The 72089-nt window shown below is 35.5% G+C and overlaps 4 protein-coding genes and 1 pseudogene across 4 annotated transcripts; all 5 read right to left on the minus strand.

Annotated features, from left to right (window-relative positions):
- Positions 1–7583: 7583 nt before the first annotated feature.
- On the minus strand, positions 7584–15140 carry LOC107418771 (LEAF RUST 10 DISEASE-RESISTANCE LOCUS RECEPTOR-LIKE PROTEIN KINASE-like 2.1; annotated as a pseudogene).
- Positions 15082–16210, minus strand: LOC125422256 (LEAF RUST 10 DISEASE-RESISTANCE LOCUS RECEPTOR-LIKE PROTEIN KINASE-like 2.8). Its single transcript, XM_048472966.2, has one exon. The coding sequence runs from the start codon at positions 15921–15923 to the stop codon at positions 15420–15422; it is 504 nt and encodes a 167-aa protein (XP_048328923.2). The 5' UTR covers positions 15924–16210; the 3' UTR covers positions 15082–15419.
- A 17340-nt stretch (positions 16211–33550) lies between these two features.
- LOC132800743 (PR5-like receptor kinase) lies at positions 33551–33901 on the minus strand. Its single transcript, XM_060815001.1, has one exon. The coding sequence runs from the start codon at positions 33899–33901 to the stop codon at positions 33551–33553; it is 351 nt and encodes a 116-aa protein (XP_060670984.1).
- Positions 33902–45689: 11788 nt separating this feature from the next.
- Positions 45690–46827, minus strand: LOC132799232 (LEAF RUST 10 DISEASE-RESISTANCE LOCUS RECEPTOR-LIKE PROTEIN KINASE-like 2.4). The gene has a single exon (XM_060814741.1). It carries the CDS (start codon positions 46740–46742, stop codon positions 45723–45725), a length of 1020 nt encoding a protein of 339 aa, XP_060670724.1. The 5' UTR covers positions 46743–46827; the 3' UTR covers positions 45690–45722.
- Positions 46828–49014: 2187 nt separating this feature from the next.
- Positions 49015–49955, minus strand: LOC125422632 (LEAF RUST 10 DISEASE-RESISTANCE LOCUS RECEPTOR-LIKE PROTEIN KINASE-like 2.7). The gene is made up of 2 exons (XM_060815002.1): positions 49121–49955; positions 49015–49028 (listed from the first exon to the last, which is right to left on the minus strand). The coding sequence occupies exons 1-2, from the start codon at positions 49953–49955 to the stop codon at positions 49015–49017; spliced, it is 849 nt and encodes a 282-aa protein (XP_060670985.1).
- Between the last annotated feature and the right edge of the window lie 22134 nt (positions 49956–72089).

Here is a 72089-nt window from a genome sequence, read left to right on the forward strand (position 1 = left end):
CCAAGTGAAATTGTCTTTTTTTTAGGAGCTCTGTACGGGGGGCTGCAACTGTCACATAATGTGCGACAAAGCGGCTGTAATATCCAGTGAGGCCAAGGAAGCCTCGTAATTGCTTGACGTTTTTAGGTTGTGGCCATATGGTCATGGCTTCAATTTTGGAAGGGTCAGCTCTGACCTCTACAGCTGAGACAAGGTGTCCCAAGTGTTCAATTGATCACTGGAAGAATTGATACTTGCTTCCCTTAGCGAAAAAATTGTTCTCGGTTAAACATTGCAACATTAACTGCAAATGTGAAACATGTTCGGTTAGGCTTTTACTGTAAACCAGATGTCATCAAAGAATACAATGACAAACTTCCAAAAAAATGGCTTAAAAATGTGGTTCATGGCTGCTTGGAAGGTAGTGGGGGCATTAGACAACCTAAAGGGCATTGCTAAGAATTCATAATGACCTTCATGTGTTCTAAATGCTATCTTATGGATATCTCGACAATCCTTCTGATCTGGTGATACCCGGCTCGGAGATCAAGTTTTAAGGACACTACTGCTCCACCTAATTGATCCAAAAGTTCATCAATGGTGGGAATTGGGAAGCGATCTTTGATTATGATCCCATTAAGAGTCCTATAGTCAACACAAAACTTCTAGGACCCATCTTTTTTTAACCAACAATACCGGCAAAGAATATGGACTGTTATTGTGCTGAATAAATCCATAATCAAGCATTTCCTTTACCAGTATTTCCATCATATCTTTTTGAAAGTAAGGGTAACGATACTGCCTCATGTCAACTGGGGAAGAGCCAGGCTGCACGTGAATCTGGTGATCAATATTGTGGGCAGGCGGTAATTGCCTTGGCTCTTCAAAAACCCTCAAATACTTACGTATTAAGCCCCTTCCCATTGGTGGTAAAGTCTCTTCTAGATGTGCTATCTCATTAACTCCCAAACCTCCTTTTGTAGCTGTTGAGTCCGAAACAGAAGTTAGCTTGTAAACCCCTCACACTTCATCCCCAAAAATCAATGCACTTAATTGAGTGAAAGTGATTTGGCGAGTGTTAATATGTTTATTGCTTGCTAATTTCACTTACTGTCCCTTCCATTGAAATTCCATAGTTAATTCATTATGGTCATGTATACAAGGCCCCAAGATTCTCAGCACTGCATTCCTAGAACAATATCTAAGCCCCAAATGGACAAGACGTACAGGCCCACCTCAAACCGGATTCCCTGCATCTCAAGTTCCACGCCAACACAATTTTCATAACACAACAAAGACTGTCCGTTGCCCATATACACTTTAAACCTCTTAGTTTCTTCCCATTGAAAGCTTAGCTTCTCTATCAAAGCTTCTTGGATAAAATTATTACTACTTCCAAAGTCAATGAGTACTTCTAATAGTTCTAAACCTCGCTTAGCCAATATTCGAAAGAGGTGGGGATTCACAGAATGTGAAAGAGTATTAAGGCTTACCTCACGCTCTTCCTCATCCATCGTATCTTCCTTGCACAACTCAGACCCTTCTAGCCTAAGCCCTCATCTTCCTCCCAACACATTAGCAACACCCGATTCTTGCACTTATGATTGACGTGGTATTTCTCATCGCAGCTGAAAGAGAGGCCTTTCTCTCTTTTTTCCTGTATTTCTATGGGTGTCAAGTTTTTTATCAGAATTTTGGAGTTCCTAATTTGTGGTAGCCCTGTTCGAGAGGCTGGTGCTCCCCCCACTAGCCCCTGAGGACCTGGTTTGTATACTAGTGAGGAACCTCCCATGTTTGCCCATATGGAATAGTCCAAAGTCTGAGAGCCTTCTCTACTGGAACGGCCAAATAAGTCTTCATTTGTATCCTCAAAAAGTTATGCCTTTGCCATGGTATCTGCCAAGTCGTAAGGCCGGGACAGTAAAAGCTCCCTGTGGATCTCATTTTTTAAACCCCAAATAAAAAAAATAAAAAAACATGGATTCAGAGACACTTGTAATTCTGGGCATCAGACTCTCAAATGCAGCTCGATACTAAGACACTATCCCTGTTTGAACCTGCTTTGCAATTCTCCCTAAAGGATCATTATATATCGATGCCCTAAACCGCTTTCGTATCTCATGGAGGAACACATCTCAACTAGTCAAGGCTCCACCCTTCTCCATCCATTGATGGCATAGTGAAGGCTCTCCGTCCAAGTAGAAAGCCACCATCGCTAATCACGGAGCCAGCTCTACTTGGTTGTTACGGAATTGGGAGAAAAACAAATGGCAACAGAAACAAAGAAATCGAAGAACAAACACACAATTAACGTGGAAACCCTTGACGGGAAAAACCACGGGCAGGGAGAAGCAAATCCAATATCGAAAGATTTGTACAAGGTGAGCCAAATTTCGAGATACCCTAAAAAACCCCAATCGGCCGAACAAAAATACAGATATATATATAGTACAGAAGAAACCCTAAAATTGAACAGGTCCATACCTCTCCAAAATTTAGTTTCACCAAATGGGTCGCACCGCGAGCTTTTCGGGTCGGGTCAACAAGAATTCGGGTCACAAACTCTAACAATCTCCACCTTGACACGAATTCCATATAAGGAATGAAAAACATACAAAACTCCAATCTTCGATAAAAGTTGCCATCCTCTTCCACAAAAAACCCCTAAAGGCAAAGCTCAACAACAAACACCAACCAAGTCCAAGCAATGCTCAAACTTGGCTACTGGAAGTGCCTTAGTCATCATGTCAGCAGGATTATCATGAGTACTCACCTTGCTGACAACAATATCTCCACGAGCAATAACATCACGTACAAAATGATACCGAACATCTATATGTTTTGTCCTCTCGTGAAACATCTGATCCTTAGGTAGATAGATAGCACTTTGACTATCACAATTGATAACCGTACTCTCCTACTCAGAGCTCAACTCACCTATCAACCCCCTTAACCAAATAGCTTCTTTCACCGCTTCAGCTATAGCCATATATTCAGCTTCTGTAGTTGATAGTGCAACTGTTGCTTGCAAAATAGACTTCCAACTGATAGAAGTATCTCCAAGAGTAAATACATAACCAGTAGTGGACCTCCTTCTATCAAGGTCCCCAGCAAAATCTGCATCAACATATCCACGTACACCCTCCTTACTTCCACCAAACTCTAAACAAGTGTTAGTAGTGCCTCTCAAGTACCTTAGAATCCACTTGACAGCTTGCCAGTGTTGTTTGCTAGGATTAGCCATATACCGGCTCACAACACTAACAGCATGTGCAATGTCAGGACGGGTACACACCATAGCATACATCAAACTACCAACAGCACTAGAATAAGGAACATGTGACATATACTCAATATCTCTATCCGACTGTGGTGACATATCAGCAGACAATCTAAAATGAGTAGCTAATGGAGTACTTACAGGTTTAGCGTTCTTCATTCCAAAACGCTCCAGAACTTTCTCAACAAAAGATCTTTGAGTCAAGAAAAGTTTACCTGCAGATCTATCTCTCTCAATCTCCATACCAAGAATCTTCTTTGCCGCTCCCAAATCTTTCATCTCAAATTCACCACTCAATTCTGCTTTCAATCTGTTGATATCGGATTTCTTCTTGGCCACTATCAGCATATCATCAACATAAAGCAACAAATAGATAAATGAGCCATCTTCTAACTTCCTAAAATACACACAGCTATCATATTGGCTTCTAGAATAGCCATGGCTAAACATAAACCCATCAAACCGCTTGTACCACTGACGAGGGGATTGCTTCAAACCATACAAGGACCTTTTCAACAAACACACATGATCCTCTTTTCCTTCAACCTCGAAACCTTCGGGTTGCTGCATATAAATTGTCTCCTCAAGCTCACCATGCAAGAAAGCGGTCTTCACATCTAGTTGCTCCAACTCTAAATCATGCATAGCAACTAGCGCTAACAAAGCACGAATAGAAGTATGTTTAACGACAGGGGAAAATATATCATTAAAATCAACTCCCTGTACCTGCGAATACCCCTTCGCTACTAAACGTGCTTTGTACCTCGAATCTTCAACACCAGGGATGCCTTCTTTCTTTTTGTAGACCCACTTGCATCCCACAATCTTCTTACCCTCTGGAGGTAATGCTAACTCCCAAGTGTGGTTCTTATGAAGCGACTCCACCTCTTCCTGCATAGCAATTAACCACTTTGCAGAATCCTCACATGAAATGGCTTCATAATAGTTGCGAGGATCACTGGGACTCTCGATCTCCTGTGCTGCAACACAAGCAAAAGTGACATAGTCAGCTAAACTAGAGGGCTTCTTGATCTCCCTGCGAGGTCTATCCTTGGCAATCGAATGCTCCTGCACCTCCTCAATTCTCTCTTCTTCCACATGAGTGGGTGTCTCAAATGGGCCTGAAACTGAACCATTCTGTGAAGTACTTACTTCCTCCACCCTAAACTCCACCTGCTTTGGCACACTGTCTGAAACAACGGGCTCCCTTTTTGGATGCAGCATTGCCATCTCATCAAACACAACATCCCTGCTAATCACAACCTTAGATGACTTTGGATCAGGAAGCCAAACTCTATATCCTTTTACACCCTGCGGGTAACCAAGAAATATGCCCTTCTTCGATCTAGGCTCAAGCTTACCATCATTAACATGAACATAGGCAGGGCATCCAAATACCTTCAAATCTAGATAATTAGCAGGTTTTCCAGACCATACCTCTTCAGGAGTCTTGCAATCGATTGCTGCTGATGGAGAACGATTCACCAAGTAGCAAGCTGTAGCAGCTGCTTCTGCCCAAAAGTCCTGTGCTAACCCAGAATTCGACAGCATGCATCGGACTTTCTCCATAAGAGTTCTGTTCATCCGCTCAGCCACACCATTTTGCTGCGGAGTTCCTCTAACTGTGAGATGTCTAACGATCCCTTCGTTTCTACAAAACTCATTGAAAACACCATCACAGAACTCCAATCCATTATCTGTACGAAGGCGCTTCACCCTTCTTTCTGTCTGCTTCTCTACCAAAGCTTTCCATTGCTTGAAGATAGCAAATACGTCATTCTTGTGCTTCAAAAAATATACCCAGACCTTCCTGGAGAAATCATCAATGAAGGTCAACATATATCTGCCACCACCCTTAGAAGCAGTACGTGCGGGTCCCCAAAGATCTGAATGAATGTAGTCTAGAGTACCTTTGGTTTTGTGAATTCCAGTACTGAAGCTAACTCTCTTCTGCTTCCCAAACACACAATGTTCACAAAACTCCAACTTCGAGATACTCCGATCACCAAGCAAACTCCGTTTGCTCAACATCGCCAAACCTTTCTCACTCATATGGCCCAATCTCATATGCCACAAACGAGTAACATCCGAATCTGACATGGACACTGAAACAGCAGCCAACCCCATTACCACAGAACCCTGTAGCCTGTATAATGTACCAACCAGGCTAGCTTTCATCACCACCAAAGCACCCTTCAGAACCCTCAAAACTCCACCTCCACCAGCAAAAGAACAACCAGACTTGTCCAAAGCAGATAAAGAAATTAAATTTTTAGACATATCTGGAACGTGACGTACCTCAGATAGTGTTTTGATAATTCCATCATGCATCTTCACCCTTACAGTTCCAATGCCGATAACACAGCAAGGATGATCATCTCCCATTAGCACAACACCTTTATCCACCGGAACATAAGAAGAGAACCAATCCCTATGGAGACAGATGTGAAACGAACAGGCTGAATCCAAAATCCATCCCTGCTTGCCCGAACTATCCTCAGTCACTGAATAAACATCTCCATCTTCAATTTCCTCATGTGCGACACTGGCTTCGGCATGTTCCTTACTCTTTTCATTATTTTTATTCTGAAGCTTACGACATTCAGTTTTGATGTGCCCCTTTTTCTTACAGTAGTGACAAATAAGGTTTCTGAACCTTGACTTCGATCTTGGCCGACTACCACCATTGTTAGTTTGATCTCTAGATGATGTTCTACCTCTAACAATCAAACCCTCTCCTCCGGAACTCCCAAAATTATTGTTATCCGAACTGCTGGTCAACTCCTTATCAAACAACTCCTTAGAATATAAGGAAGCTTTCACGTCCTCCAATTTTAGGGTTTTATTACTGTAAATCAAAGTCTCCCTAAAATTTTTATACGATGGAGGTAAGGAACGCAGTAGCATTAGGGCCTGATCTTCATCATCATATTTAATGTCCATGTTCGCCAGATCCAACAAAATAGTAGAAAAATCATCTATGTGTGTTTTAATAGATGTACCTTCAACCATAGAAAGGGTGTATAGACGGTGCTTCGCAATCAGTTTCGTTGTGAGATTCTTTGTGATGTACAAAGATTCCAACTTGTCCCATAAGTCCTTTGTTGTCTTCTGATCAAGGACCTCCCTCAAAACTTCATTGGACAAGCATAGCTGAATGGTGGATAGGGCACGCTCATCAACCTCGGCTTTCTTTTCGACATCCCATGAAGACGGCATCTGCTCCTTGCCAACCAACGCCTTGTGTAAACCGTTCTGTGTCAAAATCGCCTTCATCTTGACTTGCCACATGGAGAAACTCATGTTGCGCTCAAATTTCTCAATGTCGAACTTTGTTGCCATGATCGAAAGACAAAGAAAAAAAAAATCCCAAATAGATCGACGCGGCTCTGATACCACTTGTTACGGAATTGGGAGAAAAACAAATGGCAACAGAAACAAAGAAATCGAAGAACAAACACACAATTAACGTGGAAACCCTTGACGGGAAAAACCACGGGCAGGGAGAAGCAAATCCAATATCGAAAGATTTGTACAAGGTGAGCCAAATTTCGAGATACCCTAAAAAACCCCAATCGGCCGAACAAAAATACAGATATATATATAGTACAGAAGAAACCCTAAAATTGAACAGGTCCATACCTCTCCAAAATTTAGTTTCACCAAATGGGTCGCACCGCGAGCTTTTCGGGTCGGGTCAACAAGAATTCGGGTCACAAACTCTAACATGGTAGAGTGAGAAGAACTTGTTAATTTTATAGATCCAACTCTCCACATTTATGCCATTGAATCAAGTTACATCGACCCTCAAGGTCTTAAAAAGTGAATTCATGTCCAACCGAGGAGCTTTAGAGTTGTGTTGTTGGGTCCCAATTTGGCTATTCTCCCCCCCCCCCCCAATGTTGTGATGAACTGGAGTGACCTCCAAAGCGCCAGAATTCTATCGCAATTGAGAAAACTGAGAGAGACACTGTTCTGCGGCCTCCATGTGTTGTTCCGAAAGCGAAGAAAACTTGGAGAGCTATTCGTCGCGTGCTCGTTGAAACTTGCCTCCATGGTCTTCATGAGCTCGGCAATCTCGTCATTCCTCATCTCTCAATGAAAACACTAGTAATACAAGAAAATTGAAAAGCACTCTTTAAGTCAGTGTCATACTCCCATTAACCACAATTTCTTTTTTCAACATATCCCTTCATTTACAGCCCTTCCCTTTTATAGCTCTCACACCAAAAAACACACAGATGAAAAATAAATCAATTCCATAAATTAGATAATAGAAATCAGTTATAGGGTATGGAAAAGGCATTCCGTAAAAATCTCAATGCTACCCTGACATCACAAAATCATTGAGCCAGCGTGGCTTCACACGTTTCTTGCTCTCATGATGGTTGCTTGGCTCTCCTGCACTCTTCTTCCAGTTTCCTTCTGTCTCCCCACCGATATTTGCTTCAAAATGACCGTCTTCCCCAACCGTTTCATTTTGGATACCAATTTCTAACATTTTCCCATGGGCCTCAGTTCCAGCCCATTTGCTCATTTGTTTCTGGACAGGGTTGTTGTCCAAAATGACTTCAACATAGTTATCAAACTGTGAAATAATCCGAGGCTGTTACGAGGCTTTTGCATTATATTGCTTTGAGAGATATTTGATAGACTGCTTAGGTTAATTGCATATTTTTGTTATGGATAATACATAATGGATCATGAATAGCTTTGGATAAGGTCGAAATTTAGTTATAGAGAGAAAGTGTCCAATTTTTAGAAATGGCAAATCTAGATGAGTGATAGTAATAAGAAGCATTCAGATGTTTCTTCCTATGTTTCTTGCTTGTGTGAAAGACAAAATTATCTAAAAAGTTGTTTCCATTGTTGTCCAAGTTACTTCATTAATATTCTTAAACCACCTTTTCACAGAGAGTGAAACCACCTCTATTTGGCTTGTGGTAATTAAAGCTTAAAACAATTCCCTAAGCTCTCTCTTGCATTATGTGAATTGAAGTCTTGTATCAATAGTCTAGTTGTAGATCATATTCCTCATTCCTCATCTAGTCCATTTTATAAATGTGCTGGTTTTGGAGATAAAGAATGAATATGTTATTTGCTTAGTGAAAAATAGTGCAACTCTTTTAGGTTTTATAGTTATCATGCATGTTTCCCAACTCCATGTCAATTTATCCACTCTAAGTGACTATGATCAATAGGTATTATGGATTTTGTTCATCATAAACTTCTTGCTATACACCTAAACTTGAGCCCTTTCAAAAAGTCTTAATGCTTACTGAAAGTCCAAGGTTTCAACATTTGACTTCTTCCTTTTTATTTCTTTTTTCTTTTCCCCTTCTTCCTACAAGCTTATCAAGAAGAGTTGTCAAGACTTTCTAAGGCAAAGGCTTTTGGATGTCTTCAGTTTAGGGAAGAGAACTTGCAAGTGTCAATTCTGGTAATTGAGAATTGTTTGACATTATTAGCTGCAGGCCAAAACTTCTTCATATGAGCGTTGACAAGCAATAACATCCTAAATGTCAAATTCATTCATTGAAAACTCAAGGATGATAACTTTTACTACTATAAGCGAAAAATTCAGAATCTCTGAAATCATATAGAAGTGAAAATGACTTCTCCTTTTTGTTGTTATGGGGCCGGAACATCAATCTTACTGTTCATTTTTTACCAAATATATATATATATATATATTCAAAATATCAATAGAGATTTTAGTATTGGTTTCTTTATTTCAATCAATCTTTTGCTGATTAAATATTTATTTTATATGTGTTGAAGTGTTAAGTACATAAACTAGTGTTGACCACTTGCTACCAGCCCCATGTAACAAGTAATCTCCCATTACATTGGGTTTATTAAGCTAGGCCCTCTTAGTGGTGGGTGAGATGGGACAATTGGTCATTTAACGTTCTGTACTTGAAGAATGGCCATTGATTTATTAAATGCATATTGGTTATAGAGTTTTCAGTAGTAGTCATTTGTAATGCTACTTTTGTTTCTTTGTGTTTCCATTGTTCTTTTTTTGATTGCTAGAAAATACAATCGAGTGAATATGCTTTTCCATTTTTATTTTTTTATATCATGTATAATTGATAATACTACTATTTGTTTGGTGCCATTTTTAAATAATATACGTTTTCCTTTTGTTTTGCATTTTCAAATATGAAAAACTCAAAAGCCAGGTTGATGACATTGGTTGTACCAGAAAGCTGCAAAGGTGACTCAAGATTTCGCTGTTGGTGCCAACTAAGTATAGGATAAAATGCTGTTCCAAATTGGTGTCTAGCTTTTGTCATTTGAAAAATTATGCTATTCTTTATCACTAGGAAGTGCTTAATGCAAGAGAATCATAATTTGCTCTTTTAAACTCCATATTATTTTCACACCGTTGGATATTTTCATTATATTTTAAATACTTCTATGTAAAAATTGTTTTTTTTTTAATTTTATGAATAAGAGCATTCCCTTTGTATTATTTTACATTAAGTGATAAAAATTTCCATAAAATATATAAATCGTTTATATTGAAAAAAGAAAAACACAAAAACAAATTTTATTATGACAAATATGTGCGTGATTGATTTCATATTGTAAATCCATTTTGCTTCTATTAGCATAATTTAATTTTTCCTTAGTGTTAGTATAATATTTACTAGCTATAAGACTTTCTTGGATACAATTTAAATTTGCACCTGAATCTAAATTCAATATGAAATCAGGATTTGGGCAAATAGAAATTAGTGAAGACAATAGGTATAAAACTGTATTTGTAACCCCATTTGGCCATAATGAATGGAATGTAATGCCTTTTGGATTAAAAAATGCTCCTAGTGAATTTCAAAGAATGATGAATGATATCTTCAATAATTATAGTCATTTTATGATTGTTTATATAGATGATGCCCTGGTTTACTCCCAATCAATTGGTCAACATTGGAAACACCTAAGAATGTTTTTAGATATTGTCAAAAAACATGGTTTAGTTGTTCCAGCTCCTAAATTTAAATTATTTCAGTCCAAAATTAGATTTCTAGGTTTCCATATTTACCAATCTCAGATTACCCTAATCACCAGAGCCATAGAATTTACTGATAAATTTCCTAATAAAATATTAGATAAAAATCAGTTACAAAGATTTTTAGGATCTTTAAACTATATTGCTGAATTTTATAGTAATTTATGAATTAAATGTGAACCCTTATTTGAGAGGTTAAAATCAAAACCCCCACCTTGGTCTTCAGCTCACACCAAAGTTGTCCAAGAAATCAAAACTCATGTTAAGACTCTTCCATGTCTTGGCATTTCTTCCCCAAACTCATTTAAAATTGTTCAAACTGATGCCTCTGAAATTGGATTTGGAGGAATCCTACTTCAACAACTCACTCCTGAATCACCTGAACAGATAGTTCGTTTCCATTGGGGAACATGGACTTCTTCTCAAATCAATTATAGTACTATTAAAAAAGAAATTTTATCTTTAGTACTATGTATATCTAAATTTCAAGATGATTTACTCAATCAAAAATTTTTAGTCTGAATCGACTGCAAAAGTGCAAAATATGTTTTAGAAAAAGATGTTCAAACATTGCATCAAAACAGATTTTTGCCCAATGGCAAGCTATATTAAGTATTTTTAATTTTGAAATCGCATACATTCAAGGTAATCAAAATTGCATTCCTAATTTCTTAACCCCTGAATTTCTGCACGGAAAAATTTCTCACCCGAGGCCCAACCATGCCTCGCAAAAAAGGGTCATCTACCCCTCAACCAAATCAACATCCTCCAAATCATATCAGCCCCCTAAAACTCAAGTCTCCCAATCTACTCCTAATCAAATGATCCCCACTGAATCAACCCACTTATCTCACCCAATTTTAGCAAGCCAGATCAGTTACCAAAATGCCTTAATCCAATCTTACAACCCTTATAGTCTAGTTCCTAGCCAACCATTCACTCCAATCAATCAATCTCAAACCAAATCATCCCCATACTTTGATAACACTCGTAAGTTATTATTCTATGTTGAACCTTCTCTCCAAAAATTTTCTATTGTCCCTCAAATGCAGTTTTATCATTCATCATTTTTTGAAATTCACTGGGAGTATTTTTTAATCCAAAAGGCATTACATTCCATTCATAATGGCCAAATGGGTTTACAAATGTAGTTTTATATCTATCGTCTTCACTAATTTCTATTTGCCAAAATCCTGATTTCATATCGAATTTAGAGAAAATAATGGCTTAATTAAGTCAATTGATTAAGTATTTCTTATTTGGAATAGGGTATCTAATCCTTTGTAAACATTTATTTAAAGGTTTATAATTGATTACTAATCTAGGTGATCCTCTTTCTAATTCAGCATTTTTCTGCACATAAAAAGCAGAACAAGACCAAGGAGATTCACTTGGATGGATTAGTTTTTTAGCAAGTAATTCTTGAATTTCAATTTTACAATATTCCATTAATTCTTGATTCATTTGGATGGCTCTGGCCCTAGTTGGAATATTGCGTTCATCAAAATCTTTTTCGTAAGGAAGGGTAACTATATATTTTTATCTATGCCAGAAGGCATTTGGAGTGTCAACATAAATTTCTTTGATTAATTGATTTTGAAAATCTATGATTTGTTGTTGGAGATAAGAATTAGATAATTGATTTTCTATGTGGTGATATTTAATTTCTTCTTTTAGGAAATGTAAATGTTTAGTTTCATTTTGAATCCGATTAATTGATTTGGAGATTGAATCTTCCTGTAATGTTTGAATATTATGTGATTTTTGGATAAATTCAAATTTAACTGGTTCTCCTAAAGGATAGGTTATTATTCCATCATGTTCTGTGGTGAATGGATATAATAAAAAAAGGAAGGGAATTCCTAAAATTACTTGATCTGTCATGTTTCTAACAAAGACAAATGATGTTTTGAAACAAATTTTATTATGACATGGGAAATATATTTCACTTGGATTGCTGACTCCACCCTTGATGTTTTTCCTTCCTCCAACCATCTCTATAATCATCATTCCACAGCTATAAACATCCGACTTGTGAGAACTCCTCCAAAGTTTCAATTGAAACTTCAGGAGCTATATACCCTATTGTTCCTCTAACATCTGCCATCGATATGATACTCTCCTTCCTCTCACAAAGTTTAGCTAGTCCAAAATCAGAAATTTTTGGGCAAAAATCTTCATCCAATAGAATGTTATGTGGTTTGATGTCAAAGTGCAAGATTCTGGTGTTGCAACCACGGTGCAAATATTGGAGTCCTTCAGCAATCCCTTTGGCAATTTGGAGTAGCTTTTCCCATTCTAATTGTGGAGTGGTTTGCAAAGGATTTTCATTGTATATGAACTTTTCAAGTGATCCATTTGGCATGAACTCATAAACAAGAGCTCTCTTGCTACCTTCTAAGCAAAATCCTACAAGAGTGACAACATTTATGTGAGATGTTCTGCTAATGCTTGCAACTTCATTAATAAATTCTTGACCATTCCCTTTGGATTCATTGAGGAGTTTCACAGCCACAAGACGCCCATCTAGTAGCTTTCCTTTGTATACATCACCATAACCTCCTCGACCTAATTTTTCTTTGAATGATATGGTCATTCGCTTGATATCAGAGAATCTGAATCTTTTGACATGTAGATGTCCATAACTTCTAATGAAACCTTCAATGTCTTTATCAGATTTATTCATATCTGAGAAAAACTTCATTGACAATTTCTCACTTCCACCAACGCACATTATAACAGAGGTCAGCAATATAGCAATTGCTACAACAGTAACACCTGTAAGAAAAAAGAAAGAGATGATTCAGGTGAAAGTAAACAAATAGTTAGCCAATTATGAGAATAACAATATGATGTTAGAAAATTTTATGGATCTAAATATACATAATAAATTCCATAGATCATAAATTATTAACCTCCAAACGCAGCCATTGATAAATTAAATCTTTAATCCTGCAAAATAGAAACAACGTAAAGTAGTGCCTATGGACGCACTACTCTCAAACCACTCTCAGATTTCTGAAAACCCTAATTTCAAAAAATACTGTATGGTATATCTGTTTGCTTGCCTTAAACCCTTTAAATAGTCTCTGCAAGTCAGACTTATTCATTAATTTTTGACACACATAAAATAATAATAATTTGATAATATAATTATACTAGGAAAATATGGATAAGTCATTGGGTTTATAAAGAGAGTTGGTCCTCCAGTCCAATGGGCCAACTGGAGTCTTATAGAGAGTGTGTGACCAAGGGTCCTACTACAAAATAATAAAATAAGCCAGTCCCATTAATGGCATAAATAGGCCCTGTAAGTGAGTAATTGATTATGCCAAGTCCACAAATATTAATTTAATTCAACATATGATTGTCTTTAAGGGACATCTCGGGCCTCCATACATAATACGTTGATGCAATTCAGCTGCAAATCTTGTTGAAAGACTTACCCTGCCCCAAAAAAAAATAATAAAATAATAAAAAAATTCTAAAATCCCCGTCCAATAAAGAAAAACAAAATCTAAAATCCTGCTATTGCATTAACTCCTTTTTGGTAATGGTCATTATGTTAACAAATTGGTTAGTTTTCAGAACGTTGGCTGCCATTGCAATGAAGTTGAAGCTGTAGGGACCTTTTCTTCATAGAGTGGAAGAAAGGATTTTTAAATCTTCCCACGAAACTTGCAGCGATGACAGCAATTGGTAATCTTTTCACAAGCTGTGGTAACATGATATAAATGCGTTGAAGTTGAAGATGATGGTGACAAGGGGGTTTCAAATGATGACAGCAGGAGAGAAAATAAAGTCCATATGTGAAGTCTGTCATTGACAATAGGATTTGGAAGAGAGATTCGATCTAATCAACGATGATGCTAACAATAAAATGCAAAGTACATGTCAAAAGAAATGAAAGAAGAGTAATACCAATTATAACAATGCCATTATGGATTGTAGCAAGGAAGAGAGAAACTGCTAATGACAAACGTCCAAAACACAGAAACTAAAGTTGTTCTTTAAGGAAACAGTAGAATAACATACATTCTAAAAAGAAATGGACAGAGGATAATTAGTATAGTACCTATTGCTATTACAACCTTCCTTTTCCAATTAGTAGAATCTTCTGTAATAAATTAACAGAAAATGAAAAAGCATTAGAACATAAAAAATATCCTTATGAAAGTTTATAGGCAGAACATCTATCATCAGCCAAAAAACATGGAAGGGGAAGAGACCGTAAATTGGGACTAAAAGAAGTCACCGATTTAATCTCAAGCATTGATAAGACAAAAAAATAAATATTTTTCGAGTAAGGAAAAGCCTAGCAATCTGTAGGGTTGCAGCTTTGTAAGTTTAATATCTTTAAAATAAAATAAAATAAAAGAATGAAATTGAGGCCATATGGAATAAAACGACTGCGTTTTGAGCATTGATAATGAGGCTTTAGTATTTTTATTTTTTCATTTATTTATTTATTTATTTATTATTATTATTATTATTATTATTATTATTATTATTATTATTGTTCTGGGATTTACAAGGTTTCAGTAGAACCATGCGTTTTGTTTAGTCAACTTCAAATTATTTGGAAAAGATTTACTCTCCTTCCATCAGTGGTAGATGACCCAGATCAGATTTTGCTGCTAAAACTCTCGTTTAGGGAGATTCAATTAATTGAAAGAAACCTGCTACTAATTAAGTTTTTGAGATCAATGCTTAGCATTAATTGAAAGAAACCTACTAATTAAGATGCCTACCAGGGCGACACACTACGTTATGAGGATTATTGTTACGGCAATAGCAGAGGAATCCATCATTGGTGGCATTAGATCCGCAACTCCCACCTGACCTCTCACATTCGTCACACATAAAAGTTAATTGGTGGCTGTATTCTACATCAAAACCCTGTCTCACAGCTTGCTCTACTTCTTCCTTGCCAATCCCATCAGGGTTCTCATCATTGGAACTCCATAAAACCGGAACCTGGAAAGGTTTACAATATTTCTGGATGCTTGCACTGTCAGGTGTGCTGAGAAACCGTTCATCTGTGGTATAGTAAACGGTCTGCTCGTTCGCATCGCACGTAAAGTTATTTAGTAATCCCCCAAAAGTTTGATATTGTTGGCAGCTATAGATTAATGTCAGGTTTCAAACGCTTGGTGCATAATCGAACAGCGTGTAATTCAAAGTGATGGCAACAGCAGCATTTTGGTTGCAGAGACTATCAGATTCGAGGAGATCAGTTCTTGCAATTTTCATTCTGTAACCAGTTTGGTAGATGCCCAGAATTCGAAACTGTTGATCATTGATTTGTATAAGCGATTGGTTGTTGTTTCGGCACTCATTCTCGAAGCCTTCTCGACCGCAGGTTGGGGGCCTGAAATCAGTTCCCCAGAAAGGGTAGGAAATGTTTTTGAGGTCACCACAACTGTAGGTACGACCACAATCTGTATAGCGTTCTTCTTCTTCGCGGCTGCTGCTGCAGTGAGATATTGTTGACAGAGTTCCAGAGAAGATGAAGAGGATGGTGATGAGTTGTTTTAGGATGGATGGTAACAACATAGATGATAATGATGATGAATCCATAAATGAAATGCTCTCATGGAAAATTCGAGATTTTTTGGAAGAAAAATGATCAAATAAGAGTGTCATAGAAATGAAAGAGATGCCAAAACTGCCTTCTGCAAAGGTTATAACTAGTTAATAAACAGAGAAAGCTGTATATGTTTTGGGGTTTGACGAAGAATGACAAATTGGGCTTTTTTGTGTTCGTTAGAATTTTCCAATAGAGAGACATATAGAAAAGATGGCTATTGACTGCAAAGTTGCAGTGAAGAGGAAGAGGATGGTGATGAAGTGCTTGGGGAAGAAAGATGATGAATCCATAAGTAAAAGGCTCTCTAATACCTGGAAAATTTTTTAGATATTCTTTTGGAAAGAAAAATTAATGAAGCATGATATTGTCAAAACAATAATAAAAAAAAAAATAATAATAATAATAGATAACACTGTCAAAAAAAAATAAAAGGCAAGGCAAAAACTCTGTTGTACAAGTTTATAACTATTAGTGAACTCTGTTCTACAAATTTGTTTGGTTTTTTATGAAGAAAAGTCGGGACTACTTGTTTGAATTTTCCACAAGAGAGAGAGAGAGAGAGAGAGAGAGAGAGAGATGGCCATTGATTGACTGTTGAGGAGGATTTTCCAAGAATGTTCGTTAGAGTTTGTTTTCGCCCACATGCATTACCACGATGCATGTATCGTAGAAATCGCCTCTGAGTTTCCTCCACAGAATTGTCCCGGAAAGACACACGAGTCAACCACTTCAAAACTATTATTGTTTTAATTTCCTTTTTAACATTAGATTTTATTATTATTATTATTATTACTATATATATATTTTTATTCCAAAAGTGAAAAAGACTACTTTTGATTGTTAGTAAAACTTAATTTGTTCCTTTGCAAAACTAAGTCACCCAAACACATATTTTTTACTCTGATCCAAGGACATGGAAATTGGTATGACAACCAATTTATTTTCATAAACTAGCCTGATGAATTATCAGTAAAAGCTGCACAGCATCGTACACAAGAATTTGAGGAATGATGTGGCTTGAGAAACAGGTATGCATGGACCTGGACAGGGGAGCAAGAAACAGAGACAGGGAGCAGGGCAGCTCAAAAATAAAGCGTCTACTATGTACGTGACAACTAAATTCATGTATGAATTGTCCAAAAACAGTTTGTTGACGTTTTCTTTTTATTTTTACCCAAAGTCAGTTGTTTGGTGAGACCTATATTATATTATTACCTGTCATATTATATTACCCACCTAGCATGTATACATGTGCATGTATTCCTCGAAAAAGTAATAATAATAATCGAATCGTCGGAGCGTGTAGTCGAACCTAGAAAAATGTAATTCTCTGCTCGAAAGACCAAAATACACAACCTCTTTTTTATGCTGATGAAGTCTAACTAATTTATTTCTATAATTACCAAGGGCTTTAACATGACAATACCCAGAATGGACAGCACTCATTTTAATGCATTGACTAAATATAGCAATGTTAGATTAGAAGTTAACCTCATATAGGAATCACAAGAAAAATGCAAGCGCTTTGACCAAAACGAAAGCAAAAGTTGAATCACGTTATCCTCTATAACAGAGAGATTATTTGCATAAGAAGAAAAAACTTAAGCTAGATACACTATCTATCACAAATCATAAAAGTGATGTGGTACTGGAGGACTCTTCTAGTGATTTTGGACAAGACAAGAAAGGCTTTGGTGGAATTTGCTGTAAAGTCCAGCCACACCACACTGCACCGACAGTGTGAAACCAGTAGCTCACCATTTTTGACAATGGCCATTGCTGCATTTAACACCGAACTCCAACTTGCTCAATAATTGTGGGCAATGTCAAAAGGCCGGTGTTGAACGTCAGAAGAGGTTGAAAATGGAGGACATGCACCGAATTTGTGAGCCTATAAATAGGCTCTATCCCGTTGCATGCAAGCCAAGCCAAGTGGTGCAACCTCAATATTACCCAAGTGAGGAGTGTTGAGAGTAGTGTTTAAGTTCCAGAGAGAGCTTGAGAGAAGAGTGAACAATTCCAGAGAGAATTTAATAGTGTAGAGAGAGATTGCACGTGAGAATCCTCTACGAGGGAAGTTTTTATTTTTGTATTCTATTTCCAAGAGAGTAATAGAATTCTTTTTTATTTTTCTTCTCATATTTCTTCTGTAAAGTGGTCAAAGAACCACAACAAGTGGTATAAGAAATCCAGGTCGAGAGCTTGAGTTCAAAATTTGAAGAAACAGAGCCTCTGTTCTTCAAGTTGGTGTTTCTAAAAGTTGCTCAAATCAATAATTTGACAATACCAGGTGAAATTAATCGACGAGACGAGAACAACCAAGTTCGTTGGAGAGAAACGACGATCATAACGCGCCCTCACGCGCCACCTGAAATTTTCTGCAGCAGATCACGTGCCTCACGCGCTGCAGGCGCCGTCTGGAGGTTGAAGACCACCACATTGGCAGATACATCATTGCACGCAGCCACATCATCTGCCACGCAATCGACACATCATCTACCACATGTTGACACGTCAACACGATCTACCACGTCATCAAAAGTTTATGAAATTACGGAATAGCCCCTAAGTTGTTGGAAATTACAAATTAACCCATGTAGTTTCTATATTTACAGGTTGACCCAGAAGTTTTGGAAAATTACATTTTTACCCCCAAAATTATGGTAATTATATTTTGACCTCGGAAGAGTCAAGTCCACCATTTTTGCCGTTCCTGTCAAGCCATAATGTCAATGGTAGAATCATCTTCGGGAGCTATGGTTAAGCTCACTGCCACAAATTATACACTTTGGAGACCTCGGATAGAAGATCTCCTCAATTGTAAGGATCTGTTTGATCATATAGAAGCTAAAGGAAAAAAACCCCGATTGTAACATCCCGTCCCAAAGTACACCGAAAATTTTTCAAATTTGACCAAGATTGACCAGGTTTGACCGTCGTTGACCGAGAAGGGATCAAATATTAACTTTTTGTTCCTGATGGAGTTTCACACTGATCGAGGTACCATTAAAAAGTACACGTTGTCACAAGTTCATAGACTAGTAGTACGTTGAAAATGGAGCTACGGTTTGAAATTATAAGCAAAACAAGTTGAGGTCCAAACTGTCCAAAGGGTGTCGGAGTTGACTTTTTGTTCATGCAAAGTTGAGTTTTGACTCATGCATAGTTGTGAAGTACTCGTCGATACGAGTTGATAGACTAGCGGCACGTCCGATTTGGACATGCGGTTTGAAAGTTATGGACCTATAGAAGTTTTCAAATACAATATTATTTTAATATTATTTTCAAATATGTGAACAGTGTGCCACGTGTGACTTAATAAAAGGTGCCATGTGTCACAACGGTGAGATGCCACATATCAACTACGATTAAATACCATATTATTTTATTATTATTTTATACAATAATATTATTTTAATATTATTTAATTATTTTATTTTATTTTCTTTTTATTTCTTTTTCTTTTTTCTGTTTTCTGTTTTCTTTTTTTTCTTCCCCCACATGGGAAAAAACAGCCCACCCCCCCCCCCCCCCTGAATTCTTTCTTCTTCTTCTTCCTTTCTTTTCCTTTTCTTCCTATCAGGTCCTTGCAGTTTCTTAAATTCCGGCCACCGGACGGTCACATGCGCCAGCCACCGGTGATGCCCAACCTTCGGCAAGCTCAGGCGCAAAGTTTGGCGGCCGGCCAATCAGCGATGTGCCCAGATTGGCAGTTGAAGCCGGCAGCGGCTCATTTCATTTTTCCAGCCATTCTCGCCGTTTTCGGCTAGCCCAATCCGATTTTCCACCCCTTTTCCCCTATTTTGGGTCGTCTAAGTTCAAATATAGTCTTCAATTGTTTAAATTCGAAGTGGTTCGCGAGTTTTGAGGAGGTGAAGTTCGGCCGGTACTTCCCGGGCAAATTCCGACCACCACCGGCGGAATTGGGGTCAATGGAGGCCGGTAATGCGATCCTCGTTCCATAAGCTTCGATTCGGTATATTACTCGCAAATTTTGGTTGACGTTTATGTTAAACCCTCGGGTACGGGGTATTATTTATCCGAATAAAATATTAATTTATTTGAGTTATGTAATATTGTTGTTCTAGGAGCACGTATGCGTTGTGAAATTGATCCCATGGAGGATCTTGGGTTAATTGCGTGCTCGAGGTGAGTAACGCACCTTCAAATTAATTTCGGGTGTTAAATTATATTTATTTTGTGATAATTAAATATTTGGATTTAATATTTATGTGTTAAATATTTAGCAAAATTATATTTGAAATTTTTATGGCACAATTTGAATAAATTGAAATGTATATGTGCATTAAAGCATATTTTGATTTTGATAAATTGAAGGAATATTTATTTTAAATTATTGATAATTTCATTTATGGATTTATTATGTGTTTGAAATGTATATTTATGAGAATTTTGATTATTGTGGATTTTATGAGGTTTAAATGACATATTTGATTCAAATTGGTTTTTAAATATTTGAGAAAGAAATATTGATTTAATTTATTATGTTTCAAAAATATTTATGCCATTGGAAAATTTGGATATATAAATTGATGGAATTGAGAGTTGATGAATTTGAAATTGATGGAATTTATGCGATGAATTTATGACAATGATTTATAAAGGAAATCGTGGAAAATTTACGGGTTTAATTGGATGGAATAAACCCGATAGTATTTATAAAATTTTGAGATTTGAAAATAAATATATTGATTTTATGGTTTTTAGATGCACCATACACGTACTGGTGTTCTTTATATATGGATATGATTAGCGCGCAGGTGGATGTGATGAGTGCGCAGGTAGGTGTAAGTAGCGCACAGGTGATTATGGGTTTGTCCTATGGTTGCCATCGGAGGAGGGTAGGCCGCCCCTCCATGGTCGGGACACCTGTTTGCAGCGGCGCGGTGGGACGCCACGCGACCGTATGCCGGTTTCTCTCTTTAACCTCCTGTCTGGCGGTACCTTGGGACGCTGTGTCAGGACCCGTCCAAAATTCCTCACCGAAACTCTAAACAAGCCCTGATCCCAGGGAAACCCTACTGAACCCTCAAATGGAAAATCCGGCAGAACCTCCCCTAAGGGTTGGACTTACCACAAACTTCCTGCATTGAAAACATACTTCTATGTTCATCCCCTTATTCCTCCCACATTACTACAAGTTGATTCCACAAATTTATAGCACTCCAAATGAATAACAGTAATCCAGTGCATAATTAATACATAAATGTCTGAGACAGTATACAGAGCTTCATGAAGTACTATTAAGCATAGAATACAACAAGGATGAAAGAAATATTACAATTGAAATAAATGAAGACAAAGGTAACTTCTCGAACTGAGACAGCGTCGGAGATTAGGTTCGCTCCGGAAGAACGTCTGCCACCCCTTGCACCTAAGGGAACGGAATTTAAAAATATAATATGCTAATCATCTCAGTGAGTGACCCTATCTACTAAACACTTTTAATATTAATAGTATAACAAATAAATGAACTTAGTTAATACCAACAATTAAATAAAGAAATAATAATAAACAATTGAAGTAATAATTTCACTCAAAACCCTCACTATTCACTCCGTTGGAAATGTTCCCCTTTTAAAACATTTCACAAAACCCGTTATTCGTATTTCCCGAAAACCAAGGGATCAATTAATTTAATAACTAATAATTAAATAAACCAAATATAAATAAAACGTAATAAAATATAATAAATAATATTTGAACACTTTGGGGTTTGAAATTTCTATCTGAAAATTTATACTTGATGCACCATACCATATACTAGTGATGCCCTCTGATACCCAACGTCCCGAGCACCGACTGGCGGGGAGGTTAAAGAGAGAAACTTGCAGACGGCGCTTCAGCGTCCCTACAGCGCCGCTGCTGAAACCGTCATCTCGGCCACGGAGGGGGGCGGCTGATGCGCAATATATAAGACTTGCCTGCCCTCAGTCCAATGGCAACTCACGAGAGACATAATAACTTGAGTGCTAATCCACATATACAGCCAGAACACCAATACTATATGAGTGCATCTAAAACCAATTATTAAATTAATTATTACCGTACTGATTTTCCAAAAATCACCGTGGGAATTATACCATTTTCCAAATTCACCATCCCACATTTTCCTTTAACATTTCCGGTACGAAACCATCGATAACAATATACTAATAAATTTTTCTCGTAGTACAAAGTCCAACAAATGATATTCCACGGGCATAATTATCAAATTTAAAACCACCAATTTAAACAAATATTTTCCTTAAAATATTTAAACCAATTATGCCCAAAAAAATATTATAAAAATCCAAACACAATTAATTAATGAAAATACTTTGCTCATGTGTAATAAATACAATTAAATCATAATAATAAAAATCAGGGATTTCTTAATAACCCAAAATTCTGTTTAGTACCAATAAACATATACCTACTTATAAAGTAATATTTTTCCACAATTATAATTAACTTTCCACCACATGAGCATAATTCCAGATATCAATTTAACACCAAATAAATATAATTAATTAACCCAAAATATTTTTAAAGGTGGGTCACTCACCTAGAACACGCAATTAAACCACGATTCACCATAGGATCGATTCCACCATGCACACGTGCTCCTAGAACACAATTCACACACAGTCAAATAAATTAATATTTTATTCGGGTAAATAATACCCTGTACCAGGGAGGTTAAACACAAACGTTAACCAAAATTGACGAGTAATATACCGAATCGAAGCTTGAGTGACAAGGATTACGAATCCGGTCTTACTTCCCGAAGATCGGACCCGAGGTGGCCGGAATCTCACCAAAAAGCTTTCGGCCTTTAGAGCCTCGATTCTCCCAAACTGTCGTGAATTGGAGGAAAAGGACACTGGATTTGGATTTAGGGGGTCGGAATTAGTGGGTAGGGACCAGCGGTGCAACTGGGTACTCGCCGAAACTGGATTTTCCAACTAGCCACCGAATCCCACCGGAAACCATCGCCGCCAGTGGCGCGTCCGGTGGCTGGTGGCCGAGATTTTTGGGGATTTTCTAGATCGAGAGGAGAGGGTCTCAACGGTACCGGCGGTGACAAGAATGGAGGCCGGAATGTGGAGATCTCGGTGGTTGAAGGAATCGACGCTGCCATTTAACACCGAACTCCAACTTGCTCAACAATTGTGGGCAATGTCAGAAGGCCGGTGCTGAACGTCAGAAGAGGTTGAAAATGGAGGACATGCACCGAATTTGTGAGCCTATAAATAGGCTCCATCCCATTGCATGCAAGCCAAGCCAAGCGGTGCAACCTCAATATCACCGAAGTGAGGAGTGTTTAGAGTAGTGTTTAAGTTCCAAAGAGAGCTTGAGAGAAGAGTGAACAATTCCAGAGAGAATTTGACAGTGTAGAGAGAGGTTCCACGTGAGAATCCTCCACGAGATAAGTTTTTATTTTTGTATTCTATTTCCAAGAGAGTAATAGAATTCTTTTTTATTTTTATTCTCATATTTCTTCTCTAAAGTGGTCAGAGAACCACAACATTTGCTAGGCCTTGAAACTTCCAACATTTCAATCACTTTCCTCGTGGATGGTCTGTCTGATGGATTTGTTTGAGTGCACCAAAAACCAACTAAAACCATCTTTCTAGCGATTTGATCTTCCTTTGCTTTTACCACACCATGTAATCCTAGATTGCCACCAAGCTCCATATGTTTATAAATCCAATGTGGAAAATATTTTTCACTTGTATGGCTAACTCAAACTTTGATATTTTCCATTCCTCCAACCATCTCTATAATCATTATTCCATAGTTATAAACATTACATTTGTGAGAGACTCCTTCAAAATTTCTATCAAAAACTTCCAGAGCTATTTGTTGTCCCTCTAGCATTTGTTATTGATATAATACTCTCTTTTTTCGCAAAGCACTTTAGAAAGCCTAAAATCTAAAATTTTTGGGCAAAAGTCTCATCTAAGAGGATGTTATGATGCTTAATGTCCAAGTGCAAAATATTTGCATTGCCACCACGATTCAAATATTCAAGCCCTCGACTATTACTGTGGCAATTTCCTGCAATTTTTTACGTTCCAAATGTGAAATGGTTTTCATAGAATTGTCATTGTATATGAACTTTTCAAGTGATCTGTTAGGCATGAACTCGTAAACAAGAGCTTTTTTAGTACCTTCTAAGTAAAATCCAAAAAGAGTGACAACATTTACATGAGTAGTTCTACTTATGCTTGCAACTTCATTAATAAATTCTTCACCATTTCCTTTTGATGCATTGAAAACTTTCACTGCCATAAGATGACCATCAAGCAGCTTTCCTTTATATATATCACCATAACCTCCTTGCCCTAATTTCTCTTTGAATGATTTGGTGATTTTCTTGATATCAAAGAATGTCTATCTTTTTACTTATAGATGTCCATAACTTTTGATCAAACCTTCAAGATGCTTATTGGATTTTCTAATGTGTGACCAAAATGTATTGATGATTCCATACTTCTAAAATAGCATAAAATAAAGCAGCTCAGCAATATTACAACTCCTGCAATAGTAGTAACACCTGTAATATAAATTAAAGAAATGATTCAGGCCTCAATAAATATATTGTCAAGAAATAGAAGAGTATAAAACAGAGATTACGAAGGCTGACAATAAGTGAAAGTTTACAAAATCTTACAGCCCCACAGTTTTTCTTATAAAACAGTGTAGGCTTTAAAAGAAACTATAAGTTTCTATCTAATCAAAATGTTATTTTTTTAGCAAGTTCTTCTAGTACAGATTGAAGATGTTAGTTCTACAGGAGGTAGCTTTTGGCAACCACAGATGAAAATGAGGTTTTTTGCCATTGCAAGGTATTGGAAAAGAGTGTAATTCAAAATGGTGGTTTCAATATCAACATTTTAGAAACATATATCATCCAAAAGATCCAACCTTGTCATGGTCATTGTATGTAGGGTTTGATTAATGTTCAGAACTCGAAACATTAGATTTTTTATTTGTATAACTAGGTATTGGTTGTCTATGCGACCAAGCTTCAAGGAAGGAAGACGGCTCTAACAAACTTCCTCCATTGGTGGATCTGTCACTCTCCGCTGATTTGTATAATACTCTCTTTCCTTTTGCAAAGTACTTTAGAAAGCCTAAAATCTAAAATTTTCAGGCAAAAGTCCTCATCCAAGAGGATGTTATGAGGCTTAAGAGGCTTAATGTCAAAGTGCAAAATTCTTGCATTGCAACCACGATGCAAATATTCAAGCCCTCCAGCTATCATTGTGGCAATTTCGAGCAGTTTTTTGAGTTCCAAATGTGAAATGGTTTTCATAGGATTGTCATTGTATATGAACTCTTTAGGTGATCCATTAGGCATGAACTTATAAAGAAGAGCTCTTTTAGTACTCTAAGCAAAATCCACAAAGAGTGACAACATTTATGTGAGAAGTTCTACTTATGCTTACAACTTCATTAATATATTTTTTGTCATTTCCTTTTGATGAATTGGGAACTTTCATTGCCACAAGATGCCCATCAGTTAGCTTTCATTTGTATACACTACAGGCAATAACCTCCTTGTCCTAATTTCTCTTTGAATGATTTGGTGATTTTCTTGATGATAGAGAATGTCTATCTTTTTACTTATAGATGTCCATAACTTTTGACCAAACATTCACGATGCTTATCAGATTTTCTCATCAGTGACCAAAATATTATTGATGATTTCATACTTCTAAAATAGCATATAATAACAAAGATTAGCAATATTACAACTCCTGCAATAGTAGTATTACTTGTAAGATAAATCAAAGAGATGATTCAGGCTTCAATAAATATATTGTCAAGAATCATAAAAGTACAAAACAAAGATTACGAAAGCTGATAATAAGTAAAATTTTACCAAATTTTATAGCCCCACAGTTTTTCTTAAGGAACAGTTTAGGCCGTAATAGAAACTATGAGTTTCTATCCAATTAGAATGTTATTTTTTAACAAATTCCATTAGTATAGAATCTCATAACATAAAACCCCAGTCCAGTTGATTGACTCCTCTAATAGGCTATTATTGGTTCAGTTTTGCAATGAATTTGAAGCCCTTAATGACTGCAGGATTGGAATATATGTTATATCTTCTTAAATAGGAGAATTTTTTTTTGAATTTTCCACACTAATTCAATAATCTATCTACAAACAGTACGATGTACCAAAGAAAAAGGTAATGGTGACAAGGCATTTTGTAAAGGATGATAACCAGACAGCAAATAGCAAAATAAAAAAGATTAGAATAAGAAAATTGAAGAAGCTATTAACAGAATGCAACTATTTTTACCAAAACCAATAATGACACTGTCATTATCTATTAGCTTAGCAAATAAGAGAGAAACCACTCATCCCACAGTACAAAAGGTTGCAATTAAATTTGTTCAGCATAAGAAAACTTTATACACCATAAAACCAAGTTTTAAATTCTAAAAACATGGGCCTAGTTCAATTGGTATGAGTAGAATACTAAATTTACATGTAAAAAAGAAATGAGATAGGGTAATTTAACATATTATCTAATGCAAGCTTGTGATTCCAAACTTGAACGTTTTCATCTGCAATAGTAATCAAAAAATGAACAAGCTTTTTGCACATAAATAACAAATAGCAAGGTTGTAGTTTTGAATCTACAAAACCATTTGGAATCAATTACAAGTATCCTATAATTTTGCCTTGGGGAAAAACAAGTAATTATCTTCAGCATACAAATATAGTTCAAAGTTTACATATTTGACACTAACTAATAAGTTCATTACTAACATAATAATGTTGCAAATGAAAAGAAAAAGAAGTAGGAGGAGAAAAGGAAGAAGCATATATACCATGTTGGAGACACACTATATTTGGTGGTGTGTCAAGGCAATAGCCAAAATATTAGTATGCAAAGAAATCAAATCCACATCTCCCTCATAATCTCTCACAAGCAAAAAAATACCCTTTGAAGAAATCATATGCTACTTCAAATCCTTGATTCAAAGCTTCTCGAACTATGTCCATACCACTACATCATCATTCTTCTTAACGAAAATTTTGACAATCAGAACTTTAATTTCATGGCATGCTGTAAACTGCTACTAGTTGGAAAATAATAAAAAGTTTCAGTGTTTCCACCATGATATGTGCATGTAAAGTTATTGATGGAAGATGTTAGTTCTACAAGAGGTAGCTTTTGGTAGCCATAGATGAAACAAGGTTTTCTACAGTTGGAAGGTACTAGAACAAAGTGTAATTCAAAAGGTGGTTTCAATATCAATGTTTGGAAAACATATATAATCCCAACGATCGAACCTTACCATGGTCACTATATGCAGGATTTGATTAATGTGATAATCTAAAACTTCAAATTTTTTATTTGTATAACTAGGTATTGGTTGTCTATGCAACCAAGCTTGAAGGAAAGAAGACCATAGCAATGGGGTCGTTTCACAAAACAACTTAGCCCATTAGGTTTTTCTACTTGTTCCCTAAGTTTACTAAATGGCTGAATTTACTTGATAGCCAAGTTGTTTTGTGAAAAAGGCAACCTTAAAAACTTTATAAATAGGTGCCTAGTTTTCAATTTTGTATAACACAAATCATTGAAACATAATTTTCTTTTTGAGACTCTAGATAGCATTTTTTAGAGAAGTTTTTTTATTTATTAATTTTAGCGATAAATAACACATTTTCTTCTAAATATTTTTATATTTTATCTTTTGTGTTTTTCATGGTTAAATAATCCCAACAAGTGGTATCAGAGGTTGGATCCAGAGAAGGGTTCGTTGCCAAAAAGCTCTTACAAAAGATTTAAGCATGCCAAGAGGCAGATCTTGGCAAAACGTCGAGTGAGTAGTTGATACTGTCACATCTTGCCATGTTACTCTACACGTAAAGTTTTTTTGAATATACAAAGTAGGAGACTTTGGCACAATAAAGATGGGAAATACAAGTTTTGCTAAAATTATTGAAACTGGTGGTGTTCAAATAAAGGCCAATATCGGACATAAATTACTTAGAAGTACGTCTGATATGTTTCGGACTTTCGACTCAATCTACTCTCAGGAGTGGCCTTTGATAAGGAAGGCCTTGGTAACCACTTTTACAATGGCACATGAAAAATGATAAAAGATGCTATGATTATCTCTTGAAGACATATTTATGGAATTTTTACATGAGTCATGTGAAGATCTGTGATAAAAGGTGCTATGATTATCACTTGAGGACATATTCGTGGAATATTTACATGAGTCATGTGAAGATTTATGCAAATAGCCTCAATATTATAGAATGAGAGGTATCTCAAAATCTATGGTACTAGTAGAGACTTGGTCACATTAGTTAAAGAAGATTGTCTACCTTGACAAAAAAATAAGCTTATCATTATTTTCAAGGATGCGGCACTACTTCTTTGTAATCATTGTTCATATGGTAAGCAACCTAAAGTCTCATTAAGTCCTCTTCAACAAGAAGATCAGAGTTGTTTAGTCTTGTGCATTTTGATGTTTATGCTCCTTTAGAGGTGGAATCTCTAGGAGGCAATAGATATTTCTTAATCTTTATTGATGATACTTCTTGGAAGGTGTGAGTTTATTTTTTGAAGATGAAGGATCAAGTTTTAGATCACTTCAAAGATTTTTGTGCAATGGTAGAGCATAAGACAAGAAAGAAGCTGAAATGTCTTTGTTTAGACAATGGAAGTGAGGATACTTCCAGAGAGTTTGATACCTACTATAGAGGATAGGATATTCAACATGATAGGATAGGGTAGTTGACATGAGAAGATGGTCCCTCACATCTCACAAACAATTATGGAGAAGGTCCAAAGCATAATCAGTATGGGTAAGCTGCCAAAGCCATTCTAGGGTGAAGATGTTTGTGCCACCTGTTATTTGATTAACAGATCACCATAAGTACCATTGAATTTTGAAATTCTGACGAAAATGCAATTTGATAAAAATCTCTCCTACTCTTATTTAAGATTATGTGGATGTTTAGCCTTTGCACATGTATCCAAGGAGCTTAGATAGAAGTTCAATGCAAAATCTGCTCCATGCATCTTGATTAGGTATGGAGATGAAGAATTAGGACAATATAGGATTTAGTATTCCATGAAAACCTGACTATAGAAGATATTGAGAAGCCCATGAAGTCTTCTAGTATTAGTGCCTAAGATTTTATTCCTGATCCAGCACAAGTACAAGCACAAAATGCCACAGATGATGATGATATGCATAAAGAATTACTAAAAGAAGAACAAAAGAGAGAAGAGGATACCGAACAGGGATAAACTTAAACACCATAAGTTGTAGGACCATCACAGTGGTCAAATGATGGTACACCTTCCTAAAGATTTGAATGAGGTTGTGTTCAATCAAAGAGATATCTTGAATCTTAATATATTCCACTTATTGAAAAGGGGAAGCCAGAGAGTTTTCAAGAAGTTAAATCCCATCAAGATAGAGAAAAATTGCTGCATGCAATGCAAGACGAGATGAAGTCTTTACAGAAGAACCATACTTATGACTTCTCTATGATTTATTCTCGATTTAATAGCCAATTTAGACCAAGAGCATAAGTAGATGGATGTGCATATAGTGTTCCTTCATGGTGATCTGCATGGTGATCTAATGCATTACAAGATGAGATTGAGTCTTTCTGAAGCATACTTATAGATTGGTTGAGCTTCTAAAAGAAAAGAAGCCATTAAAGAACAAATGGGTGTTCAAGCTTAAGAAAGATGGCATCGGATGGGTGGTGAAACATAAAACCTGATTGGTCGTCAAAGGTTTTCTTCAAAAGAAAGGGAACAAACTTTGATGAGATTTTTTCACTAGTGGTGAAGATGTCTTCAATATGAGTTATTCTAGATCCAATAACCAGTTTAGACCTAGAGCTTGAGCAGATAGATATGAAAATAATGTTCTTTTATGGTGATCTACATGAGGAGATTTATATGGAGCAGTCAGAATATTTTAAGGTTTTAGGGAAAGAGAATCTATTTTGCAAGTTAAAAGAGCTTGTATGGCTTTAAGTAAAAACTGAAACAATGGTACAAGAAGTTTGACTCTTTTATGGTGAGTCAAGGATACAAGAAGATTGATGTAGATATTGTGTTTATATTCAAAATTTTCTAGATGGAAACTTAATTGCACTTTTACTTTAAGTTAACGATATGTTGATCGTTGGACAAAATGCAATGAAAATTAGTTAGCTGAAGAAGGAATTTTCCAAGTCATTTGATATGAACGACTTATCAGCTTAATAAATTTTGGGGATACAAATAGCTCGAAACAGGAAGAATCACAAGTTATGGCTATTTCAGGAGAAGTATATTTAACAAGTGATAAAAAGATTTGAAATGGATAAGGCTAAACCAATCAGCATTCCACTATAAACCATTTCAAATTGAGTAAATAATCATGCCCTTCATCCAAAGTAGAAATAGAGGAGATGGTTTCAGAGCCTTATTCTTCAGTAGTAGGAAGTCTGATGTATACAATGGTGTGTACTAGATCGAACATTGCTCATGCTGTTGGTACCATGAGGATATTTCTTTCAAATCCTTAAAAAAAAAAAAAAATTGGGAAACAATCAAGTAGATTTTACGGTATCTTAAAGATACAACAAAAGTATGATTATGCTACAGGGGAAGTGATCCAATTCTAGAAGGCTATACAGATATAGATATGGTTGGAGACTTTTATGGTAGGAAATTAATTTACTTCAGTTTATCTTCACACTTTTACTAGAGAAGCTATATTAGGACAGTCAAGATTGCAAAAGTGTATATATTTATCCACAACAAAAGCAAAGTACATTACCAAAGCAGAAGCTAGTAAAGAGATGACATGGTTAAAGTGTTTACTTAATGAATTGACTTTAAGTAGAAAGGCTATAAGATACATTATGGTAGTCAGAGTGCTAATTGTTTACTTAATGAATTGAGCATTAAGTAGGACTATAAGATATATTGTGACAATCAGAGTGCTATGGATTTAAGCAAGAACTCAATATATCATTCTTGGACGAAGCACATTGATATCTACTATCATTGGATACTCGATGCGATAAATTGCTCAGATTATAGAAGATTCATACAAAGGAAAATCTAATAGATATGTTTAGAAAAGTTGTTCACACTAGAGAAGTTGAAGCTATGTAGAGGCATAGCTAGTATAGATAGTAAGTGACAATCGGTTTTTAAAATGCTGCTGGAGGGGAAAAATTGTGAAGTCCAACCTTCTCTTATAGCACAGCCCATTAAGGTTTTTTCTTTTTTTCTTTTTTTAACTTGTTTCCTAAGTTTACTTAGTACCCAAGTTGCTTTATGAAAAAGGCAACCTTAAAAACCTTATAAATAGGTGTCTAATTTTCAGTTTTGTATAACACAGATCACTGAAAATATAGATTTTTTTAAAATATCCAGAAAGAGTTTTTTGAAAAAGTTTTTTTGTGTATTAATTTCATAGAGAAATAATACATGTTTTTCTTCTTAATGTTTTTGTATTTTATTTTTTTTATGTTTTTTATTTTCTGTGTTTGTATTCTATATTTTTCATGGTCAAAGGATCACAACAAACTGGTGGCTATAATCCTCACACGACGACACTAAAATGAGAATAAACATTGAGAGAACAAGGGCCAAACGCGATGTGAAGAGTAGAGGACCTTCCATTGAAGTACAAAGTTAATTTTCGGTAAGATGGAGTAAATGATTAGCATTCAAAAGTCTTTTATTAAGTTTTCTAAAATGGTAATAGAAGAAATTGGTTTGCAAGGAAACATTAAGAAACGAAAAAATTATGTTTAGATTTGTTCACAACGAAGAAAAATGTGTGGAAATTATCTTTGATTTGATTTCACATACCCTAGTTGCAGAGTTGCTAGTTACGACTTTGGTTTGGTCTTTGGAAATTTAAACCATGCTTTTAGATGAAGAAGAATGGACCACAGAGGTAGTAGAGGTTTTCCACTGAATACATAATGAGAAAACCTCATCATTCTTTGTTTTTTTTTTTTCTCCTTTTTATTTTTTTTTTCAAATGGTTGTAAAATGGAAGATGTTGAGAGGCTAACATGGGTCGGTAGTACTTTTCCCAGGAATATTTTATGTACAAATAAAATGCTGACAATATCCATCAAATACTTAGCATGTGTCAAATGCTTGATCAGCAAAGATAATGTCTGATATTCTTCGTGGAGAAAAATCTAAGATTGTAAAGAAAGAGTAATAACATTCAAGAAACATTTGGTATTTGGGTATGAGTGTAAACGAGAGAAGTCCAGTATTAAAATTTTACAGCTTGATTAACATAATTTTAAAAGTGATCAAGTTTTGTTCACAAAATTTTAAAATATCTTGCTAATGGTTTGATGTGTTCAAGAAAAGCTCAAGCTTAGATTGGCGTTGTTTGTTATTCAGACAAAGTCTAAAAAATTTGAAAAATTTTATTTCTTAATTTCTTTTATCACTACATTATTAACACATTTATTTGTTGTTCTAAATTTTTTTATAAAAATTAAATATAAATAATATTATATATATATATATATAAATAGGTATCTTTAACTATATATAAAAGTAAGAATAGCCAATAATGTTCACAATTTCCGGACCCCCATGAAAATACAATTCGGCCCGTTGTTTTATTTGGTCATATTGCTCACAAGGAAAGGATAAAATATATAATTTTACTACTGCCCTTTATATGTGGCCGGATCTGTATCATGAAAAAGAAAAAGAAAAGACGAACTGGCTTCTATGAATGCACAAGTATATGGTGAACTGTTGAGAAAAAAAAGATCTGGTGAATGTTTTGATCTTTATGGTATGACGTGCAATAGAACTTTTGCTATTTACAGAATGGACATGCTTAACTCTCTGTCTCCACTTTTCATCTGTCAAGAATCCTTTGTAATCTCCCATTCTTTTCGCTTCCTCTCTCATGCCTTATCCTGAGCTGGTTGTCTTTGAAGTTCAAAACAATCCCTATCTGAACTATAAATCGACAGCCTCATCATGTATCCGGTGTTCCTTCTTTCTCTACTCTTCTCTATTTCTTTTTTTGACTATTGAGATTATTGTCGTTGGTCTCACTCTCCATTTGCCTCGGGTCTAATTCTCTGTTTCTCTTTTGGGTGCTGAAATTGTTGTTGTTGGTCTTTCTCTCCATCTGTTACATAGACGTTTTGAGGAGTTCTCTCTATTATAGGTAACTTACCTTATTTCTCTTGAATTATCTCCTTTTTCCCCTAAAATTGTTTTCTATATATATATATATATATATATATTAACTTTTTCTATTGATTTATGAGTTGATATTGGTGTGTTGTTCAAATATGGGTATGCTCTCTTGAATTACCTACATTTTTGGCTTATATATTTTAATGTTCTAATTGTATATGGATTACATATATATATATATATATATATATATATATTAAGTGAATGAGTTTTAATTTTATTTGTGGCATTGGATGTGGGATTTAAACTAGTATTGTATTTATGGTTTTGGTTTTGATGTACCGGTTTACTATATGAAATATTTCAACTAATCAAATTTTTTCGACCTTTTTTTTTTTTTTTTTTTTTAAAAAAAGCAAAAGTATGGTAGTTTTGATATGGCAAAATTCATGTACTGCACTCATGGTGCAAATAATGGAGCCTTCAAGCAATCTCTATAGCAATTTGGAGCAGTTTTTCCCATGCTAAGTCACGAGTAGTTTTTGAACGATTTATGAATATGAACTTTTCAAGTGATCCTTTAGGCATGTACTCGTAAATGAGAGCCCTTCTGCATCTTTGTAAGCAAAGTTCCAAAAGTTTAATAACATTTACATGAGCAGTTTTACTGATGCTTGCTACCTCACTGATAAACACGTCGCTATTCTCTTTGTCTCCATTCTCTTTGGGTTCGGTTAGGATCTTGACAACCACATCTGAACCATCCTGTAACTTTCCTTTGCACACAACACCAAAGGCTCCACGACCTACTTCATGTGAATTATTGTTGGTCATTTTCTTGATCTGGAAGAATTTGTACCTTTCTATATTTTTAATGGAAGCTTTAAGATTTTTATCAGTTTTTCGCTTTGTGAACTATTTTATTGACATGATCATTAATTTTCTAATTTTAAAATAGCAAATGATAGCACAAATCAGCAACACTAAAGCTACTGCAACGGCACCACCTGTAAGATATAAAGAAATGATTCAGGTGTTAGTGACAAAAACTTTGGATTGAAGGTTAGCATAATATATAGTTGCTTGCTGTGCTTATTGTGTTATTGGTTTGTTCAGTATTCAAAACACAGAATTCCAACTTGATGAAATAAACTAATTATAGAGCATGTGAACATAAGTCCTACACTGTTAAACATGGAGATCTTAAAGTATATATAAGAGTCTTGGATTAAATTTCCCCTATAGATTGACTTTTTAATTTGGAACCTAAGCCTCAATGAGTGGTACAACAGCGGGCGCCCAAAGAGAACTATATGTATGGACGAGATAGAAACCCAAAGGCTGATTGAATGGTGGTTGAAATTTGATGACACGAAATTTCATGTCATGGCATGTCACGATGGAAGGCGATAGGGATCCCAATGCAGCGATAGGGATCTCCATTCCAAGACATGAAATTGGCAATGGGGATCTTCATAACATGACCCGAAACTTTTTGTCAAGTTGCTGTAGCTATAGGGATCTCCATGCTAGGGTTATATGGAGGAGGCCATGCATGCCAGGTGCGCTAGGTGAGAACATAAGTCACACATTGGTTAAACATGGTATCCTAAACCTTTTAGCTTGGAACTCCAAGCCATAGCAGCAATAATTGAAAAATAAAATAATTGCATAAGAGAACAGTCATAATTGCTCATATCCCATCGAATTATTATACCCCAAAACATCAAGAATGAAAATTTAGATCTAGCTTGGGAAAAGTAGAATCACATGTAGATAAAGCACAAATTTGAGAGAGAAAAGATAAATAGTATATTACCTATATTATGGCCTTGACTCTCCAATTACTTGAATTTTCTGCAATAGAAAACCAGAGAGAGCAGAAGTCTTAGTACAATTTTAATTAACATCAATCTGCAATTTAGTGGGAAGCTTCTTTATTAGAAATTATTCTACAAAAGTAGTCTACTAAACCTCAGCCCCTTTTTTGTAGTGCTTCAAAATAAAAATAAAAAATCAATTTTAAGAAATGCTTTGTCAAAACTACATTGAGCAACAAGATGTAAAATATATAATCAGATTATAATCTAAGAACATCTTCAATGGTAAATATGAATTCCTACTTATATAGTATAAAAATTGATATTTTATAATCAATTTCTATAGTAATGTACATAAAAGCTATATGGCTACTAATTAAATGTTTTAAAAACTTATAATTTTTTTGAAAAAATTGAATTTTTAAGGAAAATTTTGTATTTTAAAATATTTGATAGACCCCTTAAAAATAAAAGATTACTTTCACGGTGTTTATTTTTTTCTTGTCATATCAAATTAATAGGGTGTATATACATATATATGCTAGAGAGGTTTTGTTTTTTTAAAGATTGTTTATTTTTTAATGTGATAAAAAGTAAAATAGCAATAGATAGAGTCAGTAGAGATGCACAAGATCCGCTAGAAGAGGATTTTTGAATTCCTGTATTTCTCTTACATTTTTTGAATGTGAAAGTCTTATTTACTGTTACTCGAAAACAGTTACTTCGATCTTTTTATTTTCTAAAATTATAATCCATGAAAACTGTAAAAGGAGAAAAGAAACTGCATACCATGAGGAAAAAAGACTCCATTAGACTCTTTTTTAGGACAATAACAGACGAATTGGCTGGTGGTGGTGTTAGATCCTCATTTCCCATCAGATTGCTCACAACCCTTGCAAATTAATCTGTTATACTTGAATTCCAATTCTGTGAAGATTTAATCCACAAATTCAATATTGAAAAGTTTCTGGTGTGTATGGTCAACACTTGGATAGGACTTAAGCTGGTGTGACTTCTCAGACTCAATGATTAAGTAGCAGAAGGGCAAAACACATTGTTTCATTTACTTGGAAATAAAGAAGGACAAAGTGGTCATTTCAAGCCTATTATAACAGAATAATTGCAAGCTACGTGTCTTAATCTAAGTGATTCCTCATAATAAGTTGGACGACGTTGTTTTGAAGGTGTTATGCAATATATATATACAGAACTCTTCCTCTTCGAGCCAAGTAACAGAAATACCAGTTTTTCTTCAAGATTGAGAAAGAGAAAGGAGCTCCAAGATTCATGTTCTACATTTTCTTCTATGGTGTTCATTTTTCTTTGTGAAAAAGCTCTGAGTGAATTAGATTGATTACACAAAATAGGAAGGGTGTAGAAAGGGGCTTTGGGTTTTGGTTGTGTTTTCTGTGTGAAAACCAGATTGTGTACAAGTGTTGTTTCCTCTGTAATTGTTGCAAGATTAATAAGAGATCAGAAGCTCTCACCGGAGCAACGAGGACGTAGGCTATCTTGGCCGACCCTTGATAAGATTTGTGTTGTTTGTTTGTTCTGATTTCCAACAGTGGTATCAAAGCTTGGTTAAGTGTTCTTGATTCTTGGTTTTTTACATTTTCTGTGAGAATCATCTTTGTGAGGGTTTTCAATTTTCCGAGAAGTCAAGAATGTCTACAAAATTGGAAATTGATGTTTTCAATGGCAAAGGAGATTTCTTGCTGTGGCGCAAGAAAATGAGAGCAGTACTGGTGCAGATGAAGGTGGCTAAGGCAATCGATGGAATTTATGCTGCTGATGTTACTGATGAAAAGAAGCATGAGATTGATGAAATTGCAATGAGCACAATTATATTGCACCTCTCTGATAGTGTTCTGAGGCAAGTCGATGATGTAAGTACTACTTCTCAAATGTGGTAAAAGCTTGAACAGCTTTACTTGGTAAGATCCTTACCTGATAGAATTCTTTTACTTGAGCAATTTTTTGGCATTAAGATGGATACTACTAAGGATTTAGACACAAATCTTGATACCTTTAATCATTTAATCTTAAGCCTTGCAAATTGTAAAGTTACTTTTGATGATGAACATCATGCTGTGATCTTATTAAACTCATTGCCTGATACTTATAGAGAAGTAAAGAATGCCATTAAGTATGGTAGGGACTCCTTGACCTTAGATACTGTTGTAAGTGCCCTTAGATCTAGAGACTTGGAATTGAAGTCTGAATCCAAAGGTGAGGGACTTACTGTGAGGGGTAGGAGTGCTACTCGAAGTTGGGGTCATGGTGACCACAGGAGTAAGTTTAGGAAGAATTTCATGTCTAAATCTAGAACCAGGGGTAGGAGGTGCTATTACTGTAAGAGAGAGGGACACATTATTAAAAATTGTTTTAAGAAGAAGAAAGATGAGAAAGAAAAGAGTCAAGAATCTGGAGATTTAGCAGTGGCCTACACTGGTTTAGAACCTGCAGAAGTCTTGGTAGTGTCCACAAGCCAAAATCACGCTGAATGGGTGTTGGATTCTGGCTGCTCTTTTCACATGTGTCCTGATTTGAGTTGTTTCAACTCACATACTAAGTGTGATGGTGGCCAAGTTTTGTTAGGCAATAATCGATCTTGTTCAGTAACTGGCATTGGTAATGTGCAACTATAGTTAGTAGATGGTACCATTAAGACTCTTACTGCAGTAAGGCATGTGCCTGATTTGAAGAGAAATTTAATTTCTCTTGGCATGTTAAATGAATCTGGGTTGTCTTGTAAAGCAGAGAATGGTGTCATGAAAATGACTAAAGAATCACTTGTAGTAATGAAGGGTCAGAAGAAAAATGGCCTATATGTCTTACTTGGTAAGACATTAGTCAATTCAAGTAATGCTTCTATAAGTTCACCTGCTGATAAAACTGCTTTGTGACATAAGAGATTAGACCACATTAGTGAAAAAGACATGTATTGCTTGAATAAACAAAATGTTTTTGATAAGGATGTAGTCAGTAATTTAAAGTCTTGTGAAACCTGCATTTTGGGCAAACAGCACAGGCTCAGTTTTAATTTGAGCTCAAATAGGGCCAAATCTGTCTTAGATTATGTTCATACTGATTTGTGGGGACCTGCAAGGGTGCAAACACAGAGTGGAAACAGATATTTTTTTATCTATAATTGATGATTATTCTAGAAAATTCTGGATATACTTGTTAAAGACTAAAGATGAGGTTTTTTCAAGGTTTAAAGAGTGGAAATTGCTGGTTGAAAATCAAACCAACAAAACTATTAAAATTTTAAGAACAGACAATGTTCTTGAGTTTTGCAATAGAGAATTTGATGACTTTTTCAATTCAAATGGTGTTTTAAGGCATAGAACTGTGAAATACACACCACACCAAAATGGTGTGGCTGAAAGAATGAATAGAACCTTACTCGATAAGGTAAGATGCATGCTAGTGTCATCTGGGTTACCTAAGCTGTTTTAGGGTGAGGCTGTTATGACAGCCATGTATTTGGTGAACTTGTCACCTTCTACAGCTTTAAATTTTAGAACTCCTGAACAAATGTGGCTTGGTAAGAAGCCTGATTATAGCAAGTTGAGGATTTTTGGCTGCGCTGCATATGTCCATCAATCTGAAGGGAAACTTGAACCTAGGAGTTTGAAATGTATTTTCTTAGGCTACCCTCAGGGAATTAAAGGCTATAAGCTTTGGGATAGAGAAAGTAAAGGTTTTAAAGTCATTATTAGCAGAGATGTCATTTTTGATGAAAATTCTATGCCTTACAAAGATACTAACAGTGCAGGTGATGAAATGAGCAACAAAGTGGAGACAAGAAGTTTAAATCTGTTTCCTGAGGTGGAAAACAAAGATAGTGAAGATTTGGATGAAAGGCCAACTTCAGAAGGAGTAAATGAACCTGCAAGAGGTGATGAACCAGAAAAACTAACACCTGTTCAGTCTGATGAAGATTCTGAAGATGATCACACCCAACAGCAGTCACCAAGTACAAGAAACAAAAATATAGCATCACCTGGCTATTTGCTGACAAGAGATAGAGCTAAGAGGAAAGTGAAACCAAACAAGAAGTACAGTTGTGCAGACTACATAGCTTATGCCTTGGTGGCATTCGAAGAGCTCACTGATAATGAGCCAAGGAGTTACAAAGAAGCAGTGAAATCTAAGGAATCAGCAAAATGGAAAGAAGCCATGAAGGAGGAAATGGAATCTCTTCATGAGAACAGAACTTGGGACTTAGTACCAACACCAACAAATCAAAGAGTTGTAGATTGTAAATGGATCTACAAGGTCAAGGAGGGCATGTCTAAATCTGAACCAGTGAGGTTCAAGGCCAGATTAGTGGCCAAGGGATTTACTCAGGTGGAAGGAGTAGACTACAATGAGATTTTCTCACCGATTGTGAAGTATACAAGTATAAGAGTCATGTTGGCATTAGTGACTCATTTTGAATGGGAATTAGAACAAATGGATGTCAAGACTGCCTTTCTCCATGGTGAATTGGAAGAAATAATATATATGAAGTAGCTTGACGGTTTTGAGATTAAAAGGAAAGGTGGAGATTTGGTGTGCTTGCTTAAGAAATCACTGTATGGACTTAAGCAATCACCAAGGCAGTGGTATAAATGTTTTGACTCATTTGTGATGAAATATGGTTTTGAAAGAAGTAATTTTGACAGTTGTTTATATTTTAAAGATCCTATGACAGATAAAGCAGTGTATCTACTGTTATATGTAGATGACATGCATCTAGCTGGACCAAATGGCAGAATTATACAAATTATGAAGAACTTATTAAAGTCAGAGTTCGAAATGAAGGATCTTGGACCAGCCAAGAAGATTTTGGGAATAGAGATAGTGAGAAATAGGTCAAGATGTGAAATGAAGTTGCTGCAATCTTCATATATCCAGAAGGTAATTTCAAGGTTTTCAATGGAAGGTGCAAAGCCTGCAAGTTTACCTCTTGGTGGACATTTCAAATTATCAAGTGAACAATGCCCATCAACTGAGCAAGAGAAGGAATATATGATAGCAGTTCCTTATTCTAATGCTGTGGGGTCAATGATGTATGTGATGATCTCAACTAGGCCTGACTTAGCTCATGCCATTAGTGTCTTGAGTAGATACATGGCAAACCTTGGCCGAGATCATTGGGAAGCTTTAAAATGGCTTCTAAGGTATTTGAAACATACAGCGAGTGAAGGATTGATTTATAAGGGGGATTCAAGTGGAGTGGAGCTAAATGGATATCTAGATTCTGATTATGCAGGAGATAGGGACAAGAGAAGGTCAATGTCCTTTTATGCATTTACCTTGTGTGGAATTTGCATAAGTTGGAAATCTTAGTTACAGCCTGTGGTGGCTTTGTCAACGACTGAATCAGAATATATGGCAGCAACTGAGGCTGCAAAAGAAGGCATTTGGCTTAAAGGGCTACTGACAGAGCTTAAAGCACTCAAGTAGGAGGCTACTTTGTACTCAGATAGTCAAAGTGCAATACATTTGTGTAAAAATCCAGTGTTTCATGAAAGATCTAAGCACATTCAAGTTAGATACCATTTCATTCGAGATATGACAGCTCAGAAAGTAATCAGATTGGAGAAGATCCCTACAGAGTTTAATCCTTCAGATATGGGAACAAAAGTACTTACTGTTGGCAAGTTTAACACTTGCAAGAACCTGCTTCGAATAGGAGCAGGCTGATTAATTTGTGAAGAAATCTTGCTGAGATGGTGATGAGCTTCTGTGTTTGTTGAATTTGAGGATTAGGTGGAGATATGTAAAGATTTAATCCACAAATTCAATCTTGCAAAGTTTCTGGTGTGTATGGTCAACACTTGGAGAGGACTTAAGCTGGTGTGACTTCTCAGACTCGATGATTAAGTAGCAGAAGAGCAAAACACATCGTTTCATTTACTAGGAAATAAAGAAGGATAAAGTGGTCATTTCAAGCCTATTATAACAGAATAACTGCAAGCTACGTGTCTTAATCTAAGTGATTCCTCATAATAAGTTGGACGACGTCGTTTTGAAGGTGTTATGCAATATATATATACAGAACTCTTCCTCGTCGAGCCAAGTAACAGAAATACCAGTTTTTCTTCAAGATTGAGAAAGAGAGAGGAGCTCCAAGATTCATGTTCTACATTTTCTTCTATGGTGTTCATTTTTCTTTGTGAAAAAGCTCTGAGTGAATTAGATTGAATACACAAAATAGGAAGGGTGTAGAAAGGGGCTTCGGGTTTTGGTTGTGTTTTCTGTGTGAAAACCAGATTGTGTACAAGTGTTGTTTTCACTGTAATTGTTGAAAGATTAATAAGAGATCAGAAGCTCTCGCCGGAGAAACGAGGACGTAGGCTATCTTGGCCGAACCTCGATAAGATTTGTGTTGTTTTTTTGTTCTGATTTCCAACAACTTCAAATCCTTGTTTCAAAGCCGTAGGAACATCAAATTTTCCAGCCTCAGATCCCTCAAACACAATCCCAAAAATGGGAACTTTCAGAGTATACTTGCATAAGGCGGTTATTGCCTCTGAAGATGTAATCTCCATTAAGCAGTCGTTGGCATAGTAAACAAATTTATCATTTCCACACGTAAAATTATATTGATAAGAATGAAAATCATCCAAAGGGTTTAATTGGTAGCCGTATAGTAAAGTGAGATTGTAAACAGTAGGAGCATAATCAAAGAGAGTGTTACTTGAAAGGGTATCAAATTTTGCAGAACAAGGATTGTCTAAAAGATCGGACCTTGCAATGGTCATGGTATTATTTGAGTCGGTATTGGTTTTCTTTGCAATCTAGCTGAAAGGCTTGGTGACCACAGAACTGGGATCTGATACTTCCCCATAAAGGGTATGGAATATTTTTTTAAGCTTCCACAGTCAAAAGGACGACTGTGTTCTGTGAAAAGGTCATTGTTAACCATGTTGAGAAAACAATGATGAATTGCAAAAAATGGTGGATAGAGCTGACGACTGTTCTTTTTTTTTTTTTTTCCTCCCTTTTTTGGAAGATGATGATGGAGAAGAAAGTTGAAAACTGATTCAAAATGTTCAAAATTATACAAGAAAAAAAAAAAGGAAATTACAGTCTAGTTTCTTGCAGGAAGCAGCACTTTGATTTATTCTACGAAGCCTGCTTTTAATTATTTCTAAGAAAGAAAATGAATTCAAAAATTGACTCAAAAAAAGACTATTTGCACTAAAACATTTACTGATTGCATGTTAAACTCTCTGGTCTTTGCTTTTTTAAGAAAAGAAAGGAAAACAAAAAATTGAAGAGAGAAAAATGAAATTTGTACAACAATGCGCGCAGAAACCGCGTGGATCACTCACTGTATACAAGGTTTGGGAAATGGTTTCCAACCACACATCATAAGTAAAACTTTTCAGTGTACGCAAGACTGTTTGTTGTTTGTCATTGTTTTCTTCTTTGGCTTTTCAGTAAAAGAGTATGATATTATTTTGTTCCGTAAATCTCAATTCAAATATTTATATATTCAATAGTTATTGTTTCATTGAAAAATCAACAGAGCGAAAATAATGTGGCTATGTCAATCACGGAGTCTCGTTCACTTGTCATTTTGCAAGCGGATCCAAATAAAAAATTAAATTTAATTATGGATAATAAAAATAAAAATTACTTATTCATGAACAAATGTATAATTAGTAATTAATATTTTGTATGCAACCAAATATAAAATTATGAAATAGTTATAATATAAATAATATTTAAAAAGATAAATATTTTATATGTAATAAATTTGAAAGCTATATAGAAATTGATTTTTTTTTTTTTTTTGTTTTATGAAAAATTAGTTTCAATGGTGGAAGACATTCATCCAAAAGAAAAATGGTGAAACATAAATTTAGATTTTTTTTTCTCAAAGAAAGAAATTTATAGGCTTACCTGTAAATTTTAGAAGACGTATTTTTGCAATGGTTAATAAAGTATTTAGGATGGAATTAGAAAAATTAATTAAGCAAAAAATGAAAATTTAATTGAGATAAGAAAATCCGTGAATACTATATAGAAAACCATAAATTAACGAAGGCATATGTAATAATCAATCAAGTAGGGAAAAAAATAATATTAGTAAAAGTGTTTTTAAACAAAAATAAATAAATAAATAAATTGAGAGGGCACTTGGCCCACTGGGCCTAAGGTGGATCCGACCCCTTCACTCAAGTAATGCCTACTGCTACGAGTCATTTTGACTCTGTTGATTTTCAATGAAACAATAACTACTTGATATATGAATATTTGGAGCGAAATTCACTGAACAAAAAGTGATATCCTACTCCCTGCTGAAAGCGAAAGAAAAAGCAGTGACATACAACTAACAGTCGAACGTACGTAGACTTGAAAAGTTTTTATTTATATTTCAAATAGTCATTCTTTCAATTAAAAATCAACACGGTAATGGTTAGATATAGCATTGTTTCAGTAATTGCAAAACAAGGAACTGAGACTGCTTGATTGGTGAGGAACAAGTAAGTTTGCCTTGCCATGTTTCTATCAATTTCAAGTGTCGAAGGCATGAGATTTTCTTAATCCGTTTAGGATTATTTTTTAAGATATTATTATTGATTGTTTATTTTTTTTATTTTTATATTTGTTTAATTTTTTTATATTTATTTAGTCTTTTATTCTTAATTAAATTAAAATTTTATATCTATAAATAGGATTCTATGTCTCGAATTTTTTTCTTTTTTTTTCAGTCCACATTTTTTATATTTTCAATTTATTAAGATTTTATATTTTATTTTTGTACTCAAATTTTATATTTTAACAAATACAATATTTTATATTTTCTTTTCCAATTTTCTAATTTTTTATTTTCTTTCAAGTTTAACATAATTTTAGAAGTTTAATTTAATTTCTTAAAAATTTAATATGACTTCGAAATTTTATTTTCAATTTTACTACTTTACAATTTTATTTTTATTTTGCTACTGCAACCTGTTTTCAACAGTAATGACAGAGCTTATTTCCAATTTAAAGCCTATATTCAACAGTAATATATATCAGAGCCTGATTTCTATTAGAGCTATAGTCTTATGGGTCTATGATTTTGCTCAAGAGAAGAAGATAATTTTAATTCTACTTATCATCATGTCATCTAGTTTTGGTGTTTCCTCTTCCCTAATTTAATGGTATTAGACTAATAAGACTTATTTTTATTTCTTTTCAATCAAGAAATATTTGAGGAGAAATATAGAAACATGCATACCATTATTGGAGCAATGAACTATACAATATATCCATCATAACAATAGCAGAGAAACTGGTTTTGGTATTAATTAGTAAATCGGCATATCCTACCCGATCCTTCACAAGCTCTACAAATCTCCCCGTAGGACTTGTATTCTACATCGATCATATCCTAAATTCAAAGCTTCCTGGACTTTGTCCATTCCACTCCCTGAGCTGTTGAGAGCTGTCCAGAAAATTGTAACAGTAATCTTACCTCGGCATCCTTGGAGGATTCTTGGAGAAGAATCATTTGCATAGTAAACAGTCTCTGTTTTGCCACCATCAAGAGTTCATGTAAAATTGTTAGTCAAAGGTCGGATTTCTTCAGGATATAGAAGTGGACAGCCATAAAATAAAGTGAGGCTCTGAACGGTTGGAGAATAATCGAAAAGAGAGTAGTCCAAAGTAGTGTTGATAAGTTTTGGAGAACGAAGACTAGACCGCAGATCCAACCTTGGAATGGTCATTTTATTGTTGGTTTGGTTAATACTGAGAACTAGAAACTATGGATCATTGATCTGTCTGAATTCAGGTCCACCATCTCCCTAGAAAGGGTATGAAATGTTTGTAAGGTTACTACACTCGTAAAGACGACTGCACTCGTCAAACTAGTATCCATCCTCCCTGCAGTATGATACCAGAATAAATTCTGAGAAAGCAAGGATGAGATGTAAAAGTGGCGCAAAGAGCCAGTTTGACGATGGAGAACAATTGACAACCAAAGTTATTAATTTAACTTTTCCTCACATATGGATCCCACGCCTTATCTGAGCTGTATACACATATACAGCAAAGTCAACGTATTGTTTTAAAAAATATTGATTTTGGATGCAGTTCACATGAATGGTTTGCATTCTAGAATTATCCTGTATATATACAACATTCAAATTAAAAATTTAATATCATAATTAACTTCATAATTTAATAACTTCAAAATTTATTTTTTAATCATTGGATCACATTAAGGATTCAGATTTATAATTCATTTGGTTTCAACAAAGTTTATTTTTGCTGGGGTTTTATATGTCAATTAATTCATATTTTACCATTTTAAAATTTCATATCCTAAAATACGGAAGCTAAAAAAAAAAAAAATCCGATATTAAAACTATTAAATCATTATAATTTAAGCATAACTAATGGATTTACATGAATTTTGTTTCTCTTTTTTATTTTAATCATTATTGCTCATAAAAAGCAAAACTCTTTAATATATATATATATATATGGCTTCTCCATTCTTTTAAACAAATTTATAAAGCTTGAATGATCTAGTTCTCTTAAATTTAAATCTTAATAATACATTCAAAACTCAAGAGAGAAAATCCCCAACTTAATAAAGACTATTTGAAAATTTGTCTTTATCATTAGAATTGCAATGTGATGTTTAGAAAAAGTAGTGGTACATTTGAAAAATTGCTCCACTCATCATACTTATCTTTGTATATGAAACAAAAATAAATTAGAGGCCATCCATCCATAGGAACTGCAAGATGAGCAAGAGCTCTAACATTGATCACATTGATCTTTCTATAACAGAGATTTTAGTTGCTACAAAAGTAATCTCGAAAAAGTATATATCATCATAAAATTGATGTGGCATCAGAAAATTCTTCTGGTGATTTTGAAGGAGACAAGAAAGGCTTTGGTGGGATGTGCAAGGCTTCCAAACTACCTTCCAGCATTTCAATAACTTTCTTCATGGATGGTCGGTCTAACGGGTTTGTTTGAATGCACCATAAACCAACTAAAACCATCTTCCTTGCAATTTCATCTTCCTCTGCTGTCACGACACCATGCAATAATCCAAGAACACTACCTTGTTCAAGATTTTTATAAACCCAGTGTGGAAAATATATTTCACTTGTGTTGCTCACTCCAACCTTGATGTTTTTCCTTCCTCCAACCATCTCTAGAATCATCATTCCATAGCTATAAACGTCCGACTTGTGAGAAACTCCTCCAAAGTTTCGATTGAAAACTTCAGGAGCTATATACCCTATTGTTCCTCTAGCATCTGCCATCGATATGATACTCTCCTTCCTTTCACAAAGTTTAGCTAGTCCAAAATCAGAAATTTTTGGGCAAAAATCCTTATTCAAGAGAATGTTATGTGGTTTGATGTCAAAATGCAAAATTCTAGTGTTGCAACCATGGTGCAAATATTGGAGTCCTTCAGCAATCCCTTTGGCAATTTGGAGTAGCTTCTTCCATTCTAACTGTGGAGTGGTTTGCAAAGGATTTTCATTGTATATGAACTTTTCAAGTGATCCATTTGGCATGAACTCATAAAGGAGAGCTCTTTTGCTACCTTCTAAGCAAAATCCTAAAAGAGTGACAACATTTATGTGAGAAGTTCTACTAATGCTTGCAACTTCATTGATAAATTCTTCACCATTTCCTTTAGATTCATTTAGGACTTTCACAGCCACGAGATGCCCGTCAAGTAGCTTTCCTTTGTAAACATCACCATAACCTCCGTGACCTAATTTCTCTTTGAATGATATTGTCATTTGCTTCATTTCGGAGAATCTGTATCTTTTTACGTTCAGAAGTCCATAATTTGTAATCAAACCTTCAATATCTTTATCGGATTTTGTCATCTTTGAGAAAAACTTTGTTGATGATTTCTTACATCTAACAACGCAAATTATAACACAGGCCAGCAAAATTGCAACTGCTGCAGCAGTAACACCTGTAAGATAAATAAAAGACATAGCAATTGATTCAGGTTAAAGTAAATAAATTGTCAGACAATCATAAGGGTAACAATAAGATTATGATGGCTGAAAATAAGCAGAATTTTCCCATAATTGTCTTTAAGGGACTTCTTGTGGCTCTATACAAAACTCTTTTTATCCAATTCACGTGCAAATCTTATAAAAGACTTATCCTGTCCAAAAAAAGGAAAAAATCTACAATCTTACAATTAGAGAAACTCCTCAAAATGTTGATAACAAGAGAGCAAATTAAGTCCATATGTGAAGTCTGTAACTGACAAATTGGAGATGGAAGAGAGATTTGATTTGATCAATGATGATGATAAAAACAAAATGCAAAGCACATGTGAAAAGAAATGAAAGACTCGATAATATTCTATATTTCTTAACGGGTTACTTAGTTGGTATATTATAATAGGCAAAATTCTACTTCCACCAATACCAATTATAACAATAGCATCATATATTAGCTAGATTAGCGAGGAAGAGAGAAATTACTAATGCCAAATTCCCAAAAGACAGCAACTAAAATTGTTCATCAAGTAAAGAAAAGAATATATAACATACATTGACAAAATAGATATGGACAGAAGATAATTAGCATATTACCCAATATAATCTTCATTTTCCAATTTTTAGAATCTTCTGCAATAAATTAGCAGAAAGAAAAAAGAGTTAGAACATTAAAAACACCACAATAAAATTTTATAACAGATTCTCAATCATCAGCCAAAAACGACAGAAGCGGAATCGTGCCAGCCAAAAATAATAAAATGCATAGTGTTACGATATCTCACTCCCTCTCTCTCTCTATATATATAGATATATATATATATATTTATAAATTATATTGATATAGAAACTTTAATGAATGACGAATATTTCCAGTAAAGAAAGGATTACATATGAGCATAAAGTTTACCAAACTAGAAATAATGCAAGAAGAATTTATAAGTACTTCTGCAATGCCCATGTGGCAATTAAGCAACTTTGAGAAGAAATTTCTTGGAAGAGAGGATGTTGATATCTGGGTAGTATGCAAATATAGATCAGTTTCTGAGGGTCATAAGTTTAGTCTGTTCAGGTTATTATTCATTGTATACCATAAATTGGGAGTACAATAAAACAAGTCACCAGTTTAATATTTCAAACATTGATAAAAATAAATAAATACATAAATAAACATGTCACCAGTTTATTTTTTAATTGAATAAACTTCATAGTTGAGGTTGTAATTGTTAAGTATTCTTTAATAAATAATTGGTTAGTTATATATAATAAAAATAAAACTTAACCACACACACTATCTAATTATACCATAATGTTTGTGTGTATATATATATATATATATACGTATAATATTTAAATAGTTAAGCTTGGAAAAGAAATTTAATAGTTAAGCTTGAAAAAGAAATTTACATATATGTATATAGATGACATGACACTCTGATATGAATATATAATATATAAAATGTATTGATTATAAGTGGGATTTTTTTAATAGGTACACAGATTTATAGAAATAATAATATGATTATGTTTTGATATGCAAGTAATTAATAATTATTCTAAATATTGGAGTGGATGGTCAAAAACAACCAAATGAAGAAATTGTTATATATCTTCGTTGGACAGTTGGCATGTTCAACGATGCAGGCGTGGAAAGAATTCCAACCAACCGCACTTCAATTTTCTATGAAAAATAAAATAAAAGCACACATACTTTTTTAAACATGCATTTCTATGGCCAAACAAATTACAAGGATTGGATCATCTCACTGAGAGAGTTTTATCTCTCTCTGGTCAAACAAAAAGTACACACGCATACAGAGCTAAAACAGCTTCAACAGCCCAAAACGCTAATGACCAAGGTAGAGCCTTATTTAATCAAATTAAACCCTATCGTCTAAATATGTAGCTTAGAAAATATCTACAAGCTAGTTTTCAGTTGGAGTAGATTTTAGCTATTGTTTGGTAAAGACTAAAGAGCAAATAACTACATTACAAATTAGTACTAAATATTGGTTAATGAAACAGAGTTTGCGACTAAGACTACATATATCAGCATCTAGAAAGTACCAATAGCAAGAAAGTAACAGTCTAACAGAGAAACAAGATAAATAAATTTACTGAGCATCAACATTTCTGTCTGCATTTATTTGGACTCTCCTGAGATTAATGCATAGTATTACTATAAACGTGCTAAAAACATATATATATAATAAACAAAAACATAAAATAAAAAAGAAATATGAGCGTACCAGGGCGACACATTACGGTATAGGGTTTGCTTTTATGGCAATAGCAGAGGAATTCATCAGTGCTGACATTAGATCCGCATCTCCCACCTGACCCTTCACATTCTTTACACAGAATAGCTACTTGGTAATTGTAATCTACATCAAAACCTTCTTCCACAGCTTTCTCTAATTCTTCTCTTCCAACCTTAGGGCTGTTCATATCAATAGAACTCCGTAAAACCGGGACTTTGATAGGTTTACATGACCTAGGAGCTTCAAATGGAATTTCGATATTACTAAATGGGTCATCTGCTTTATAGTAAATGGTTTGATTGGCCCCATTGCCTAAGTAGCAAGTTAAGTTATGCAGTGAAGAAAGTGGTTTTTGGCAGCCATAGATTAATGTCAGGTTTCCAACGTTTGGAGCATAATCGAAGTGAGTGTAGTTCAAGGTGATGGGAACAACATCATTTTGGATGCAGAGAGTATCATAGAGATCCGATCTCGCAATTTTCATTATATTACCTGTTTGGTTGATGCCCAGAACACGAAACTTTTGACGATTGATTTCAATAAACGATTCGTTGTTTCCGCACTCAATCTGGAAGCCTTGCCGACCGCAGTATCGGGGTCTGAAATCAGTTCCCCAGAAAGGGTAGGAAATGTTTTTGAGGTTACCACAATCGTAGGGACGACCGCACACCACATAGAGTTCTTCTTCTTCTTCGCTGCTGCTGCTGCAGTGAGATATTGATGACAGAATTGCAGAGAAGATGAAGAGGATGGTGATAAGTTGTTTTAGGATGGATGGTAACAACATAGATGATAATGATGATGATGATGATGATGAATCCATAAATGAAACGCTCTCAGGGAAAATTCGAGATTTTTTGGAAGAAAAATTATCAAATAAGAGTGTCATAGAAATGTGTTACAATTTCAGCAACACAAACATTCAAGAAATTAAATAATAAACTAGATTAAAACACCACAGAATTTACGAGGTTCGATTCAAGATTGAATCTACGTCCTCGGAGCTCCACAAGGAGTTCAAATGCACTATAACTGAATGTGTTTTACAGCTTATCTAGTTCTCTTTCTTTGTTTTAGAAGCTCCACCTAAAACCCATATACCAGACCCAAAATCCCCTTTTACAACCTTTCTCCCCTCACAACTCTCACCCAAGAGAATACTAAAGAGAAAAACATAAAGGGAAAGAGAAAGAGAACTTAAATTATATTAACATCAAAGAAAACGGTTGCTGCAGAATTGTTGCTGCTGCAGAACTGTTGCTGCTGTAAAACTATTGCTGCATATCTCTATTGCTGTTAGGACTCTTGGAAAGCCTTTACGTGACTGCCAGCTTCTCTTTAAACCACCAAGCCAAAACTCACAGTTTTGTTTAATGATATAAGGTTGAAACGACGTAGTTTTGATGACAGCAACTATGCAGAAAAATAACTCCAGCTTTGACTTCTTTGAATCACATAACCAACAATCTCCACCTTGATTCAAATAAGTCAAGCAATATAAAGTGCATTGAACTTCCTTTGCTTCTCAGCTCACTTTCTTCATTATCAACCTGTATCAATCTTGAGCAAACTTTTGCAAAACTCAAGCTTGCTCACAGGTAACACCTTAGTTCCCATATCTGCAGGATTCCTTTCTGTGGATATCTTTTCCAACTTTACCAAACCTTCCTCAACCACATCTCTATTAAAATGATATTTAATATCAATATGCTTAGTCTTCTCATGAAAAACTGGATTATTACAAAGTTGAATAGAACTCTGACTATCTGAATAAACCACTACCTTTTGCTCCAACAACTTCAACTCTTCTAACATGCCTTTCAACCAAAGTGCTTCCTTCATAGCTGCTGTTGTTGCAACATATTCAGCCTCAGCTGTGGAAAGAGCTACCTGAGACTGTAATTGTGATTTCCAACTAACACAATTGTCACACACAGTAAATATATAAGCTGAAGTAGATCTTCTTCTATCTCTATCTCCTCCATAATCAGCATCTACATAGCCTCTAAGTACCACACCATCTTTGCAATGATTAAATACTAAACCAAAATTTGAAGTTCCTTTCAAATACCTTAACAACCACTTCATAGCTTCCCAATGTTCTCTTCCTGGATTAGCCATATACCTACTCAAAACACTAATCGCATAAGCCAAATCCGGTCTACAACAAATCATGGTGTACATGACAGAACCAACTGCATTGGAGTATGGAACACCAGCCATTTCCTCTTGTTCTTCTTCAGTGCTAGGACAAAGCTTTGCAGATAACTTGTAGTGATTTGCCAAAGGAACACTTGTTGATCTTGATTCTGAAATTGAAAATCTAGAAAGAATTTTTGGAATGTAATCTTCCTGATTCAAGAATAACCAATTCTTTCCTCTGTTTCTTTTAATACTCATTCCCAAAATCTTCTTTGCAGGTCCAAGCTCCTTCATATCAAATTCAGCTTTCAAAGCTTCCTTAACTTGATTGATAGTCTCTAAACTTTGACCAGCAAGCAACATGTCATCCACATATAGAAGTAGATAAACTGAAAAATTAATATTTTCACCTTTGTAATACAAACAGCTATCATAACTACTCCTCTTAAAACCAATTCTAATTACATAGGTGTCAAACCTCTTGTACCATTGCCTAGGGGATTGTTTAAGCCCATATAATGACCTTTTTAATAGGCAAACCAGCTCCTGTTTTGAATTCTTCACCTCAAAACCTTCAGGTTGTTTCATATAAATTGTCTCATCTAATTCTCCATGTAAAAAAGCTGTCTTAACATCTAGCTGCTCCAATTCCCAATTGAAATGAGCTACCAAAGATAGTATTACTCTAATAGTTGTATACTTGATCATAGGAGAAAAGATTTCCTTGTAATCTATACCTTCTACTTGTGTGAATCCTTTGGCCACAAGTCTAGCTTTAAATCTTATAGATTCTGAATCTGTCATACCTTCTTTCACCTTGAATATCCATTTGCAATCTACCAACTTCTGATCTTTTGGTTTGGGAACTAAAATCCATGTCTGATTCTTATGTAGAGATTCTAACTCCTCTAACATGGCATTTTGCCACTGCTTAGCTTGTTTACCTCTTACTGCCTCGGTATATGACTGTGGTTCATTTTCTAAAAGATCCTGATATGAAACCAAAGCAAACATATTATAATCAGAAGGATTAAATTTGGTTGGGGTTCTTACCACCCTTCGTTCTCTATCTCTGGTAAGTTGGTAATGTTGTAGTGGATTATACTGCTGTGAGATGACAGATCTTTGATTTTGTTGAGGTGTTGTCTCTCCTTGAGGTACATCTACTACTTCCAGCGGTTGTACTTGCTGAAATTCACCTGTTTCACCTACTGGCTGTTGAGTTTCTTTACTACTTGGCTGGTTATAAGGCTCCACCTCAAACTGTACCGGATTTTTAGTAGGTGTTTTACTAGAATCTGCAACTTGGTCACTCAAACAAGGCATTATATCTTCCTTAAACAAAACATCTCTACTAATAATTGTTTTATAGCTTTTTGAGTCTCTAACCCATAGTCTATATCCTTTAACTCCCTCGGGATAGCCTAGAAAAACACATTTAATAGACCTAGGCTCAAGTTTTCCATCATTATGATGTACATAAGCTGCACATCCAAAAACTTTCAGTTTTGTATAATCCCCTGGGTGACCACTCCACTTTTCTTCTGGAGTTTTCAACTTAATAGCTGTTGAAGGGCATCTATTAACTAAATATGCTGCTGTCATAATAGCCTCACCCTAGAAAAGCTTTGATAAACCAGAACTAGTGAGCATACATCTAACCTTTTCTAATAAGGTTCTATTCATCCTCTCAGCAACACCATTTTGTTGCGGGGAATATGGAACTGTTTTGTGTCTCAAGATGCCATTTTCTTTACAAAAATTATCAAATTCATAATTGCAAAACTCAAGACCATTATCAGTTCTTAAAACTTTGAGTTTCTTGCTGGTTTGGTTTTGCACTAAAGCATGCCAGAATCTAAATTTTGTAAAAGCTTCATTTTTATGCTTTAAAAGAAAAACCCAAACCTTTCTAGAGAAATCATCAACAATAGATAAAAAATACCTATTACCTCCATGAGTTAGTGTTGTTGAAGGTCCCCACAAATCTGCATGTGCATAATCCAAGATTGAGGTTGATTTGTGTGATCCTAGCTTGAAACTCAACTTGTGTTGCTTCCCCAAAATGCAATACTCACAGAATTCTATTTTACTGATCTTATTTGTTCCAAAGAAACCTTGTTTGTTCAGTACTTGAAGCCCCTTTTCACTAATGTGCCCCAATTTTCTATGCCATAGTTGTGTTTCATCATGACTTTCTGAACTTGCAGTTGCCGTAGAGCCTATTACTGTTTGGCCTTGAAGAACATATAGTCCATTCCTCTTGATACCTTTCATAACTGTTAAAGCTCCCTTTGAAATCTTCATTTGTCCATTTTCAGATTTGCAAGAGTATCCAGCTTCATCCAATACCCCAACAGAAATCAAATTTCTTTGTAAATCTGGTACATGCCTCACATTGCTCAATATTCTAACCACTCCATCTGCCATTTTGATTGAGATATTGCCTATCCCAACCACATTGCAAGCCATATTGTTTCCCAATAGAACCTGTCCACCACTGATCCTTTTGTAGTTCCTAAACCAATCCTCTCTTGGACACATGTGAAAGGTGCAGCCTGAGTCTAGTATCCATTCTTGACTTGCTTGATCAGTTGATACAGCAAGAACATCACCAATTTCACTCTCATTGCTGGCTAGAGCAGCATCTCCATCTTCCTCAGATCTTTCCCTATTTTCTCTGCTTTCTTTGTTCTTCCTTTTGTAACAATCTTTGATAAAATGCCCTTCTTTTTGACAATAGAAGCACCTTTTTCCTCCTGTTCTGGACTTAGATCTACTCTTCCCTCTAGATTTGCTTCTCCAATTATTATTATACTTTCCAGAATCTCTACTACCTTTTCTGCCTCTAGTAATAAGTCCTTCTCCATGTATATTTTCTTGTTTTTCAATTTTCATCTCCAATTCCTTGGATCTTAAAGAACTTATTACAATTTCAGTAGTTAGAACCTCTCTCCCATATTTAATTACATTCTTTACTTCCTTGTAGCTTTCAGAAATTGAATTTAGTAAAATCACAGCTTGGTGCTCATCTGAAAACTTCTCATTACAGTTTGCTAAATCCAAGCACAACCTATTAAACTCATCTAGATTTTCATCTAAATCCTTAGAAGGATTCATCTTGAATCCAAAGAATTTTTCTAGAAGATATATTTTGTTGGGAAGAGATTTTACAGAACACTATCTGCAAGATGGAGGATTATGGTGCTATAAGCTATCTCATCCATATCCTTCTTCTGTGATTCGGTCAGTTCTGGAGGGAAGGAATTGTCTAGTGCTTTTGCCACTCTCTGCTGGACTAGAATAGCCTTCATCTTTTGCCTCCAGAGAAGAAAATCCCCTTTGCCATTGAATACTTCAAGTTCAACTTTTGAACCCATAAGTTGCTTCTTAGGAATTTTATCAAACACGTTGCAGGCAGGAATTAATTTCTCTAATCCTTGAATGTATTGAAAACGCTCTGATACCACTGTTACAATTTCAGCAACACAAACATTCAAGAAATTAAATAATAAACTAGATCAAAACACCACAGAATTTACGAGGTTCGATTCAAGATTGAATCTACGTCCTCGGAGCTCCACAAGGAGTTCAAATGCACTATAACTGAATGTGTTTTACAGCTTATCTAGTTCTCTTTCTTTGTTTTAGAAGCTCCACCTAACACCCATATACCAGACCCAAAATCCCCTTTTACAACCTTTCTCCCCTCACAACTCTCACCCAAGAGAATACTAAAGAGAAAAACATAAAGGGAAAGAGAAAGAGAACTTAAATTATATTAACATCAAAGAAAACGGTTGCTGCAGAATTGTTGCTGCTGCAGAACTGTTGCTGCTGTAAAACTATTGCTGCATATCTCTATTGCTGTTAGGACTCTTGGAAAGCCTTTACGTGACTGCTAGCTTCTCTTTAAACCACCAAGCCAAAACTCACAGTTTTGTTTAATGATATAAGGTTGAAACGACGTAGTTTTGATGACAGCAACTATGCAGAAAAATAACTCCAGCTTTGACTTCTTTGAATCACATAACCAACAAAATGAAAGAGATGCCAAAACTCCGTTCTGCAAAGGTAATAACTAGTTCAGAAACAGAGAAAGCTGTATATGTCTTGGGGTTTGACGAAGAATGACAAATTGGGCTTCTTTTGTGTTCGTTTGACTTTTCCAAGAGAGAGACATATAGAAAAGATGGCTATTGACTGCAAAGTTGCAGTGAAGATGAAAAGGATGGTGATTGACTGTAGAGGAGGATTTTCCAAGAATATTCATTATAGTTTGTTTGCGGCCACATGCATAGCCACGATCCATGTATCGTATAGGAAATCGCCCCTGAGTTTCCTCCACAGAATTGTTACGGAAAGACACATGAGTCAACCCCTTCAAAACCATTATTGTTTTAATTTACTTGTTAACATAAGATTTTATTATTATTATTATTATTATAATAATATATATATTTATTCCAAAAGTGAAAAACACTACTTTTGATTGTTAGTAAAACTTAATTTGTTCCTTTGCAAAACTAAGTCACCCGAACACATATTTTTGACTCTGATCCAAGGACATGGAAATTGGTATGACAACCCATGTATTTTTATAAACTAGTTTGATGATTTATCAGTAAAAGCTGCACAGCATCGTACATAAGAATTTGAGGAATGGTGTGGCTTGAGAAACAGGTGTATGCATGGACCTGGACTAAAAACAGGGGAGCAAGAAACAGAGACAGGGACTAGGGCAGCTCAAAAAAATGGCTTCTACTTTGTATATGACAACCAAAATCATGTATAAATTGTCCAAAAACAGCTTGTTAACTTTTTCTTTTTATTTTTACCCAAAGTCAGTTGTTTGGTGGGACCTATATAAATGAGAAGGACATGTATGTTGTGAAGCTCTAAATGCGCAACCTTGATGTGGATGTTGATGTTCATGTTTATGGTGCTTATAAATTGTGTTACAATTTCAGCAACACAAACATTCAAGAAATTAAATAAACTAAATCAAAACACCACAAAATTTACGAGGTTCGATTCAAGATTGAATCTACGTCCTCAGAGCTCCACAAGGAGTTAAATGCACTATAATTGAATGTGTTCTCTTTCTTTGTTTTAGAAGCTCCACCTAAAACCCATATACCAGACCCAAAATCCACTTTTACAACCTTTCTCACCTCACAACTCTCACCCAAGAGAATACTAAAGAGACAACCTTCAAGGGAAAGAGAAAGAGAACTTAAATTATATTAACACCAAAGAAAACGGTTGCTGCAGAATTGTTGCTGCTGCAGAACTGTTGCTGCTGTAGGACTATTGCTGCATATCTCTATTGCTGTTAGGACTCTTGGAAAGCCTTTACGTGACTGCCAGCTTCTTTTTAAACTACCAAACCAAAACTCACAGTTTTGTTTAATGATATAAGATTGAAACGACGTAGTTTTGATGACAGCAACTATGCAGAAAAATAACTCCAGCTTTGACTTCTTTGAATCACATAACCAACAAATTGCAATAGCGTTTGCCTTTTACTCATTTTTAAAAAATAAACACTTTATTATCCTATAGAAGCTAAAGGAAAAAACCCCGATTGTAACATTCCGTCCCACAGTACACCGAAAATTTTTCAAATTTGACCAAGATTGACCAGGTTTAACTGTCGTTGACCGAGAAGGGATCAAATATTGACTTTTTGTTCCTGATGGAGTTTCACATTGATCGAGGTACCATTAAAAAGTACACGTTGTCACAAGTTCATAGACTAGTAGTACGTTGAAAATGGAGCTATGGTTTGAAAGTTATAAGCAAAACAAGTTGAGGTCCAAACTGTCCAAAGGATGTCGGAGTTGACTTTTTGTTCATGCAAAGTTGATTTTTGACTCATGCATAGTTGTGAAGTACTCATCGATACGAGTTCATAGACTAGCGGCACGTCCGATTTGGACATGCAGTTTGAAAGTTATGGACCTATAGAGTTTTTCAAATACAATATTATTTTAATATTATTTTTAAACATGTGAACAGTGTGCCACGCGTGACTTAATAAAAGGTGCCATGTGTCACAACGGTGAGATGCCACATATCAACTACGGTTAAATACCATATTATTTTATTATTATTTTATACAGTAATATTATTTTAATATTATTTAATTATTTTATTTTATTTTCTTTTTATTTCTTTTTCTTTTTTCTGTTTTCTTTTTTCTTTTTTTTCTTCCCCCACATGGGAAAAAACAGCCACATTTCTTTCTTCTTCTCCTTCCTTTCTTTTCCTTTTCTTCCTATCGGGTCCTTGCAGTTTCTTAAATTCCGGCCACCGGACGGCCACATGCGCCAGCCACCGGTGATGCCCAGCCTTCGGCAAGCTCAGGCGCAAAGTTTGGCGGCCGGCCAATCAGTTTTTCGGCTAGCCCAATCCGATTTTCCACCCCTTTCCCCCTATTTTGGGTCGTCTAAGTTCAAATATAGTCTTCAATTGTTTAAATTCGAAGTGGTTCGTGAGTTCTGAGGAGGTGAAGTTCGGCCGGTACTTCCCGGGCAAATTCCGACCACCACCGGCGGAATTGGGGTCAATGGAGGCCAGTAATGCGATCCTCGTTCCATAAGCTTCGATTCGGTATATTACTCGCAAATTTTGGTTGACATTTATGTTAAACCCCCGGGTACGGAGTATTATTTATTCAAATAAAATATTAATTTATTTGAGTTGTGTAATATTGTTGTTCTAGGAGCATGTATGCGTCGTGAATTGATCCCATGGAGGATCTTGGGTTAATTGTGTGCTCGAGGTGAGTAACCCACCTTCAAATTAATTTCGGGTGTTAAATTATATTTATTTTGTGATAATTAAATATTTGGATTTAATATTTATGTGTTAAATATTTAGCAAAATTATATTTGAAATTTTGATGGCACAATTTGAATAAATTGAAATGTATATGTGAATTAAAGCATATTTTGATTTTGATAAATTGAAGGAATATTTATTTTAAATTATTGATAATTTCATTGATGGATTTATTATGTGTTTGAAATGTATATTTATGAGAATTTTGATTATTGTGGATTTTATGAGGTTTAAATGACATATTTCATTCAAATTGGCTTTTAAATATTTGAGAAAGAAATATTGATTTAATTTATTATGTTTCAAAAATATTTATGCCATTGGAAAATTTGGATATATAAATTGATGGAATTGAGAGTTGATGAATTTGAAATTGATGGAATTCATGCGATGAATTTATGACAATGATTTATAAAGGAAATTGTGGAAAATTTACGGGTTTAATTGAATGGAATAAACCCGATAGTATTTATAAGATTTTGAGATTTGAAAATAAATATATTGATTTTATGGTTTTTAGATGCACCGTACACGTACTGGTGTTCTTTATATATGGATATGATTAGCGCGCAGGTGGATATGATGAGTGCGCAGGTAGGTGTAAGTAGCGCACAGGTGATTATGGGTTTGTCCTGTGGTTGCCATCGGAGAAGGGTAGGCCGCCCCTCCATGGTCGGGACACCTGTTTGCAGCGGCGCGGTGGGACGCCACGCGACCGTATGCCGGTTTCTCTCTTTAACTTCCTGTCTGGCAGTACATTGGGACGCTGTATCAGGACCCGTCCAAAATTCCTCACCAGAACTCTAAACAAGCCCTGATCCCAGGGAAACCCTACCGGACCCTCAAATGGAAAATCCGGCAAAACCTCCCCTAAGGGTTGGACTTACCACAAACTTCCTGCATTGAAAATACACTTCTATGTTCATCCCCTTATTCCTCCCACATTACTACAAGTTGATTCCACAAATTTACAGCACTCCAAATGAATAACAGTAATCCAGTGCATAATTAATACATAAATGTCCGAGATAGTATACAGAGCTTCATGAAGTACTATTAAGCATAGAATACAACAAGGATGAAAGAAATATTACAATTGAAATAAATGAAGACAAAGGTAACTTCTCGAAATGAGACAGCGTCGGAGATTAGGTTCGCTCCGGAAGAACGTCTACCACCCCTTGCACCTAAGGGAACGGAATTTAAAAATATAAGATGCTAATCATCTCAGTGAGTGACTCTATCTACTGAACACTTTTAATATTAATAGTATAACAAATAAAGGGACTTAGTTAATACCAACAATTAAATAAATAAATAATAATAAACAATTGAAGTAATAATTTCACTCAAAACCCTCACTATTCACTCCGTTGGAAATGTTCCCCTTTTAAAACATTTCACAAAACTTGTTATTTGTATTTCCCGAAAACCAAGGGATCAATTAATTTAATAAATAATAATTAAATAACCCAAATATAAATAAAACGTAATAAAATATAAGAAATAATTTTTGAACACTTTGGGGTTTGAAATTTCTATCTGAAAATTTATACTTGATGCACCACACCATATACTAGTGATGCCCTCCGATACCCAACGTCCCGAGCACCGACTGGCGGGGAGGTTAAAGAGAGAAACTTGCATACGGCGCTTCAGCGTCCCGACAGCGCCGCTGCTGAAACCGTCATCTTGGCCACGGAGGGGGGCGGCTGATGCGCAATATATAAGACTTGCCTGCCCTCAGTCCAATGGCAACTCACAGGAGACATAATAACTTGCGTGCTAATCCACATATACAGCCAGAACACCAATACTGTATGAGTGCATCTAAAACCAATTATTAAATTAATTATTACCGTACCGATTTTCCAAAAATCACCATGGGAATTATACCATTTTCCAAATTCACCATCCCACATTTTCCTTTAACATTTCCGGTACGAAACCATCGATAACAATATACTAATAAATTTTTCTCGTAGTACAAAGTCCAACAAATAATATTCCACGGGCATAATTATCAAATTCAAAACCACCAATTTAAACAAATATTTTCCTTAAAATATTTAAACCAATTATGCCCAAAAAAATATTATAAAAATCCAAACACAATTAATTAATGAAAATACTTTGCTCATGTGTAATAAATACAATTAAATCACAATAATAAAAATCGGGGATTTCTTAATAACCCAAAATTCTGTTTAGCACCAATAAACATATACGTACTTATAAAGTAATATTTTTCCACAATTATAATTAACTTTCCACCACATGAGCATAATTCTAGATATCAATTTAACACCAAATAAATATAATTAATTAACCCAAAATATTTTTAAAGGTGGGTCACTCACCTAGAACACGCAATTAAACCACGATCCACCATAGGATCGATTCCACCACGCACACGTGCTCCTAGAACACAATTCACACACAGTCAAATAAATTAATATTTTATTCGGGTAAATAATACCCTGTACCCGTGAGGTTAAACACAAACGTTAACCAAAATTGACGAGTAATATATCGAATCGAAGCTTGAGTGACAAGGATTACGAATCCGGTCTTACTTCCCGAAGATCGGACCCGAGGTGGCCGGAATCTCACCAGAAAGCTTTTGGCCTTTAGAGCCTCGATTCTCCCAAACCGTCGTGAATTGGAGGAAAAGGACGCTAGATTTGGATTCAGGGGGTCGGAATTAGTGGGTAGGGACCAGCGGTGCAACTGGGTACTCGCCGAAACTGGATTTTACGGCTAGCCACCGAATCCCACCGGAAACCATCGCCGCCGGTGGCGCGTCTGGTGGTTGGTGGCCGATATTTTTGGGGATTTTCTAGATCGAGAGGAGAGGGTCTCAATGGTACCGGCGGTGACAAGAATGGAGGCCGGAATGTGGAGATCTCGGCGGTTGAAGGAATCGACGCTGCCGCCGGAAAAAGCCCTGATCCAAGCGCGTCGCCGGTCGGTTGGCAGTGAAATTTTGGCATTTGGCTGGGAATGGGGAGGCACTCCTATCTGGTCGGAGCGTGTGGCAAGAATCGACAGGAAAATTTCACAACTCCGATGGCCGGGGATTTTCTCTTTCCCTCTCTCTCTCCTCTCTCTCTTTCTCTCTCCTCCCCAGTCGTTTTGCCAAATAAAAGCCACCGTGGGTGATACTGTTCACCCACATGGACCTCTTAGATGTCGACACGTTGTGTCACTGTGCACTTAAGCCAGATATAATAAAATATTACGGTATTCGGAAAACTTCATATGTCCATAACTTTTTAACCAGATGTCCAATTTAAGCGTGCCGCTAGTCTATGAACTCGTATCGACGAGTACTTTACAGCCATATGAAATTCAAAACAAAATTCTACAACTATAAAAAGTCAACTTCGGGCACCTTTTGGACAGTTTGAATCTCGACTTGTTTTGCCCATAACTTTCAAACCGTAGCTCCGTTTTCGGCGTGCTATTAGTCTATGAACTCGTGCCAACGTGTACTTCGTAATGGTACCTCAGTCAATCTAGAATTCCATTCGAGTCAAAAAGTCAACTTTTGACCCCTTCGATCAACGATCAACGGTCAACTTCGGTCAAAGTTGAAAAATTTCCGTTGTACTTTGGGACAGGGTGTTACACGCTGGGTACCGTTGACGCCACTGGTATATAGTGGGTGCATCAAGTGGTTTTCGGAACATGATTTTCAAAATCAATATTTTGAAATTATATTTAAATTAGAATGTATTTAATGTTGTTTTTATTATTTAATTCAATTGGAGATAATACAAATTTTAATGGAATTTTATTATGTTTTAATTGGCTATTTATATTAATGTTTTAACAATGCATTTTATCTTGATTTTACTATTTACATTGATTTGATGATTTTAAAGAGATTTTACTATGTTCTTACCATTTATTTTAAATGGAGGTTTTAATTTGATTTAATTTTCTCTTGCTTAATTGTTCAATAAATTGATTTATTTTAATTACTTAATTATTCTATGAATTGTTTTAATGTGATTTTTATTAATATTTCGGTGTTAATTGTTATGACATGCATTAATTATTTAGTAAATGTTATAAGTTATTTTTATTTCAATTTATTTTATTATAAATTTAGATTCTTGAATTATCGTATTTTATTAAAAAACTATTGACTAATTGTTTTTCTTGGTTTTCGGGGCATACAAATAGCGGGTTTTGTAAAACGTTTTAAAAAGGGAACTTTTTCAACTGAGTGAATCGTAAGGGTTTTGAGGGAAAATATTATTTTTAACTACCTATTATTTATTTATTTATTTTTTTATTAATCAATTAACTAAATTATTTACCCTTTTATTATTAATATTATTGTATAGTAGATTGGGTTACTCACTGAGATGATTAGCATCTCAGATTTTTAAATTCCGTTCCCTCAGGTCCAGGTTAGTCGACTTTAATTGTCCGGGGGCGAACTCGACGTCTCAGTTCATTGCCAAAAGTCCAAGAAGCATTTCCTCCCTTTTTTCTTTCTATCTTATATTGCTTCTTTATCTGACATTGTATCAATTCCATATTTATTTTTATCATGCTCTGTATACTGTATTGGACATATTTTATTAAATACTACATTAATTTTCTGTTATTATTTTGGAGTGCTGTAAATTTGTGGAATTAAATTGTAGTAATGTGAGAGGAATAAGGTGGTGTATATAGAAGTGTGTTTTCAGTGCAGGAAATTTTGTGGTAAGTCCAACCCTTAGGGGAGGTTCTACCGGATTTTCCATTGGAAGGTCCGGTAGGGTTTCCCTGGGATAAGGGCTTGTCTAAGGTTCCGATGAGGAATTTTGGATGGGTCCTAACACCGATCATAGCAAAGAAGCAGAATGGAAGAAATTAAACAAGAAAACGATCGGTCAGATCAGGTAATGGATCGACCACAGTGTCTTCCATCATGTAGCGAAGAAAATGGATGCATATGCCCTTTGGACAAAATTGGAGGACATGTACCAGGCCAAGACTGCTCGGAACAAAGCCCTGTTGCTTAAGCGATTGGTAAATCTAAAATTACAAAGTGGAACTTCTGTAGCCGAGCATACTAGTGAGTTCCAGAGCTTGGTAAATCAACTATATGTTGTGGATTACCAACTAGGGGATTAGGATGCAGCCCTCCTACTTCTAAGCTCTCTTCCAGACAGTTGGGACACATTGGTAGTCTCTCTCAGCAATTCGACCCCGAATGGCAAACTTACTATGTCTATGGTTAAGGATGCCCTATTTAATGAAGAGGCAAGAAGGAAGGACATTGGCACGGATCGGTTACATGCCCTCATCATAAAGAGAGGAAGACAGAAAAGAGGTTGTCAAAATAGGGGGATAGGCAGGAGCAAGAGCAGAGGCAGATCTATAGAAGACAGAAAATCATCATATAAGTGCTATCATTGTGGCCTGGAGGGTCACATGAAAAAGAACTGCAGAAAGTTGTTGAGAGAGTAGAGACTCTAAGGTAATCAGCCGAAGAAGGATGGAGAGACACTAGTCACTGTTCCAGAAGAAGTGGCACTCCGCTCCACCGAAGAAGAGACATGCCTTCATATATCAACCCAAGATGTTGAATGGGTAGTCGATACTGCAGCATCCTACCATGTCACTCCACACAGAGATTTCTTCAAAACGTACAAAGTAGGAGACTTTGGTACGGTAAAGATGGAAATTTTCAGTTTTGTAAAGATTATGGGAACTGGTGATATTCAGGTAAAAACGAATGTTGATTGTACAATCACTTTGAAGGATGTCCGTCATGTTCCAGATCTTCGGCTTAATCTACTTTCGGGAGCAGCCTTAGACAAGCAAGGCTATGACAACTACTTCAGTAAAGGGACATGGAAAATGATGAAAGGTGCCATAGTTGTCGTCCGAAGACATATTTGTGGAACGCTGTACAAAACTCATTTGAAGATATGTGCAGATAGCCTCAATATTGCAGAAAGATAGGCATATCAAAATCTGTGGCACCAGAGACTCGGTCACATGAGTGAAAAAGGATTGTCCACTTTGGTAAGGAAGAAGCTTATCATTGTTTGCAAGGACACTGCGCTAGATCCTTGTAGTAATTGCTTGTTTGGTAAGCAACATAGAGTCTCCTTCAGTTCCTATGCATCGAGAAGTTCAAAGTTGCTTAGTCTGGTGCACCTGATGTTTGTGGTCCCATGAAGGTGGAATCATTAGGTGGCAATAGGTATTTCTTGACCTTCATTGATGATGCTTCTCGGAATGTGTGGGTATTTTTTTTAAAAACAAAGGACCAGGCATTAGATTACTTTAAACTGTTTCATACCATGGTAGAGCGTGAAACAGGAAAGAAGCTGAAATGTCTCTGCTCAGATAATGGAGGAGAATATACTTCCAAGGAGTTCGATGCCTACTATAGAAGACACAGCATTCGACATGAGAAGACGGTCCCTCGAACCCCACAACATAATGGAATAGCCGAAAGAATGAACCGAACCAATATGGAAAAAGTCAAAAGTATGATCATAATGGCTAAGCTACCAAAGCCATTCTAGGAAGAAGCTGTTCGTGCCGCCTGCTATTTAATCAATAGATCACCGTCAGTACCACTGAATTTTGAAATTCTGGAGAAAGTGTGGTCGGCTAAGATTCCCCCCTACTTTCATTTAAAAGTGTTTGGTTGTTTAGCTTATGTACATGTATTCAAGGAGCTCAGACAGAAGCTCGATGCAAGATCTACTCCATGCATCTTTATACGATATGGAAATGAAGAATTCGGATACAGGTTATGGGACCAGAAAATAAAAAAGGTTATTAGAAGCAGGGATGTAGTATTCCATGAAAACCAGACAATGGAAGACATTGAAAAGCCCAGAATGTCTCCTAATTGTAGTTCTAGTGCCAAGAATTTTGGTCCTAATCTAGCACCAGCACAAATAGCCACAGAGGATAATGAGGTGCATGAAGATATGCCAGAAGCAGACCAGGAGGAAGAAGGGGATATTGAGTAGGGGGAGACTCAATCCTTTCAAGCAGCTACAGGGCCATCACAATGGTCAAATGATGGTACACCTCCTGAAACTAGTGGTTCACAAGTTCGGAAATCTGAGCGAGGCCAAACTCCATCAAAGAGATTTCCAGAATCTGAGTATATTCTGCTTACTGAAGAGGGGGAGCCAAAGAGTTTTCAGGAAGCTATTTCTTATCAAGACAAGGAAAAGTGACTGCAAGCAATGCAAGATGAGATGGAATCCTTGCAGAAAAATCATACTTATGAGTTGGTTGAGCTTCCAACAGGAAAGAAGGCACTAAAGAATAAATGGGTGTTCAAGCTCAAAAAAGATGGCAGCAGAAGGATGGTGAAACACAAAGCCCGATTGGGGGTCAAAGGATTTCTTCAGAAGAAAGGATTTCTTCAGAAGAAAGGAATTGACTTTGATGAGATTTTTTCACCAGTGGTAAAAATGACTTCAATTTGAGTCATTTTTGGTTTAGTAGCAAGTCTAAACCTAGAGCTTGAATAGATGGATGTGAAGACAACATTTCTTCACGGTGATTTACATGAGGAAATCTACATGGAGCAGCCAGAAGGATTTAAGATTTCCAGGAAAGAAAACCTCGTATGCAAGCTGAAGAAGAGCTTGTATGGCCTCAAGCAAGCACCAAGACAATGGTATAAGAAGTTTGACTCATTTATGGTGAGTCAAGGCTATAAAAGGACTGCAGCAGACCAGTGTGTTTATATTCAAAACTTTTCAGGTGGAAACTTCATTGCACTTTTACTATATGTGGACGACATGTTGATCGTTGGACAAGATACAATGAAGATTAGTCAGCTGAAGAAAGAATTGTCTAAGTCTTTTGATATGAAAGACTTAGGACCAGCTCAACAAATTTTAGGAATGCATATAATCCGAGACAGGAAGAACAGAAGGTTATAGCTATCTCAAGAGAAGTATGTTGAACGGGTGATAAAGAGACTCAACATGGATAAAGCCAAACCGGTTAGCATTCTACTTACAAATCATTTCAAGTTGAGCAAGAGATTGTACCCCTCATCCAAAGAAGAGATAGAGGAGATGGCTTCAGTACTATATTCTTCAACAGTAGGAAGTCTGATGTATGCTATGGTGTGTACCAGACCAGACATTGCTCACGCAGTAGGTGTTGTGAGCAGATTTCTTTCAAATCCTGGAAAGAAACACTGGGAAGCAGTCAAATGGATTCCCAGGTATCTTATAGGTACATCAAGCTGTGTTTGTGCTACGGGGGAGGTGATCCAATCTTAGAAGGCTATACAGATGCAGATATGGCCGGAGACCCTGATAATAGAAAGTCTACATCAGGTTATCTCTACCCTTTTTTAGGGGGAGCTGTGTCATGGCAGTCAAGATTGCAGAAGTGTGTTGCTTTATCAACTACTGAAGCAGAGTACATTGCCGCAGCAAAAGCGGGTAAGGAAATGTTGTGGTTAAAGCGTTTTCTCACAGAATTTGGCATCAAGCAAGAAGACTACAAGATACATTATGATAACCAAAGTGCCATGGATTTCAGCAAAAACTCAATGTATCATTCCCATACAAAGCATATTGACATCCGCTATCATTGGATACACGAAGTAATAGATCAATACTTGCTGAAACTAATGAAGATCCACACAAAGGAGAATCTAGCAGACATGTTAACAAAAGTTGTTGCTCAAGAGAAGCTGAAGCTGTGCAGAGACATAGCTGGAATGGATGGCAAATGATCATCAGTTTAAATGCGGCTGGAGGGGGAGAATTATGAAGTCCAGCCGCACCACACTGCACCGACAGTGTGAAACCAGTAGCTCACCATTTTTGACAATGGCCATTGCTGCATTTAACACCGAACTCCAACTTGCTCAACAATTGTGGGCAATGTCAGAAGGCCGGTGCTGAACGTCAGAAGAGGTTGAAAATGGAGGACATGCATCGAATTTGTGAGCCTATAAATAGGCTCCATCCCATTGCATGCAAGCCAAGTCAAGCGGTGCAACCTCAATATCACCGAAGTGAGGAGTGTTTAGAGTAGTGTTTAAGTTCCAAAGAGAGCTTGAGAGAAGAGTGAACAATTCCAGAGAGAATTTGACAGTGTAGAGAGAGGTTCCACGTGAGAATCCTCCACGAGATAAGTTTTTATTTTTGTATTCTATTTCCAAGAGAGTAATAGAATTCTTTTTTATTTTTATTCTCATATTTCTTCTCTAAAGTGGTCAGAGAACCACAACATTTGCTAGGCCTTGAAACTTCCAACATTTCAATCACTTTCCTTGTGGATGGTCTGTCTGATGGATTTGTTTGAGTGCACCAAAAACCAACTAAAACCATCTTTCTAGCGATTTGATCTTCCTTTGCTTTTACCACACCATGTAATCCTAGATTGCCACCAAGCTCCATATGTTTATAAATCCAATGTGGAAAATATATTTCACTTGTATGGCTAACTCAAACTTTGATATTTTCCGTTCCTCCAACCATCTCTGTAATCATTATTCCATAGTTATAAACATTACATTTGTGAGAGACTCCTTCAAAATTTCTATCAAAAACTTCCAGAGCTATTTGTTGTCCCTCTAGCATTTGTTATTGATATAATACTCTCTTTTTTCGCAAAGCACTTTAGAAAGCCTAAAATCTAAAATTTTTGGGCAAAAGTCCTCATCTAAGAGGATGTTATGAGGCTTAATGTCCAAGTGCAAAATATTTGCATTGCCACCACGATTCAAATATTCAAGCCCTCGACTATTACTGTGGCAATTTCCTGCAATTTTTTACATTCCAAATGTGAAATGGTTTTCATAGAATTGTCATTGTATATGAACTTTTCAAGTGATCTGTTAGGCATGAACTAGTAAACAAGAGCTTTTTTAGTACCTTCTAAGTAAAATCCAAAAAGAGTGACAACATTTACATGAGAAGTTCTACTTATGCTTGCAACTTGATTAATAAATTCTTCACCATTTCCTTTTGATGCATTGAAAACTTTCACTGCCATAAGATGACCATCGGGCAGCTTTCCTTTATATATATCACCATAACCTCCTTGCCCTAATTTCTCTTTGAATGATTTGGTGATTTTCTTGATATCAAAGAATGTCTATCTTTTTACTTATAGATATCCATAACTTTTGATCAAACCTTCAAGATGCTTATTGGATTTTCTAATCTGTGACCAAAATGTATTGATGATTCCATACTTCTAAAATAGCATAAAATAAAGCAGCTCAGCAATATTACAACTCCTGCAATAGTAGTAACACCTGTAATATAAATTAAAGAAATGATTCAGGCCTCAATAAATATATTGTCAAGAAATAGAAGAGTATAAAACAGAGATTACGAAGGCTGACAATAAGTGAAAGTTTACAAAATCTTACAGCCCCACAGCTTTTCTTATAAAACAGTGCAGGCTTTAAAAGAAACTATAAGTTTATATCTAATCAAAATGTTATTTTTTTAGCAAGTTCTTCTAGTACAGATTGAAGATGTTAGTTCTACAGGAGGTAGCTTTTGGCAACCACAGATGAAAATGAGGTTTTTTGCCATTGCAAGGTATTGGAAAATAGTGTAATTCAAAATGGTGGTTTCAATATCAACATTTTAGAAACAGATATCATCCAAAAGATCCAACCTTGTCATGGTCATTGTATGTAGGGTTTTTTTAACAAATTCCATTAGTATAGAATCTCATAACATAAAACCCCAGTCTAGTTGATTGATTCCTCTAATAGGCTATTATTGGTTCAGTTTTGCAATGAATTTGAAGCCCTTAATGACTGCAGGATTGGAATATATGTTATATCTTCTTAAATAGGAGAAATTTTTTTTGAATTTTCCACACTAAGTCAATAATCTATCTACAAACAGTACGATGTACCAAAGAAAAAGGTAATGGTGACAAGGCATTTTGTAAAGGATGATAACCAGACAGCAAATAGCAAAATAAAAAAGATTAGAATAAGAAAATTGAAGAAGCTATTAACAGAATGCAACTATTTTTACCAAAACCAATAATGACACTGTCATTATCTATTAGCTTAGCAAATAAGAGAGAAACCACTCATCCCACAGTACAAAAGGTTGCAATTAAAATTGTTCAGCATAAGAAAACTTTATACACCATAAAACCAAGTTTTAAATTCTAAAAACATGGGCCTAGTTCAATTGGTATGAGTAGAATACTAAATTTACATGTAAAAAAGAAATGAGATAGGGTAATTTAACATATTATCTAATGCAAGCTTATGATTCCAAACTTGAACGTTTTCATCTGCAATAGTAATCAAAAAATGAACAAGCTTTTTGCACATAAATAACAAATAGCAAGGTTGTAGTTTTGAATCTACAAAACCATTTGGAATCAATTACAAGTATCCTATAATTTTGCCTTGGGGAAAAACAAGTAATTATCTTCATCATACAAATATAGTTCAAAGTTTACATATTTGACACTAACTAATAAGTTCATTACTAACATAATAATGTTGCAAATGAAAAGAAAAAGAAGTAGGAGGAGAAAAGGAAGAAGCATATATACCATGTTGGAGACACACTATATTTGGTGGTGTGTCAAGGCAATAGCCAAAATATTAGTATGCAAAGAAATCAAATCCACATCTCCCTCATAATCTCTCACAAGCAAAAAAATACCCTTTGAAGAAATCATATGCTACTTCAAATCCTTGATTCAAAGCTTCTCGAACTATGTCCATACCACTACATCATCATTCTTCTTAATGACAATTTTGACAATCAGAACTTTAATTTCATGGCATGCTGTAAACTGCTACTAGTTGGAAAATAATAAAAAGTTTCAGTGTTTCCACCATGATATGTGCATGTAAAGTTATTGATGGAAGATGTTAGTTCTACAAGAGGTAGCTTTTGGTAGCCATAGATGAAACAAGGTTTTCTATAGTTGGAAGGTACTAGAAGAAAGTGTAATTCAAAAAGGTGGTTTCAATATCAATGTTTGGAAAACATATATAATCCCAATGATCGAACCTTACCATGGTCACTATATGCAGGATTTGATTAATGTGATAATCTAAAACTTCAAATTTTTTATTTGTATAACTAGGTATTGGTTGTCTATGCAACCAACCTTGAAGGAAAGAAGACCATAGCAATGGGGTTGTTTCACAAAACAACTTAGCCCATTAGGTTTTTCTACTTGTTCCCTAAGTTTACTAAATGGCTGAATTTACTTGATAGCCAAGTTGTTTTGTAAAAAAGGCAACCTTAAAAACTTTATAAATAGGTGCCTAGTTTTCAATTTTGTATAACACAAATCATTGAAACATAATTTTCTTTTTGAGAGTCTAGATAGCATTTTTTAGAGAAGTTTTTTTATTTATTAATTTCAGCAATAAATAACACATTTTCTTCTAAATATTTTTATATTTTATCTTTTGTGTTTTTCATGGTTAAATAATCCCAACAAGTGGTATCAGAGGTTGGATCCAGAGAAGGGTTCGTTGCCAAAAAGCTCTTACAAAAGATTTAAGCATGCCAAGAGGCAGATCTTGGCAAGACGTCGAGTGAGTAGTTGAGACTGTCACATCTTGCCATGTTACTCTACACATAAAGTTTTTTTGAATATACAAAGTAGGAGACTTTGGCACAATAAAGATGGGAAATACGAGTTTTGCTAAAATTATTGAAACTGGTGCCAATATCGGACATAAATTACTTAGAAGTACGTCTGATATGTTTCAGACTTTCGACTCAATCTACTCTCAGGAGTGGCCTTTGATAAGGAAGGCCTTGGTAACCACTTTTACAATGGCACATGAAAAATGATAAAAGATGCTATGATTATCTCTTGAAGACATATTTATGGAATACTTTACATGAGTCATGTGAAGATCTATGATAAAAGGTGCTATGATTATCGCTTGAGGACATATTCGTGGAATATTTACATGAGTCATTTGAAGATTTATGCAAGTAGCCTCAATATTATAGAATGAGAGGTATCTCAAAATCTGTGGTACTAGTAGAGACTTGGTCACATTAGTTAAAGAAGATTGTCTACCTTGACAAAAAAATAAGCTTATCATTATTTTCAAGGATGCGGCACTACTTCTTTGTAATCATTGTTCATATGGTAAGCAACCTAAAGTCTCATTAAGTCCTCTTCAACAAGAATATTAGAGTTGTTTAGTCTTGTGCATTTTGATGTTTATGCTCCTTTAGAGGTGGAATCTCTAGGAGGCAATAGATATTTCTTAATCTTTATTGATGATACTTCTTGGAAGGTGTGAGTTTATTTTTTGAAGATGAAGGATCAAGTTTTAGATCACTTCAAACATTTTTGTGCGATGGTAAAGCGTAAGACAAGAAAGAAGCTGAAATGTCTTTGTTTAGACAATGGAAGTGAGGATACTTCCAGAGAGTTTGATACCTACTATAGAGGATAGGATATTCAACATGATAGGATAGGGTAGTTGACATGAGAAGATGGTCCCTCACATCTCATAAACAATTATGGAGAAGGTCCAAAGCATAATCAGTATGGGTAAGCTGTCAAAGCCATTTTAGGGTGAAGATGTTTGTGCCACCTGTTATTTGATTAACAGATCACCATAAGTACCATTGAATTTTGAAATTCTGAAGAAAATGCAATTTGATAAAAATCTCTCCTACTCTTATTTAAGATTATGTGGATGTTTAGCCTTTGCACATGTACCCAAGGAGCTTAGATAGAAGTTCAATGCAAAATCTGCTCCATGCATCTTGATTAGGTATGGAGATGAAGAATTAGGACAATATAGGATTTAGTATTCCATGAAAACCTGACTATAGAAGATATTGAGAAGCCCATGAAGTCTTCTAGTATTAGTGCCTAAGATTTTATTCCTGATCCAGCACAAGCACAAGCACAAAATGCCACAGATGATGATGATATGCATAAAGAATTACTAAAAGAAGAACAAAAGAGAGAAGAGGATACCGAA

Source organism: Ziziphus jujuba, chromosome 2, assembly GCF_031755915.1.
Source record: "Ziziphus jujuba cultivar Dongzao chromosome 2, ASM3175591v1".
NCBI classification, from domain to species: domain Eukaryota; kingdom Viridiplantae; phylum Streptophyta; class Magnoliopsida; order Rosales; family Rhamnaceae; genus Ziziphus; species Ziziphus jujuba.

What these genes read in the sequence shown, in the direction of transcription:
- LOC125422632 (XM_060815002.1), bottom strand. Translation starts at nt 49,955, where the DNA reads ATGGATTCATCATCATCATCATCATCATTATCATCTATGTTGTTACCA.
- LOC125422256 (XM_048472966.2), bottom strand. Translation starts at nt 15,923, where the DNA reads ATGACACTCTTATTTGATCATTTTTCTTCCAAAAAATCTCGAATTTTC.
- LOC132800743 (XM_060815001.1), bottom strand. Translation starts at nt 33,901, where the DNA reads ATGACCAACAATAATTCACATGAAGTAGGTCGTGGAGCCTTTGGTGTT.
- LOC132799232 (XM_060814741.1), bottom strand. Translation starts at nt 46,742, where the DNA reads ATGACAAAATCCGATAAAGATATTGAAGGTTTGATTACAAATTATGGA.